The sequence below is a fragment of the Staurois parvus genome, unplaced genomic scaffold (assembly GCF_062004578.1).
Source record: "Staurois parvus isolate SC_StPar_1 unplaced genomic scaffold, SC_StPar_1.0 ptg001655l, whole genome shotgun sequence".
NCBI classification, from domain to species: domain Eukaryota; kingdom Metazoa; phylum Chordata; class Amphibia; order Anura; family Ranidae; genus Staurois; species Staurois parvus.
In genome coordinates this window covers 724,864-793,795 of record NW_028319451.1, presented here as the reverse complement: position 1 = coordinate 793,795, position 68,932 = coordinate 724,864, and the positions used below count along the sequence as shown (strand labels likewise).

At 46.1% G+C, this 68,932-nt stretch overlaps 1 long non-coding RNA gene across 1 annotated transcript; it reads left to right on the top strand.

Annotated features, from left to right (window-relative positions):
- The first annotated feature begins 9,284 nt into the window (after positions 1–9,284).
- Positions 9,285–25,406, top strand: LOC149434849 (uncharacterized). Its single transcript, XR_016308609.1, has 2 exons — positions 9,285–10,478; positions 24,906–25,406. It is a non-coding gene; the product is annotated as an uncharacterized LOC149434849 (long non-coding RNA).
- The last annotated feature ends 43,526 nt before the right edge of the window (positions 25,407–68,932 follow it).

The following is a 68,932-nucleotide window of genomic DNA, read 5'->3' as shown; positions in this document are numbered from 1 at the left end:
GGTGGTGGTTTTGTGTGTGTGAGTGTTGTTTGTTTGTGTGTGTTGTTTGTTTGTTTTGTTTGTGTGTGTGTGTGTGTTGTGTGTTTGTGTGTTTTGTTGTTGTGTGTGTTTTGATGTGTGATGTGTGTTTTGTTTTTGTGTTGTGTTAGTGTGTGTTGTTTGTTTGTGTTGAGTGTGTTGTTGTTTTGTTAGTTAGTGTGTTGTTGTTTGTGTGTGGTGTGGTTTGTTTGTTTTTTGTTGATTTTTGAGTTTTTTGTGTTTTGTGTGTGATGTGTTTGTGTGGTTTGTGTGTTTTGTGTTTTGTGTGTTGAGTGTTTGTGTTTTTTGTGTTGTGTTGTGTGTGTTGATGTATTTTTTGATGTGTGATGTTTTTGTTTTTGTTGTTTTTGTTGTTTGTTTATGTGATTGTTTGTGATTAGTTGTTAGATTGTATAGTTGTTGAGTTGAGTGAGTGTTGTGTTTGTTATTAGAGTAGTTGTATTGTTGAGTGTTTTCTATCTATTATCTATCTATTATCTATCTATTATCTATCTATCTATCTATCTATCTATCTATCTATTATCTATCTATTATCTATCTATCTATTCATCTATCTATCTATCTATTATCTATCTATCTATTATCTATCTATTATCTATCTATCTATCTATCTATTATCTATCTATCTATTATCTATCTATTATCTATCTATTATCTATCTATCTATCTATCTATCTATCTATCTATCTATCTATCTATCTATCTATCTATTATCTATCTATTATCTATCTATCTATTATCTATCTATCTATTCTATCTATTATCTATCTATCTATTATCTATCTATCTATTATCTATCTATTATCTATCTATCTATCTATTATCTATCTATCTATCTATCTATCTATCTATCTATCTATTATCTATCTATTATCTATCTATTATCTATCTATCTATCTATCTATCTATCTATCTATCTATCTATTATCTATCTATCTATCTATCTATCTATCTATCTATCTATCTATCTATCTATCTATCTATCATCTATCTATCATCTATCTATCTATCTATATCTATCTATCTATCTATTATCTATCTATTATCTATCTATCTATCTATCTATCTATTATCTATCTATCTATCTATCTATCTATCTATCTATCTATTATCTATCTATCTATCTATCTATCTATCTATCTATCTATTATCTATCTATCTATCTATCTATCTATCTATCTATCTATTATCTATCTATCTATCTATCTATCTATCTATCTATTATCTATCTATCTATTATCTATCTATCTATCTATCTATCTATCTATCTATCTATCTATTATCTATCTATCATCTATCTATCTATCTATCTATCTATCTATCTATTATCTATCTATTATCTATCTATCTATCTATCTATCTATCTATCTATCTATCTATCTATCTATCTATCTATCTATCTATCTATCTATCTATCTATCTATCTATCTATCTATCTATCTATCTATCTATCTATCTATCTATCTATTATCTATCTATCTATCTATCTATCTATCTATCTATCTATCTATCTATTATCTATCTATCTATCTATCTATCTATCTATCTATTATCTATCTATCTATCTATTATCTATCTATCTATTATCTATCTATCTATCTATCTATCTATCTATCTATCTATCTATCTATTATCTATCTATCTATCTATCTATCTATCTATCTATTATCTATCTATCTATCTATCTATCTATCTATCTATCTATCTATCTATTATCTATCTATCTATCTATCTATCTATCTATCTATTATCTATCTATCTATCTATCTATCTATCTATCTATCTATTATCTATCTATCTATCTATCTATCTATCTATCTATCTATCTATTATCTATCTATCTATCTATCTATCTATCTATCTATCTATCTATCTATCTATCTATCTATCTATTATCTATCTATCTATCTATCTATCTATCTATCTATCTATTATCTATCTATTATCTATCTATCTATCTATCTATCTATCTATCTATCTATTATCTATCTATCTATCTATCTATCTATCTATTATCTATCTATTATCTATCTATTATCTATCTATCTATCTATATCTATCTATCTATCTATCTATCTATCTATCTATCTATCTATCTATATATCTATCTATCTATCTATCTATCTATTATCTATCTATCTATCTATCTATCTATCTATTATCTATCTATTATCTATCTATTATCTATCTATTATCTATCTATCTATCTATATCTATCTATCTATCTATCTATCTATTATCTATCTATCTATCTATCTATCTATCTATCTATCTATCTATCTATCTATCTATCTATTATCTATCTATCTATCTATTATCTATCTATCTATCTATCTATCTATCTATCTATCTATCTATTATCTATCTATTATCTATCTATCTATCTATCTATCTATCTATCTATCTATCTATCTATCTATCTATCTATTATCTATCTATTATCTATCTATCTACTATCTATCTATATCTATCTATCTATCTATTATCTATCTATTATCTATCTATCTATTATCTATCTATTATTATCTATCTATCTATCTATCTATCTATCTATCTATCTATCTATCTATTATCTATCTATCTATCTATCTATCTATCTATCTATCTATCTATCTATCATCTATCCATCTATTATCTATCTATCTATCTATCTATCTATCTATCTATCTATTATCTATCTATCTATCTATCTATCTATCTATCTATCTATCTATCAACATTTAACAACATTTAATGATGTAGCAATGAATACAAAGCTGCAGGGGGGCCACTCCCCGAAATGCATCAGCTGCAGGACATCGATCAGCCGGTGTAGCTGTTCATGAAGATCAGCGGCTCGGCTGCGGGGGGCGGTAATATCGATATTTTACAGGATTTTTATATTATTCGTTTTTGTTGTAATATTTTGTGATGAGGTCGCTTTAAATGTTAGATCCCCAAATCCAGATCTCACTGGGCGCATGCTGGATATTTGAATTGGGAGTTATTGATCAGAAGCAGGTTAATGCATAACTCATCGACTTTCACTGAGCTGAAGAGGAAGATAACCGCATTCCTCCTCATTGACTGCCGTCAGAGGATAGCAACCTTCCAGAACGACGAGGAAATGTCATCTCCCAACATTTTTATAGACAAATCCAAAATGAATGCTTGCTTTTTAGCAGCGTTCTCGGAAACTGTGGCCGGGGGGCTGGATGTGTCCCTTTGATTGCTTTTATCGGGCACTTGGAGCATTATTTCTCCCACTGACACCAACAATGGGGCAATATTCCCCCACTGACACCAATGATAGGGCACTATTCCCCCCACTGACACCAATGATAGGGCACTATTCCTCCCACTGATACCAATGAAAGGGCACTATTCCTCCCACTGACACCAATGATGGGGCACTATTCCCCCCACTGACACCAATGATAGGGCACTATTCCTCCACTGACACCAATGATGGGGCACTATTCCCCCCACTGACACCAATGATAGGGCACTATTCCTCCCACTGACACCAATGATGGGGCACTATTCCTCCCACTGACACCAATGATGGGGCACTATTCCTCCCACTGACACCAATGATGGGGCACTATTCCTCCCACTGACACCAATGATGGGGCACTATTCCTCCCACTGACACCAATGATGGGCACTATTCCTCCCACTGATACCAATGATGGGACACTATTCCTCCCACTGACACCAATGATGGGACACTATTCCTCCCACTGACACCAATGATGGGACACTATTCCTCCCACTGACACCAATGATGGGGCATTATTCCTCCCACTGACACCAATGATGGGGCACTATTCCTCCCACTGACACCAATGATGGGGCACTAGTCCTCCCACTGACACCAATGATGAGGCACTATTCCTCCCACTGACACCAATGATGGGGCACTATTCCTCCCACTGACACCAATGATGGGGCACTATTCCTCCACTGATACCAATTATGGGGCACTATTCCTCCCACTGACACCAATGATGGGACACTATTCCTCCCACTGACACCAATGATGGGACACTATTCCTCTCAGTGATACCAATGATGGGACACTATTCCTCCCACTGACACCAATGATGGGGCACTATTCCCCCCACTGACACCAATGATGGGGCACTATTCCTCCCACTAATTCCAAAGACGGGGCATTGTTTACTCTCACTGACACCAGCAAATGTTCTATTCCAACTGGCCATACGCCGGCCCCCCCTAAAGTCTGAAGGACTGAAGGGGGGCTCTCAGATGAGGTTCAATGAAGGAAAATGTAAAGTAATGCACTTGGGGGCTAATATAAATGTGAGCTACAGACTGGAGGGGGGGGGGGGGAGATCAAGAACAGAAAAGGATCTGGGGGCTCAGCCAAAGCATGCAATGCCAAGCAAAGCCGGGAGACTATCAGCATGTATGAGGGAGGGGAGACTGAGGAAATGCCTCCTCCTGCCTGCAGCAAACTGATCTCAGCCTAGGCAGAGTCACTGGAGCTCAAGGATGGATGGGCCTTATGTGCCAGTTGATGCTGTGTTTGTATATTGTGACGGCCAGGAATGTAGTCATTGACGCCCATTATATTTCCCCCCTGAAGGTGCGCTCAGCGGGGTCCCGGCACAGAGGGGTTAAGTGCTCTCAGCTGCAGCTTTGATTTATGTGTCTGATTGGTTGTTTGTCCTCCCTTCTCCCAGCACATTCGGGTCGGCGCCTGTTGACACTTTCTGTTTGTCTTTAGGTAAAGTTTAAACACAACAGTTCACCTCTGACACCCTGGGAAGGTCGTGAGTGCAGACTGTGCTCCTACCCACCTGTGTCAGGAGGTGGGTGAGTCCCTGCCAGGTGACCTGCCAATACCGGCCTGTCCCTGGAGACCAGCCCGGCACCCGCTGTGCCCATTATGAGGGGTTCCCACCATCCCTGTGCTGAGTTCCCGGGTCTGTACACCCGCTGTGCCCATTATGAGGGGTTCCCACCATCCCTGTGCTGAGTTTCCGGGTCTGTACACCCGCTGTGCCCATTATGAGGGGTTTCCACCATCCCTGTGCTGAGTTCCCGGGTCTGTACACCCGCTGTGCCCATTATGAGGGGTTCCCTCCATCCCTGTGCTGAGTTCCCGGGTCTGTACACCCGCTGTGCCCATTATGAGGGGTCCCCACCATCCCTGTGCTGAGTTCCCGGGTCTGTACACCCGCTGTGCCCATTATGAGTGGTTCCCACCATCCCTGTGCTGAGTTCCCGGGTCTGTACACCCGCTGTGCCCATTATGAGTGGTTCCCACCATCCCTGTGCTGAGTTTCCGGGTCTGTACACCCGCTGTGCCCATTATGAGGGGTTCCCACCATCCCTGTGCTGAGTTCCCGGGTCTGTACACCCGCTGTGCCCATTATGAGGGGTTCCCACCATCCCTGTGCTGAGTTCCCGGGTCTGTTAACTGTTTGAAGTTCAGGTTTAAAATCAACATGTTGCTTTGCTCTGAATGATCAAAGCATCGAATTCACTGGAATCTGTATATCTGTGTGTTTTAGTTATCAGACTTTGACCATCATAATATAAAAGGTTTCCTCTCTCCCCCACTCCCTTCCCTCCTCTCCTCTCTCTATTCTCTCCCCCCCCCCCCCACCCACCCCTCTTTCTCTCTCTCCTCTTCTTTAATTATTCCTCTTCTCTTCTTTTTCTCCTCTTCATTTTCCTCTCCTCTCTCGTCTCTCTATTCTCTCCCTCCCTCTCTCATTGCTCTCTTCTTCCCCACATTCCCCCTATCCCTCTCTCTTTCTCTATCTCATCTGCTCTCCTCTTCTCTCTTCATCTTCATCTCCCCTCTCCTCTCTCTATTCTCTCATTCTCTCTCTCACCTCTCTTATTCCCCCTATCCCTCTCTCTTTCTCTCCTCTCCTGTACCCCCCTATCTTGTGCTCTCTGTATATCTATCCCCCCCCAAAAAAAATCCAATAAAACAATAGACCTGGTTTCTGCTCTCAGCAGTGGAGGGGGGGGGGGAGGGGGGGTGTCACTTTATTTCTTTCATATTGTGAATTAAAGGCGATTACGAACGCACACCTGCGGCCGGCGAAACCAAATAAATCTTCACTTCTCTGTCCTCCGAGCGAAACCCGAAGATTAGTCTGAAGAAAAAAAAAAGTTTAATTTCTGAGTCGATCGGCTTCGGCGTCTGTCATCAGCCGGCTAATACTGGACTTTACAAGGAGTCACCCTTTAATTATGTTCCCGTGTCCCGCGCTCATCCTCGTCGTTATCGGAGCCTCTTTGAAGCGGAGAGCGAAGAGGCGGAATGTGTAGAGTCTTTGTTCCCGGAGCAGCCAACACTTGGATGGCACAGACATTCTTCTGACTTAAAGGGGAACTCCGGCAAAACCTGGCAGAAACCTCACTTTACACGTCGAATAGTCGATGCGATTAGACATGTGAAGGATGAAAAAATTCATTTAGTTTCGGACCGATTCATTGCGTTAATAATTTAGCTTCGTTGAACTCGTAACAAAATTCGTTCCGTTTCACTTTGTTCATTCGATATCCCCCAGATTCAGGTTTTTCCAATGGATTCGAATTGAAGTCTAATAGAAAATAAATCGATTCAAACTCATTGCAAAGAATAACTGGTTCTATTCTGATAAAAATTCGAATTTTGGAAGACGGTTATATTCTTTCTGTTATTTTCTGTTCTAGTCTATTCTTTTCTAGTCTATTCTATTCCTTTAGTTTCTATGCTATTCAGTTCTATTCTTTTATTTTATTCTTTTCTAGTCTATTCGATTCCTTTAGTTTCTATGCTATTCAGTTCTATGCTTTCTCTTCTTTTATTTTATTCTTTTCTAGTCTACTTGATTCCTTTAGTTTCTATGCTATTCAGTTCTATGCTTTTCTATTCTTTTATTTTATTCTTTTCTAGTCTACTTGATTCCTTTAGTTTCTATGCTATTCAGTTCTATGCTTTTCTATTCTTTTATTCTTTTCTAGTCTACTCGATTCCTTTAGTTTTTATGCTGTTCATTTGTATTCTATTCTATTGTATTCCTTTAGTTTCTATGCTGTTCAGTACTATTCTATTCTTTTATTTTCTATTCCATTTTATTTTATTCTTTTATTCTGTTCTCTTTTACTGTATTCTATTCTTTGTGAAATCTCTGAGTGGCCTGTGTATCAACTCCCTCACCTCCCTTAGTCACTTGTCAGTCTCTGGTTGTAAATATTCTGCTTCCCAGGCAGGCGGCTTCTACACCCCACAATCCCCGCAATCTGCTTGGCTTTTCATGTAGTGTATCAAAAATGAAGCTCCACACCACTGCCAAGACCCCAATAAATGTCAGGGGGACAATCCAAAGTTTCCAACACATTTCAGGGGTCCAAAAGCACCCCCTTCATCGGGGCTTGATTTACAACACTTTAACCACTTGCTGACCGCACTCATCCAGTTCTGGGTCATATGACGTCCTCCCAGAGCCACGCCCCCCCGTGCACCCGTTGCTCACTGTGACTGTTGTGTTCTTCGAACACAGCTGATCACATGTCATGGTAAAGGGCCAATCACAGCAACCGTTTACCACCTGATCAGCTGTGTCCAATCACAGCTGATCTCGATGTAAAGACACTTGCCAGGTATTGGCAGCTGACACAGAGTGAGGAAAGTACTGCTGATAACTGGAAAGTGTGAGCGGAGACAGCTGCACTGATAATCAGTGCAGCCCCAACAGTGCCTATCAGTGCTGCCTATCATTGCCAATCACTGCCCAGCAGTGCTGCCAATCAGTGCCCATCAGTGCCACATATCAGTGCGTCCTCATCATTGCCCACCAGTGCTGCCTCATCAGTGCAGCCTATCAGTCCCCTTCAATGCTGCCTCTTAATGCCCTTCAGTGCTACCTATTAGTATCCATCATTGCCACCAATCAGTGCCCATCAGTGCTGCATATCAGTGCAGCCTCATCAGTGCATCCTCATCATTGCCCACCAGTGCCGCCTATCAGTGCCCTTCATTGCTGCCTATTAGTGCCCTTCAGTGCTGCCTATTAGTGCCCATCATTGTCACCAATCAGTGCCCATCAGTGCTGCATATCAGTGCAGCCTCATCAGTGCATCTTTATCATTGTCCACCAGTACCGCCTCATCAGTGCAGCCTATCAGTGGCCTTCAATGCTGCCTATTAATGCCCTTCAGTGCTAACTATTAGTGTCCATCATTGCCGCCAATCAGTGCTGCATATCAGTGCAGCCTCATTAGTGCATCTTCATCATTGTCCACCAGTACCGCCTCATCAGTGCAGCCTATCAGTGGCCTTCAATGCTACCTATTAGTGCACTTCAGTGCCGCCTCATCAGTGCCCATCAATGTTGCCTATCAGTGCCCCCTCATCAGTGGCCATCAATGAAGGAGAAAAATTACCTGTTTGCAAAATTTTAGAATAGAAACAATGAAAAACATTTTTTTTTAAATTTTCAGTCATTTTTTGTTTGGTTAGCAAAAAAATAGCTCCCCCCCCAGTAGTGATTAATAAATACCACCCAAAGAAATGATAGAATGATTGAAGATATGGGTACAGTTTACAGTGTTGCATGACCACGCAATTGTCATTCAAAGTGCGACAGTGCTGAAAGCTGAAAATTGGCCTGGGCGGGGGGTAAATCCTAATCCTTGGGAGGGCGAAGGGGGGGGGGGGCAAATCCTTGGGAGGGGGTGTAAATCCTCGGAAGGAGGGGGGTAAATCCTCGGGAGAGCGAAGGGGGGGGGGGAATCCTTGGGAGGGGGGGTAAATCCTCGGAAGGAGGGGGGGAAAATCCTCGGGAGAACGAAGGGGGGGAATCCTCGGGAGGGCGAGGGGATATACGGTGCAGTTTACTGTACAGGGCCCCGTCCCTGTTGCTCGTGCTCCCAGTTTACGAACGCCCAAAAAGCCCCGGGAAGTTTTCTTTGCCCCGCCAAGCCAATCACACCCTCGGAATATGAAAACACTTCTTGTAGGCACATGACTGCGGAGGAGAACAAGCCCGATCTTTCTTTTTTTTTCTTTTTGTTGTTTAATGGCAAAAACAATGAGCGGCTGGCGGAGGCCGTGGCCCGCAGTAAGGTGAGGCAGAGCACAACAATTGTCATGTTGTTTGGCTGCGTCTTGCTCTTATGAATGGAGCTTCACATCTCCGGGGCCCGTGGTGCACAATGCACAATGCGTAGAAAGTTATCTCATGAAACACAGACACTAAGACACGGCATTGGGCTCTATATAAGAAGGGACCGCCGGCCGCCCCACACAGTCTCTGCTCCCCGCAGCTCAGAACAGGTCCCAGGGACACCAACTTCACCGCCGGCCGCCCCACACAGTCTCTGCTCCCCGCAGCTCAGGCCAGGTCCCAGGAATGCCAACTTCACCACCGGCCGCCCCACACAGTCTCTGCTCCCCGCAGCTCAGGCCAGGTCCCAGGGACACCAACTTCACCGCCGGACGCCCCACACAGTCTCTGCTCCCCGCAGCTCAGGACAGGTCCCAGGGACACCAACTTCACCGCCGGCCGCCCCACACAGTCTCTGCTCCCCGCAGCTCAGAACAGGTCCCAGGGACACCAACTTCACCGCCGCCGGCCGCCCCACACAGTCTCTGCTCCCCGCAGCTCAGGACAGGTCCCAGGAACGCCAACTTCACCGCCGGCCGCCCCAGACACAGTCTCTGCTCCCCGCAGCTCAGGACAGGTCCCAGGGACACCAACTTCACCGCCAAAAACGCCAATATACTCCCACCTGTGCCATTCGTCCTTTACCATAGGCTGTTGGAGGCCGAAAAAAAATAAAAAATAAGAGGAGATGGTCTGCAGAGTCGCCGGCCAGGAATCGGGGGTGTCACTGAGCGTCACATGGGGCCTAGAATAAGCCGGCTTTGAGGATACTCGAGAGGAATCTGTTAAAAAAAAAAAAAAAAAAATAGAAGATATTTAAAATTCTTTGGAACATGGAGGAGAGAAGAAGACTTGATGTTGGGGCCCTTGACATTGGGGCCCTATTACCATGGAATACAAGAAAAGCTGGATTTTGGTACAGAATACTTGAAACATATACTAGTTTATTATATCTGTATCTAATGATTGAGAGTAAACTGAGAGGTAAGGATCATTGCAACAATGTATCACATATATATATATACTGTACAAGGTACATTTATGTCGCTATTTGTGTGCGGTTGACGCACGATGACTGCCTGTGATTGGCCTGCAGATTATGTCCTATGCAGTAAATACTTGACATTGGGACCCTTGACATTGGGGCCCTTGACATTGTGGCCCTTGACATTGGGGCCCTTGACATTGGGGCCCTTGACATCATTGGGGCCCTATTACCATGGAATACAAGAAAATGGGATTTTGGTACATAAGACTTGAAAAAAATACTAGTTTATTATGGCTTATTATACCTGTATTCAATGATGGAGGGTAAACTGAGAGGTCAGTATCATTGTAACAATGTATCATATATATATACACTGTACACAGTACATTTCTGTCATTATTTGTGTGCGGTTGACGCACAATGACTGCCTGTGATTGGCCTGCAGATTGTGCCCCATGCAGACATTGGGGCCCTATTACCATGGAGTACAAGAAAAATGGGATTTTGGTACATAGGACTTGAAAAATATACTAGTTTATTATAGGTTGTTATATCTGTATTCCATGATTGAGGTTAAACTGAGAGGTCAGCATCATTGCAACAATGTATCATATATATATATACTCTGAGTCCGGCATCAAGTCAATGATTGTGTCCCATGCAGCAAAGAAGACTTGACATTGGGGCCCTATTACCATGGAATACAAGAAAAATAGGATTTTGGTACATGAGACTTGAAACTTATACTAGTTTATTATATCTGTATCTAAAGTTTGAGGGTAAACTGAGAGGTAAGGATCATTGCAACAATGTACCAAAGAAGACTTGATATTAGGTCCTTTGATGTTGGGGCCCTATTACATAGGAATACAAACAAAATGGGATTTTGGTACATAGGACTTGAAAAATATACTAGTTTATTATAGGTTGTTATATCTGTATTCCATGATTGAGGTTGAACTGAGAGCTCAGCATCATTGTAACAATGTATCACATATTATATATATATACTGTACCTGGTGAGTATATGTCATTATTTGTGTGCGGTTGATGCACAATGACTGCCTGTGATTGGGCTGCAGATTGTGTCCTATGCAGCAAAGAAGACTTGACATTGGGGCCCTTGACATCATTGGGGCCCTATTACCATGAAGTGCAAGAAAAATGGGATTTTGGTACATAAGACATGAAACTTATACTAGTTTATTATGGCGTATTATATATATATATATATTTAATGATTGAGGATAAACTGAGAGGTCAGCATTATTGCAACTATGTCCTATGCAGTAAAGGAGACTTGACATTGGGGCCCTTGACATCATTGGGGCCCTATTACCATGGAATCACGGGCGGACTGACCATTTGGAAACTAGGGCACTGCCCAAGGGCCTGGGGTCAGTAGGGGGCCCCATGAGATGCCCCTGGTACCTTTTTCATAGGCTTTTTTGGGTGTGGGCAAGGACACAGGGGCCCCATGATCCCCTATTGCCCGGGGGCCCCATGAGTTGTCAGTCAGCCCCTGCATGGAATACAAGAAAAATGGGATTTTGGTACATAAGACTTGAAAATACTAGTTTATTACGGCTTATTATACCTGTATTCAATGATGGAGGGTAAACTGAGAGGCAGGGGTGGACTGACAACTCATGGGGCCCCCGGGCAATAGGGGATCATGGGGCCCCTGTGTCCTCGCCCAAACTCAAAAAAGCCTATGAAAGGTACCAGGGGCATCTCATGGGGCCCCCTACTGACCCCGGGCCCTCGGGCAGTGCCCGAGTTTCCAAATGGTCAGTCCGTCCCTGCTGAGAGGTCAGAATCATTGCAACGATGTATCATATATATATATACTGTACAAGGTACATTTATGTCGCTATTTGTGTGCGGTTGACGCACAATGACTGCCTGTGACTGGCCTGCAGATTGTGTCCTATGCAGCAAAGAAGACTTGACGTTGGGGCCCTTGACGTTGGGGCCCTATTACCATGGAGTACAAGAAAAGTGGGATTTTGGTACATAGGACTTGAAACTTATACTAGTTTATTATATCTGTATTCAATGATTGAGGGCAAAGCATCATTGCAACAATGTATCACATATATATATACTGTACATGGTGAGTATATGTCGCTATTTGTGAACCCGGGCTTAGGCAAAATAATACGATTATTCGACCTATAATCACATTGACACAACAACGCATCCCCTGCAGCAGAGTAGGTACTACAACTCCCAGCATGCACTGCAAGGCCGTGATTGAATTTGTAGTGACTCCGCAGCTGCAGGTTGCTTGAGCTCGTCTCACAACCGGTTGTAACCTCACCGATTCAGATTGATGCTGTTTGTGTGCAGTTCAGGTTGGACCTTGTTTGTTGACTTTTGCATTTGGCAGCGATGTACGAGGCTTCACATGGATGGCCGATCTCTGGGGAGTCCGGACCAGAATCAGCCCAAAAAGCACAACCTGTCCGGGAAATGAATGCGACTTGTTTAACGGGTCAGCCAGTCCTGCTTCTGCTACAGCACCTTGAAGAAGTCCCCCTCCCCCATAAAATGCCCCCCCCCATATGTTGTCATGTTACAATGTATCCCCCCCTGAAATGTCCCCCATGTTGTCATGTTACAATGTATTCCCCTCCCCCTGAAATGTCCCCCATGTTGTCATGTTACAATGTATTCCCCCTCCCCCTGAAATGTCCCCCATGTTGTCATGTTACAATGTATTCCCCTCCCCCTGAAATGTCCCCCATGTTGTCATGTTACAATGTATTCCCCTCCCCCTGAAATGTCCCCCATGTTGTCATGTTACAATGTATTCCCCCTCCCCCCTGAAATGTCCCCCATGTTGTCATGTTACAATGTATTCCCCCCATGTTGTCATGTTACAATGTATTCCCCCTCCCCCCCATGTTGTCATGTTACAATGTATTCCCCCTCCCCCCCCCCCATGTTGTCATGTTACAATGTATTCCCCCCCCATGTTGTCATGTTACAATGTATCCCCCCCATGTTGTCATGTTACAATGTATCCCCCCCCATGTTGTCATGTTACAATGTATCCCCCCCCCATGTTGTCATGTTACAATGTATCCCCCCCATGTTGTCATGTTACAATGTATCCCCCCCCCATGTTGTCATGTTACAATGTATTTATTGGGATTGGATGTGATGGACCGACACAAAGTGGCACATAATTGTGAAGTGGAAGGAATATGAGAAATGGTTTCCAACATTTGTGACCAATAAACCTGTGAAAAGTGTGGCGGCATTTGTATTCGGCCCCCCGGAGTCAATACTTTGTAGGACCCCCTTTGGCTGCAATTCCAGCTGCAAGTCTTTTTGGGGATGTCTCTTTGCACATCTAGAGAGGGACATTTCTGCCCGTTCTTCTTTGCAGAATCCCTCAAGCTGTCAGATTGGATGAAGGGCGTCTGGGAACAGCAATTTTCAGGTCTGGCCACAGATTCTCCATTGGATTTGGGTCTGGACTGTGACTGGGCCATTCTAACACATGAAGATGCTTTGATCGGAACCATTCCATTGTAGCTCTGGCTGGATGGTTCGGGTCGTTGTCCTCCTGGAAGGGGAACCTCCGCCCCGGTCTCAAGTCTTCTGCAGACTCTAACAGGTTTTCTTCTAAGATTGCCCTGTATTTGGCTCCATCCATCTTCCCATCAAATCTGAGCAGCTTCCCTTTCCTGGCTGAGGAAAAGCATCCCCACCGTGAAACATGGTGGTGGCAGCATCATGTGGTGTGGATGCTTTTCTTCAGCCAGGACAGGGTGTGTTCAGGGGGAGGGGCAGTGTTAGTTTTCCCCCACACATAGGTCAAAAAGTCCCATTTTGGTCTCCTCTGACCAGAGCCCCTTCTTCCACATGTTTGCTGTCCCCCCCACATGGCTTCTCACAACCTGCAAACGGGACTTCTTATGGCTTTCCTCCAACAATGGCTTTCTTCTTGTCACTCTTCCATAAAGGCCAGATTTGTGGAGTCCACGACTAATAGTTGTCCTGAGGACAGATTCCCCCCTGAGCTGTGATCTCTGCAGCTCCTCCACATTTCCCATGGGCCTCTTGGCTGCTACTCTGATGAATGCTCTCCTTGCCCGGTCGGTCAGTTTAGGTGGACGGCCATGTCTTGGTAGGTTGGCAGTTGTGCCGTACTCTTTCCATTTCTGGATGAGGGATTGAACACAGTGCTCCGTGAGATGGTCAAAGCTTGCGAGATAGTTTTATAACCTAACCCTGCTTTAAACTTCTCCACAACTTTATCCCTGACCTGTCTGGTGTGTTCCTTGGCCTTCATGATGTTGTTTGTTCATTAATGTTCTCTAACAAACCTCTGAGGACTGCACAGAACAGCTGGATTTATACTGAGATCACATGACACACAGGGGGGACTAGTCAGGTGACTACTGAAGGCAATTGGTTCCACTAGATTTTAGTTATCAGAGTAAAGGGTGCTGACTATAAATACCGCCACACTTCTCACAGATTTATTGGTCACAAATATTGGAAACCATTTCTCATTTTCCTTCCACTTCCCATTGATGTGCCACTTTGTGTCGGTCCATCACATCCAATCCCAATAAAACACATTGACGGTTTTGGCTGCAACATGACAAAATGTGGAACATGTCAAGGGGGTGGAAGACTTTTTCAAGCGCTCTATTTCTTGAGGGCCCCAAAGTTCCCAGCTCCGCCCTCCCAACCAGGGGCAGACTGACCATATGGAAACTCGTCAGAAGTGACATCTTGCTTACTACTCTGCATGTGATCACTGATTGGCCAATCAGTAATCACATGATCGGGACCTCGCACAGAGGTCCCGTCCGACGATCGGTGTTCCTCTGTGTGGAGGACACAGCAGACACTGGATCGCGGAGTAAAGAAGGGGGTGGGGAGACCATAAATAAATTTTACAGAGTCACATTTTTTTTTTATTATGACTTTAAGGATCTCTAAACCTGAAAACTCTAAATGTATCAGATTGCAGCTTACCAGTCCTTAGGCGGCTGCATTAGTTTTCCTCTTTTACACTCTCCAAATACAGAAAAACACTTCTCGATCCCGCCAGAACTCCAATGTCCTTGTCACCTTCTGCTTAGTAATCACCAGGCCTGAGGCTCGGTTCACATCTGTGCGGGTGGTGCGGCTGTGGATCCGAACGAACATCCGTGCAGCCGCACCACCCGCACAGAGGAATGCAGACCCGCGGGCTGGTCCATTAGTTCTAATGGTACGCCGCCCACACTGGAAAAATGCAACCGTACTGGGAACCTCGACTGCGTTTTCAGAAGTACGGGGACGTCTTCTCTGTGTCGCGGGGCACGTGAGTCCATTCAAATGAATGCGTGCAAAACGTGGCCCGCACGGCCGCATATATGTAAACCGGGGCTAAGACAGGAAGTGTGTTACTGGCAGGATCAGCGGGTGAAAATAAGCCTGCAAAAGAAAACTAATGCAGCCACCACATCCAAAGAGTGTTAGGTTGCATTTTGTTCTTGGGTTTAGCCGGCGGGTATCCCTTTGAGGACCAAGGGGCGTATTTGTCCCATGTTTTTAATTGCGTGTATCATCTGATTAAGAACTTAAAACTCTTTTTTTTTTTTGGTTTGAGTCAAAATATTAGTTCTTATCAACAAACAACAAATGGATGGAGCTTTTGGCCAATTATTTCATGAAATGGCTGTTACAGCAACTGAAGTGTACGAACTTTAAAAACAAAAAAATTGATTCTTTTGGCGTTCCAAAATCTTACGGTCCTCAAAGGGGTATACGGCACTGCCAGACCTGACGCACGGCGAATCACCGCCCCTCCCGGTTTGATTGGCGGGTGAGCGGTTTTGTTTCGGCGGGGAAGAGAGGCGGCCAGGTTGGAAATCTGCCGTTGAACGTCCTGCGGTGAATGATTCAGAGTGAACAAGTATAGGATGAATTCACAGCTCTGACTCTTATTTTTAGGTTGTTTTTCCTGCCGATGACTTCTGGCAAAAGGACGAGATCCGCGCTTCGCTTGTTTGGCATCAAAACTGCACAAATATTTGCCGTTTAATTGTATATAATGAGAAAAAATAATAATAACAATTATAATAATAATAATATGAATAATAATAATATAATATAATAATAATAATAATAATAATATAATATAATAATATAATAATAATAATAATATAATAATAATAATAATAATAATATAATAATAATAATAATAATAATAATATAATAATAATAATAATAATATAATAATAATAATAATAATAATAATAATAATATAATAATAATAATAATAATAATAATAATAATAATATAATAATAATAATAATAATAATAATAATAATAATAATAATAATAATAATAATAATAATAATAATAATAATAATAATAATATAATAATAATAATAATATAATAATCTAATAATAATAATAATAATAATAATAATACAAATCTAATAATAATAATCTAATAATAATAAAAACATAATAATAATCTAATAATAATAATAATAATATAATAATAATAATAATAATAACATAATAATAATAATAATCTAATAATAATAATAATAATAATAATAATCTAATAATAATATAATAATAATAATACTATAATAATAATATAATAATAATAATATCAATAATAACAATTATAATAATAATATAATAATAATATAATAATAATATGAATGTCTGGTCGGTAATGTATCCAATACTTGCCGTCTTGTTACTATTAGTCTGCGGGCTCCGGATACAATATGGTGACATTGTGACGTAATTTAGACATTTACGGGTTGGAATTCTAAAGCAGAAAATAATAATATCTTAGTAATGTGTGAATAAAAAGATGGCAATTCTAGGCAGTGGCGTCCCTAGGCAGGTGAGGGGGGTGCGCGCCACACGGGGTGACACCGGACCCGCTCCACAAAAAGGTAAGTTGTAAAGCAAGCCGACGATCCCCGCAGGATGGATCCGATCTGCGGATTGAGCAAAATGGATCGGAGTCCCATCCACCATGCTCAATCCGCAGATCCGATCCATCCTTTCTGGGATTGTCGGAGGGGGCAGCGGCGGACTGACCATTTGGAAACTCGGGCACTGCCCGAGGGCCCGGGGTCAGTAGGGGGCCCCATGAGATGCCCCTGGTACATTTTTCATAGGCTTTTTTGAGTTTGAGCAAGGACACAGGGGCCTCATGATCCCTTATTGAGGGCCCGGGGTCAGTAGGGGCCCCATGAGATGCCCCTGGTACATTTTTCATAGGCTTTTTTGAGTTTGGGCAAGGACACAGGGGCCCCATGCTCCCCTATTGCCCGGGGGCCCCATGAGTTGTCAGTCCGCCCCTGGGAGGGGGTGTCACCAAGTGTTATCGCAGCGGGTGACACCAACCCTAGGGACGCCTCTGATTATAGGCAAAGCAAAATTCTTATATTATTATAATTTTTTTTATATATATTTATTTATATTATTATTTATTTTCCCTGGACATCCTCTGCTGCTTTAGGGGATCAGCACCATTATGCAATATATATATATACTGTATCAGTGGGAACGCACACTGAATGTGTGATGGGGGTGCTGGTCTATTGATGCTGGTTGCTAGGGGATCTATTGTCGCAAAGTGGGGGGGTCTATTGTTGAAAGCAGGAGATCTATTGTTGCTAGGAGAAGTCTATCGTTGCTGGGGGATCTATTGTTTCGGTTGTTGCTGGGGGACAAATGTTCCTGGCATGGAGTCTGGCGTGTGTGTGTGGGTGCATATTGTTGCGATGAGGGATCTATTGTTGTGGTTGTTGCTGGGGGTCCAATGTTCCTGGCAGGGAGTTTGTCGTGTGTGTGTGGGGGGGTGTATATTGTTGCTATGAGGGATCTTTTGTTGATTGTGGTCTATTGTTGCTGGTTGCAGGTTTGTTGTGCGAATGAGAGGGTGGGTTTTTTGTTGCTGGGGATCTATTGTTGTGGCTGTTCCTGGCAGGGAGTCTGGTGTGTGTGTGTGGGGGTATATTGTTTCCATGGGGGATCTATTGTTGCTTGGGGTCTATTGTTGCTGGTTTCAGGGGATATTTTACTGCTTTTCTTGAACATTCTCTGCAAACTTCTTGTCATTACATAAGCATTCTGTTCAACATGGTTCTGTATTCACTAAAAAGGATGGTGCCGGGAGGGGGGGAGGGGGAGCAACCCAGGATCAGTGCTCGGAGGTGGGGAGGGGGAGCAACCCAGGATCAGTGCTCGGAGGTGGGGAGGGGGAGCAACCCAGGATCAGTGCTCGGAGGTGGGTAGGAGGGGGAGCAACCCAGGATCAGTGCTCGGAGGTGGGGAGGGGGAGGAACCCAGGATCAGTGCTCGGAGGTGGGGAGGGGGAGCAACCCAGGATCAGTGCTCGGAGGTGGGGAGGGGGAGCAACACAGGATCAGTGCTCGGAGGTGGGGAGGGGGAGCAACCCAGGATCAGTGCTCGGAGGTGGGTAGGAGGGGGAGCAACCCAGGATCAGTGCTCGGAGGTGGAGCAACCCAGGATCAGTGCTCGGAGGTGGGGAGGGGGAGCAACCCAGGATCAGTGCTCGGAGGTGGGTAGGAGGGGGAGCAACCCAGGATCAGTGCTCGGAGGTGGGGAGGGGGAGGAACCCAGGATCAGTGCTCGGAGGTGGGGAGGGGGAGGAACCCAGGATCAGTGCTCGGAGGTAGGGAGGGGGAGCAACCCAGGATCAGTGCTCAGAGGTGGGGAGGGGGAGCAACCCAGGATCAGTGCTCGGAGGTGGGTAGGAGGGGGAGCAACCCAGGATCAGTGCTCGGAGGTGGGGAGGAACCCAGGATCAGTGCTCGGAGGTGGGGAGGGGGAGGAACCCAGGATCAGTGCTCGGATGTGGGGAGGGGGAGCAACCCAGGATCAGTGCTCGGAGGTGGGGAGGAACCCAGGATCAGTGCTCGGAGGTGGGGAGGGGGAGCAACCCAGGATCGGTGCTCGGAGGTGGGGAGGAACCCAGGATCAGTGCTCGGAGGTGGGGAGGGGGAGCAACCCAGGATCGGTGCTCGGAGGTGGGGAGGGGGAGGAACCCAGGATCAGTGCTCGGAGGTGGGGAGGGGGAGCAACCCAGGATCAGTGCTCGGAGGTGAATAGGAGGGGGAGGAACCCAGGATCAGTGCTCGGAGGTGAATAGGAGGGGGAGGAACCCAGGATCAGTGCTCGGAGGTGGGGAGGGGGAGCAACCCAGGATCAGTGCTCGGAGGTGAATAGGAGGGGGAGCAACCCAGGATCAGTGATCGGAGGTGGGGAGGGGGAGGAACCCAGGATCAGTGCTCGGAGGTGGGGAGGGGGAGCAACCCAGGATCAGTGCTCGGAGGTGGGGAGGGGAAGAAACCCAGGATCAGTGCTTGGAGGTGGGGAGGGCAGGAGCGGACTGACCATTTGGAAACTCGGGCACTGCCCGAGGGCCCGGGGTCAGTAGGGGGCCCCATGAGATGCCCCTGGTACCTTTTTCATAGGCTTTTTTGAGTTTGGGCAAGGACACAGGGGCCCCATGATCCCCTATTGCCCGGGGGCCCCATGAGTTGTCAGTCTGCCCCTGGGGGAGGGGGAGCAACCCAGGATCAGTGCTCGGAGGTGGGGAGGGGGAACAACCCAGGATCAGTGCTCGGAGGTGGGGGGGAGAGCAATCCAGGATCAGTGCTCAGAGGTGGGTAGGAGGGGGAGACAAGGGGTGACTCGAAAAGGAGAGTACCTGGCTGTACCTATTCTCTGAGAAAAGAAAAGCCCAGGTATACACCAATCAGCCATAACTTTATGACCACTGACAGGTTGGGTAAATATCATTGATTATCTCAGTAATGGCATCTGAAAGTGGGTGGGATATATTAGGCAGCAAGTGAACATGTTGTCCCTGAAGTTGATGTGTCGAAAGCAGAAAAAATGCTCATCGCAGTGTGTTGTGTATGGGGCTGTGTAGCCGGGGACCGGTCAGGGTGCCCATGCTGACCCTTGTCCACAGCCAAAAGCTCCTACAATGGGCACGTGAGCCTCAGAACTGGACCACGGAGCCATGGAAGAAGGTGGCTTGGTCTGGTGAATCACGTTTTTTTCTCATGTGAATGGCGGGGGGGGGGGGGGGGTGCGCGTCACTTACCTGGGGAAGAGATGGCATCAGGATGAAGTATGGGAAGAAGACAAGCGGGCGGAGGCCATGTGATGCTTTGGGCGATGTTCTGCTGGGACACCTTGGCTCCCGCCATTCATGTGGACGCTACTTGACAGGTACCACCTACCCAGGGGCGGACTGACCATTCAAGTACTCTGGCACTACCCAAGGGCCCGGGCTCAGTAGGGGACCCCATGAGATGCCCCTGGTACCTTTCACTGGTTTTTTCATAGGCTTTTTTGGGTGTGGGAGAGGACACAGGGGCCCCATGATCCCCTATTACCTGGGGGCCCCAGGAATTGTCAGTCCGCCCCTGCACCTACCTAAACATTGTTGGTGACCAAGTCCACCCCTTCATGGAAATGGTAATCCCTGATGGCAGCTGCCTCTTTCATCAGGACAATGCTCCCTGCCACACTGAGAGAATGGTTTAGGAACGGTTTGAGGAATACAACGACAGGTTTGAGGTGTTGGCTTGGCCTCCAAATTCTCCAGATCTTAATCCAATCAAGAATCTCTGGAATGTGCTGGAAAAACAAGTCTGATTCATTGCAGGCCCCACCTCCCAAATTACAGGATTTAAAGAATCTGCTTGGTGCCAGATACCTTCAGAGGTCTAGTGGGGTCCCTGCCGAGACGGGTCAGGGGTGATTTGGGGGACCTACTCAAGATTAGCTGGGTGGTCACCTGGTGGTCACCTGTATCTAACAGGGATCTATTGTGGGAAGCCTGTGGGCTTGATACCGAGGCCTTACATATACTGGATTCCCCCCATACCCCCGATAGGTACTCAGGGGGGCACACCGATGACAACCTCCCCCTAATTGCCCAATGACTTTCTCAGTGTACACGGAACGAAGCCCTCTAGGTCTTCCAGCAAATATTTTAAATCCTGGAAAAGTTCCGAAGAAAATAATCCCAGAATCCGGCCTAATGACTGCCTGAGTTACAAGCCCAACCAGACCGTAGACGCCGACCTATGTTAATTTTAGACGCGGCTAAAAATGTTCGAAAAATGCCGTCACGGTGAGACCAATGTCATGTTTGAGAGAAATGGACTTTCTGGGATGCAGCTGGTTTGGCATAAAAGGATGACCACACCCTGGGCCGGACCGCCGCCGCAACCTAAACGGTCAGTTTTTCCCGCCAGTAACACATTAATATGCCAGAGATAAAAATAATACTGCGAAGAGCGACGCCGGCGTTGTGCCGTGTCAGGAAGGACACGCGGGAGGTAATAATCCGTTACTTTGTTGCAGTTTTGACTCTTCTTTAATGCTGTATGTCTGATCATTCACTGAGGTCATGTGGTACAGCTAGTTCATTCTGCAGTACCATTGTGACCCCTAAGCAGGGGCGCCCCTAGGGTTGGTGTCACCTGATGCAGTAACACTTGGTGACACCCCCTCCGACGATTCCCGCAGGATGGATCAGATCTGCGGATTGGGGAGCATAATGGATCAGATCTGCGGATTGGGGAGCATAATGGATCGGATCTGAGAATTGGGGAGCATAATGGATCGGATCTGCGGATTGGGGAGCATAATGGATCGGATCTGAGGATTGGGGAGCATAATGGATCAGACTCTGATCCATTATGCTCAATCCACAGATCCGATTCATCCTGCGGGGATCGTCGGCTTGCTTTAGAACCTACCTTCTTGTGGAGCGGGTCCGGTGTCGCCCTGTATAGGTTGCATGCCAACGATCCCCGCAAGATGGATCGGATCTGCGGATTGGGGAGCATAATGGATCAGACTCTGATCCATTATGCTCAATCCGTTGATCAGATCCATCCTGCGGGGATCGTTGGCTTGCTTTACAACTTACCTTTTCATGGAGCTGGTCTGGTGTCCCCCCGTATAGGTTGCATGCCAACGATCCCCGCAGGATGGATCGGATCTGTGGATTGGGGAGCATAATGGATCAGACTCTGATCCATTATGCTCAATCCGCTGATCAGATCCATCCTGCGGGGATCGTTGGCTTGCTTTACAACTTACCTTTTCATGGAGCTGGTCTGGTGTCCCCCCGTATAGGTTGCAAGCCGACGATCCCCGCAGGATGGATCGGATCTGCGGATTGGGGAGCATAATGGATCGGTTTCTGGTGTCACCCCGTATAGGTTGCATGCCGACGATCCCCGCAGGATGGATCGGATCTGCGGATTGAGCATAATGGATCAGAGTCCGATCCATTATGCTCCCCAATCCGCAGATCCGATCCATCCTGGGCTGATCGTCGGCATGCAACCTATACAGGGTGACACCGGACCCGCTCCACGAGAAGGTAAGTTGTAAAACCAGCTGACGATCCCCGCAGGATGGAAGTGATCTGCGGATTGGGGAGCATAATGGATCAGACTCCAATCCATTATGTTCATTCCACAGATCCGATCCATTCTGCGGGGATCATCAGCTGGTTTTACAACTTACCTTCTCGTGGAGCGGGTCCGGTGTCACCCTGTATAGGTTGCATGCCGACGATCCCCGCAGGATGGATCGGATCTGAGGATTGGGGAGCATAATGGATCGGACTCTGATCCATTATGCTCAATCCGCTCATCCGATCCATCCTGCGGGGATCGTCGGCTTGCTTTACAACTTACCTTCTCGTGGAGCGGGTCCGGTGTCACCCGGTGCGGCGCGCACCCCCCGCACCTGCCTAGGGACGCCCCTGCCCCCAAGCCCTGGTTTGCAGCGTTTTCTGTGCGAATTCTGCACCGCATCAGAATCACACCCCATTCATGTGAACTGCTGCGCGTGTTAGCAACCCCCCCGAAAAAGCGGTGCAATGTGCAGAATCGGATTGCATAGGTGTGAATACCCGTGCGATCCGATTCTAGTGCTGACCAAAAAAAGGGTCCTGCATGTTTTGGGTGCGAGTACGGAATTTACGTCTTCACTCACAAATCGCATGTGATTCGCACAGGAATGCGGTGCGGAATGCTCAGCATTTTCAGTGCGAATTCCGCACCGCATCAGAATTGCACCCTGTTCATGCGAACCGCTGCGGGTGTGTATGCTAGGTTAACAACACCCCAAAATCGGTCTGCAAAACGCGGTGCGATGTGCAGAATCGGATTGCATAGGTGTGAATACCCGTGCGATCCAATTCTAGCGTGGACCAAAAACAGGGTCCTGTACGTTTTTGCTGCAGGTGCGGTGTGATTAGAACCATACAAAATGTACAACTCTGATCGAACCGCACACAAATCGCATGGAATGCGGTGCTGTTCCTGTGTAAATTGCATGCGATGTACCGCACCGCATATATGTGAACCCGGGATCAAAGTCCGTTTTGAAGCGGCTTTTACATTTTGACTTCCTTGCTGTTCCATATTCCAAAAATTCTACATCATGTACCTATTTATTGCTCCGTCTGAATGCAAAGCAGGTATAAAAGACACCAATAAATGCACTATAAGGGCGTTAGAAGCGTCTCAATCACCGCACACCGTGCAAGACGTATATCATAGGAGTGATAGCAGCCTCAGCAGACTCTGTCCAAGTCATGCCCCTACGCGTTTCGCCTCAACCTTGGGGTTTAGTCATAGAGATCTTATTCCCCCTGAGGTCATCACAGAGGACAAGGGGGCGCTCTTTACGTCTGGAGGAAAAGAAATGTAACCTCCAAACACGGAAAGGTTTCTTCACAGTAAGAGCTGTGAGAATGTGGAATAGACTCCCTCCAGAGTTGGTTGTGGCCAGCTCAGTGGATTGCTGTAGGAAAGTCCTGGATTGTTTCTTGGATACACAGAATATAACTGGATAGAACATTTATAGGGAAGGTGATCCCGAGAATATTGCCTCTCGGGGATCAGGAAGGAATGTATTTTCCCTGCAGGAGCAAATTGGATCGTGCTTTGCTGGGTTTTTTTTGCCTTCCTCTGGATCAACTGTGGGTGTAGGATATTTTATATATATATATATATATATTTTTTTTGTTATGGTTGAACTGGATGGACTTTTGTCTTTTTTCAGCCAGACTAACATCATTTCTTACAACCAGACCACTCTATAAATGGGGTTCAAAGGGACATGAATAAAGTCCATGATTCTGGATGTTCATAAGAGACTTTGGAGGGTGAAGCTAGCCATCTTTGACCTTCAGGGCCGCAGTCTAAAATCTGAGGTGTTCCCAAGCCGTATATCATAGGAGTGATTGCAGCCTCACCAGACTCTGTCCAAATCATTCCTCCTACGCATTTTGCCTTGCCACCCCCCCCGGCCTTGCCCTCCGAGCCTATTCCTATAGCTCCTCCATGAGGTGGCCTGGTGTACTCTACCCAGGGGCGGACTGACCATTTGGACACTCAGGCACTGCCCGAGGGCCTGGGGTCAGTAGGGGGCCCCATGAGATGTCCCTGGTACCTTTTTCAGGCTTTTTTGAGTTTGGGCAAGGACACAGGGGCCCCATGATCCCCTATTGCCCGAGGGCCCCATGAGTTGTCAGCCCGCCCCTGCTCGGTAATTAGCTTAGGCTGACCATGAGAGGAGGGGCTTCTAGGCCTTTTGGCAAGCTAGACTTGCCCTGGTCAGAAGTCTTGCACCCCAAGCATACAATCCGAATGTCCCAGGCACTCAGATTCTGTCTCTTGCATTCATTTCTATATTTTTTTTTTTAGCCTAACTGCAGTAAATCGTTGAACCCATCCGGGGATCTTCGTTCCTCCATCTCAGCCTTGGTGACCGCAGGAGATAAGACCGAGCAGATTATCTAGACGCTTTCCTTGTCATCACCGTATTGTTGCGCACTTTATTGCATATTTGGCAAAGACAAGATATCATTCCAACCGAGAAAGAGGAATGTGACGTTCTACAGGAGCCAAGGAAGCCGTCCTCTCCATCTGCAAATGAACCGCGACCGCCCGCAAACGCCAATCCATCCGAAACTTGGAGAACCGGTTATGACATCGAACACCCAGACAAGGCAAGCACTTCAATCTTCGCACACCGAGGGCACTCATAGACTGAAGCAGGTCAGCGGCAGAGCGCGGTCACCACCGCTATGAAATCCTGGACTCTGTTCATGAAGAGATAAAAACAGATTAAAAAAGCTAAATTTTTTTTTTTTGCAACTCACAAAAATAGGCTACTAAAATAAAGCACAAGTTATTCCATCAAAATGTGATATATGTGTCTTGTGAAACCATGCGGTTTTTTATCTCGCGACGTGATCAGGGGCGGACTGATAACTCAGGGGGCCCCAGACAATAGGGGATCATGGGGCCCCCGTGTCCTTGCCCAAACTCAAAAAAGTCTATGAAAAAGGTACCAGGGGCATCTCATGGGGCCCCCTACTGACCCCGGGCCCTCAATAGGGGATCATAGGGCCCCTGTGTCCTTGCCCAAACTCAAAAAAGCCTATGCAAAATGTACCAGGGGCATCTCATGGGGTCCCCTACTGACCCCGGACCCTCAATAGGGGATCATGGGGCCCCTGTGTCCTTGCCCAAACTCAAAAAAGCCTATGAAAAATGTACCAGGGGCATCTCATGGGGCCCCCTACTGACCCCGGGCCCTCGGGCAGTGCCTGAGTTTCCAAATGGTCAGTCGCCCCTGGAAGTGATATCCAGTGGGATGGATACGTTGGAGAAGGATTGGAACCCTCGACAGTTTTTATTGCTGATAAAGAGGGAAAATGGTTTAAACAGCAGAAATATGCCAACTCCCTAATCCCTAATAAATTTATTTATTTTTATCAATTAATATTAATTATTTTTTAGATTACCTATTTATTTATTTTTTTTTATTGATGTATATTAATGAGTTGCACATTTTATATATTTCTATCTTTGGAGAAATTAAGGGTAATTATTTATAAATTATAGAATTATTATTTGTTAAAAATTGATTTTATTTATTTATTCCCGGTTCTAATATAAGGGCGCGGCACCATTTTCCTTTTTAATTTGTTACTTTTTGTATATTCAATGAGAATATAGCTAGGAGCTCGCGAACTTACCTTAGAATATAGATTTATAGTTGCTCATAGGATATTTTTATTTTATTAACTCCCTAATCCCCGGTTCACATTAGTCCAGGCCGAGTGGCCCGCATTCGCGCGGGCACGGCGTTCCATTCATTTGAACGAGCTGATCTGCCCACATTTCATGCAGGGAAAAGGTGCATGAGGAAACCAATTGTTTTTGTGACCACGCTGTTGTTGTGCAGTTCCCGCAATTGCGCTGCGGGATGAGATGCCTGGGGGTGCCTTTCAGAATGAATGGCACCACCCTCTGCGTCCTGCAAGAGAAATGCAATGCAACTGTTGGTTTTATATATATATATATATATATATATATATATATATATATATATGTATATATATATATATATATATATAGTATATATTAATCACATTATTTAAATAAAGTTTGATATTTTTATTTATGGCAGGATCAGGAAATTGCTTATATTACATTTACATTACAGTGTGAACATTTCCTAAATTCCTATATCTCTCTATATATAAATAATGTAATATATATACATATATATATATATAAAATACAGGATTTATATAGCACCAACAGTTTGCACAGCGCTTTACAAAATTATATACATTTTATATACATATTTTAAAAAATACGTTCATAGCCAATTATTATTATTTTTAGCTTCTTTATATATATATTTATATATATATATATATATATATATATATATATGTATATATTACATTATTTATATATAGAGAGATATAGGAATTTAGGTAATGTTCACACTGTAGTGTAAATGTAATATAAGCAATATATATATATATATATATATATATATATATATATATATATATATATATAAAAGCTAAAAATAATAATAATTGGCTATGAACGTATTTTTTTAAATATGTATATAAAATGTATATAATTATGTAAAGCGCTGTGCAAACTGTTGGTGATATATAAATCCTGTATAATAATAATAATAATTAGACATGTTATTAATAATATGAATAATATTTTAAAATTATATTTATTAAATGCATTTAATAAAAATGTTAACTTTAAATTGTTAAACTTTTTTAGGCGGAGTATTTTTTATTTTTTTTTCTCTTTAAACAATGTAGCCAAATAAAATCTCTGCAGGTAAGGGAGGCCAAGCCTTCCCCGCCTAATCCACAGCTTAAATAGAAGGTAATTTCGGATAATTTCACCTTTTGCCGTGCATTCCTTTCTCCTGTCCGCGCTGGAAAATTGCACAGAAACACGGGCTAAACAGGCATGTTTTTCCTGGCCAATGAAAGGCGTATTCTATGCGTCAGGGCTATTGACAGGAGTGTCATGGAAAAGTGAAAAGAGCAATTTTCTCGGGAGTCAGTGCATTACACCACGGACCAAAAACGTTATTTTGACTCCCTATACGGCGTCTGCCTTTCCTGGTAACTCTGATGGGATTCTCGGAGGCTGGAAGGCTGGGTGTAAGGGCGTACTTCCTGTTATTTTTTCCAGGGGAATGTAAGAGGCAATAAATATTAAATGAATGCCGCATTTAGCCGATAGGGCCCAGCAAGGAGGCATCAGTAATGCGAACTGACGGCGCTGAACAGATAGCCCCTCAATGCTGAACCGCCTTCTCCCCGAGACGTACAGGTTACAGCGAGCACATCAAGGCCAGATGGATTGGATAGCGCACGTCGCAGCCGCACAGCCAATTTAAAAAAAAAAAAAGAGTAAACAAGTAAAGACAACTCTTGGGAGGAATTCAACTGCATAGAAATGAAGGCCGATATTATGAGAGGGAAACGGAACACAGGAAACGCTGTTCTCGCAAAAACAATTTATTTGCTTTGGAAAAAAAAACACTTTTCGCATCTAGTTGGTGCTAATGTAGCAATGTGGGACGCAAAAGTCCTGGGAAGGACTGGGAAGGATTAGGAAGGACTGGGAAGGACTGGGAAGGATTGGGAAGGACTGGGAAGGATTGGGAAGGATTGGGAAGGATTGGGAAGGACTGGGAAGGACTGGGAAGGATTGGGAAGGATTGGGAAGGACTGGGAAGGACTGGGAAGGACTGGGAAGGATTGGGAAGGATTGGGAAGGACTCGGAAGACTTGACTGAAGATACCATGCTGGGCTCAGTCACAGAAAACTGGAGTCAATTGGCAAAAGAAAAAGAAAAATGTTGGCCAATTGTTGCTTTTTTTTCTTTATTACGGGCACTTATATAGAGCTGTCAATTTACACAGCGCTTTACATATAGTCCTGGGAAGGATTGGGAAGGATTGGGAAAGATTGAGAAGGATTGGGAAAGACTGGGAAGGATTGGGAAAGACTGGGAAGGATTGGGGAGGACTGGGAAGGACTGGGAAGGACTGGGAAGGATTGGGGAGGACTGGGAAAGACTGGGAAGGATTGGGGAGGACTGGGAAGGACTGGGAAGGATTGGGGAGGACTGGGAAAGACTGGAAAGGATTGGGAAGGACTGGGAAGGATTGGGAAAGATTGAGAAGGATTGGGAAAGACTGGGAAGGATTGGGGAGGACTGGGAAGGACTGGGAAGGATTGGGAAGGACTGGGAAGGATTGGGGAGGACTGGGAAAGACTGGGAAGGACTGGGAAGGATTGGGGAGGATTGGGAAAGACTGGGAAGGATTGGGAAAGACTGGGAAGGATTGGGGAGGACTGGGAAGGACTGGGAAGGATTGGGGAGGACTGGGAAAGACTGGGAAGGATTGGGGAGGATTGGGAAGGACTGGGAAGGATTGGGAAGGACTGGGAAGGCTTGGGAAAGACTGGGAAGGACTGGGAAGGATTGGGAAGGACTGGGAAGACTTGACTGAAGATACCATGCAGGGCTCAGACACAGAGAATTGGGGTCAATTGGCAAAAGAAAAATACAAATGTTGGCCAATTGTTGCTTTTTTGTTTTATTACAGGTACTTATATAGCGCCGTAAATTTACACAGCTCTTTACATATAGTCCTGGGAAGTCCTTGGAAGGACTGGGAAGGATTGGGAAGGACTGGGAAGGATTAGGAAGGACTGGGAAGACTTGACTGATAATCCTGTATAATAATAATACAGTGCAGGGCACAGGCACAGAGAATTGGGGTCAATTGGCAAAAGAAAAAAAAATGTTGGCCAATTGTTGTTTTTTTTCTTTATTACGGGCACTTATATAGCGCCGTCAGTTTACACAGCGCTTTACATATAGTCCTGGGAAGGATTGGGAAGACTTGACTGGTGATACTGTGCAAGGCTCAGTCACAGAGAATTGGGGTCAATAGGCAAAAGAAAAAAAAATTGTTGGCCATTTGTTGCTTTATTACAGATACTTGTATAGCGCCGTCAATTTACACTTTTCACTATATCCGCTCTCCCCGGACCCCGCATTCACTATATCCGCTCTCCCCGGACCCCGCATTCACTATATCCGCTCTCCCCGGACCCCGCATTCACTATATCCGCTCTCCCCGGACCCCGCATTCACTATATCCGCTCCCCCCGGACCCCGCATTCACTATATCCGCTCTCCCCGGACCCCGCATTCACTATATCCGCTCTCCCCGGACCCCGCATTCACTATATCCGCTCTCCCCGGACCCCGCATTCACTATATCCGCTCTCCCCAGACCCTGCGTTCCCTATATCCGCTCTCCCCGGACCCCGCATTCACTATATCCGCTCTCCCCGGACCCCGCATTCACTATATCCGCTCTCCCCGGACCCCCATTCACTATATCTGCTCTCCCCGGACCCCGCATTCACTATATCCGCTCTCCCCGGACGCCGCGTTCCCTATATCCGCTCTCCCCGGACCCCACATTCACTATATCCGCTCTCCCCGGACCCCACATTTACTATATCCGCTCTCCCCGGACCCCGCATTCACTATATCCGCTCTCCCCGGACCCCGCATTCACTATATCCGCTCTCCCCGGACCCCGCATTCACTATATATGCTCTCCCCGGACCCCGCATTCACTATATATGCTCTCCCCGGACCCCGCATTCACTATATCCGCTCTCCCCGGACCCCTCATTCACTGTATCCGCTCTCCCCGGACCCCGCATTCACTGTATCCGCTCTCCCCGGACCCCGCATTCACTATATCCGCTCTCCCCAGACCCCGCATTCACTATATCCGCTCTCCCCGGACCCCGCATACACTATATCCGCTCTCCCCGGACCCCGCATTCACTATATCCGCTCTCCCCGGACCCCGCATTCACTCTATCCGCTCTCCCCGGACCCCACATTCACTACAGCCTCTCTCCCCGGATGTATCATGAACATTAAAAAAAAAAAATTAAACACAAGAAAACAAACAAAAAAACCACAAATAACATACACACACAGCAAAAAAAAAAAAAACCTTCCCACAAAAGTAAAAAAAAACACAAAAAAATCCACAAAAAACACACACACACAACAGTAAAAAAAAAAAAAAAAACAACCCCTTCCTACAAAAGAAAAAAAAGAAACACAAAAAAACCATAAAAACATACACAGCAAAAAGAAAAAAAAACACAAAAAAACCCCACAAAAAACCCATAAAAACATACACAAACAACAGAAAAAAAAACAACCCCTTCCCACAAAAGAGAAAAAAAACACACAAGCCCCCCCCCCCCCACAAAAAATATACACACAAAAAAAAAAACAGGCAGACCACTCGATCTTTTCCTGCCTTCACTTTTCTATGTTTCTATGATTAAAATATAAAAACTCTTCCATGATTTGACCGGAAAGGAAGTGGAAAGGAAATGAATTCAGAAGTGGATCCTCTGTGTCCTTCTATATCACTTTCTCCGTGTTGCGTCGCGCTGCCTATTAGATACACGGCGCCACGCGAGCATTAAATAAATAGAGTGCGTCTAGCTTGACACTGTCTGCGCCTGAATCCTATACATTGCATCTGTAAAGCCGTGCAACGCCAAGTCCTCAAGGTTCTGCCAAGAGCCAACCGCAAGGTATACAGTCTCCCAGCAAGGGCGCTCCGTATCCAGGATGGGTTGAACATGGGGAAGCAGAGCCTGGAACCTGGTTTCCTTTTATATTTTATTTAGATTAGTCTCCGCACAGCGGGGTGGTTTCTTAATTAGAGCGTCGCAATGGTGTCAGCCGTGAGCCCGGGACCCCTGCCCTGCTTCTAGAGTTACACTGAGGAAGCACAACCGGAGTGTATCCTGCCCCATAATAGCCGAAGAGCCCAGGCACCATTTCAATGGGAGGAAAAGACGTGAAACCTAATCAACGTTCCGAAATTTACGAGGGATTTGAGCCTTGTCTTTGGAAGTTGACTTATTTTTCTACCAGTGTCCTGAGAGGACGAGAGGCAGGAGACGGGCTCCGGGAAAACTGACTTAATGAGAAATTTCCACTGCCAAAGGTTTGTTGTTGGTGGGGCCCGTGTGACGCCTTCGTTCTGAATTATCTTGTGAGGGCCGGCAATTGGCTGAAAGAGCGATTCCAACCAAAAACTGAGCCAAAAATGCAACTTTATAATAAAAAAAAACAAAAAACAAACACTTTGTGGTGGAGAGGGGGGTGGTTTAGAGCAGCGTTTCTCAACCTTTTTTTCAGTCAAGGCACCCTTTAAAATTCTGGACAGTCTTAAGGTACCCTTTAAATTTATGGACAGTCCCGAGGCACCCTTCAAAATTATGGACAGTCCTGAGGCACCCTTTAAAATTATGGACAGTCCCGAGGAACCCCGTAAAATTATAAAGGCAGTCTGGAGGCTCCCTTTAAAATTATGGACAGTCTTGAGGCACCCTTTAAATTTATGGACAGTCCCGAGGCACCCTTTAAAATTATGGACAGTCCCGAGGCACCCTTTAAAATTATGGACAGTCCTTAGGAACCCTTTAAAATTATGGACAGTCCCGAGGAACCCCTTAAAATTATGGACAGTCCTGAGGCACCCTTTAAAATTATGGATAGTCTGGAGGCTCCCTTTAAAATTATGGACAGTCCTGAGGAACCCCTTAAAATTATGGACAGTCCCGAGGCACCCTTTAAAATTATGGACAGTCCAGAGGAACCTCTTAAAATTATGGACAGTCTGGAGGCACCCTTTAAAATTATGGACAGTTTTGAGGCTCCCTTTAAAATTATGGACAGTCTTGAGGCACCCTTTAAAATTATGGACAGTCTTGAGGCTCCCTTTAAAATTATGGACAGTCCCGAGGCACCCTTTAAAATTATGGACAGTCCAGAGGAACCTCTTAAAATTATGGACAGTCTGGAGGCACCCTTTAAAATTATGGACAGTTTTGAGGCTCCCTTTAAAATTATGGACAGTCTTGAGGCACCCTCTAAAATTATGGACAGTCTTGGGGCTCCCTTTAAAATTATGGACAGTCCCGAGGCACCCTCTAAAATTATGGACAGTCCCGAGGCACCCTCTAAAATTATGGACAGTCTTGAGGCACCCTCTAAAATTATGGACAGTCCTGAGGCACCCTCTAAAATTATGGACAGTCCCGAGGCACCCTCTAAAATTATGGACAGTCTTGAGGCACCATTTACAATTATGGACAGTCCCGAGGCACCCTTTAAATTTATAGACAGTCTTGAGGCACCCTTTAAAATTATGGACAGTCCCGAGGAACCCCTTAAAATTATGCACAGTCCTGAGGCACCCTTTAAAATTATGGACAGTCCTGAGGCACCCTTTAAAACTATGGACAGTCTTGGGGCACCCTTTAAAATTATGGACAGTGCTCAGGCACCCTTTAAAATTATGGACAGTCCAGAGGCACCCTTTATAATTATGGACAGTCCCGAGGAACCCCTAAAATTATGGACAGTCCCGAGGCACCCTTTATAACTATGGACCCAATTCTAAAATATGAAAAGCTAATAGTTTTATATAAAACAGCAACACCCACACATGTAGGACACCCAACATTGGAGATGATTTATTCTTCCAAAGCAAATGCACTTTTGCACGCCGGTACTGACTAGTATTCCCATGTTTCCCTTCTCCCTCAGACCTTGCAGCACAGACTAGGGACCTAGCCTGGAAGTCATGGGAGAGAGCCAGCATGTAGCCACAGTAAGGAGCTTTCCCTGTAACCAGTAACAGCAGTCAGACATGTCACTGGGAGTGAGGTGACCAGAATTGCTGCGTTGGTGGAGACCGGTAAAGGCTTTGCTGTACCGGTTCCTAAATGTTGCAAACCTGGGAAGTGGTGTTCTCCAACCAGAGTTGAGTCCAGGGCTAACCGTGTACAGGGGCGGACTGACAACTCATGGGGCCCCGGGCAATAAGGGATCATGGGGCCCCCATGTCCTTGCCCAAACTCACAAAAGCCTATGAAAAAGGTACCAGGGGCATCTCATGGGGCCCCCTACTGACCCTGGGCCCTCGGGCAGTGCCCGAGTTTCCAAATGGTCAGCCCGCCCCTGACCGTGTAACAAGACTGGCCACGGGTTACATAGAATTAATGGTGCAAGTGCTGCTTGCTTCTTGGTTTAGGAGACCTGCCTTAATGTTGATTTCACATGACCACAGCTCCCTGCCTAGGTCTAGGCAATTAACGAGTGCAGTTCCAATGTGTCCCCACTAGGGTGCCTTAAGCCCCGCCCATATACCCACCTGGAGAAGTTCTGCTGCATGGAGGAAAATGGTGCAACAGTGGCTTTGAAAGACGAGAGCCCTTTGTTGCCTGCCTCTGAGCCTGTGGCTACTGAGCAGGGCCGGGCACAAGGGGTGGGCTGAAGGGATTTGGGAGATTTGAGCTATAAAGGGTAATTTGGAGGGAGATTTATACTATGAGGGTGGATATCTGTTAGGAAGGGGGATCTGGAGGGGAAGATTTGTGTTAGTAGGGATCAGGGGCGGACTGACAACTCATGGGGCCCCGGGCAATAGGGGATCATGGGGCCCCTGTGTCCTCACCCAAACTCAAACCACACCCAAAAAAGCCTATGAAAAAGGTACCAGGGGCATCTCATGGGGCCCCCTACTGACCCCGGGCCCTCGGGCAGTGCCCGAGTTCCCAAATGGTCAGTCCACCCCTGGTACGGATGTTTGGGAGGATTTGTTTTAGGAGGGGGGCAGTGATAGAGCTTGGAGAGGAGATGGGGGGGGGGGGATTTTGTGCTTGGTGAAGATGATTTGGAGTGGAGGAGAGGATTTATGCTCAGAGGGAATATTTGAGGGGTGGAGGATTTTTGCTAGGAGGAGGGATAGCATATTAGCCAAGTGGGGTTTTTGGACTGGAAGAGGGAATTTTTGTTTGGGGAGAATTTTGGCTTACAAAGGGAATTTATGCTTACAGGGTGAAGATTAGTGCTCACATTTTTTGGGGAGGGGATTTTTCCTGACACATAATGCTCAGACATTTTGGGGGGCACCGTTTGGCATCTTCGCGTAGGTGCTGGATGACCTTGTCCCGGCATTGCTTCTAACACGTCAAAAACGCTGGAAGCCATATTGTTTTGTCAGACTTCTCTACCCTCACAGACTGAGGAAGCAAAAGCTGATGTATTTCTTATACAACAAAACCTTCAGAGACTTTGGGACAGAATTTCGGAAGCCGAAAATCAAAGACCTCAAATGGAAGATCAACTACCACCGATACAGCACTCCTCAGAGCAACAAGCCTGCCAACTCCGGGTGCTGCAGCAATGCCAAGACAACTTAGGAAACAGAATGCAACAAAGAAATCTCTGTTTTGTGGGTCTGCCTGAACATGTGGAGGGAACAGACCTGGCTGGGTTCTGGTAGAGCTTTTGACCCGTACATGTGGGAGGCGTCAGTGGATCACTGTCATTGTGAAAGGACATTTTCCCACTGACCACCAATATAAGGAGCACTTCTCCACTGACCATAGACACGTCTATACTGGCCACTAATGTATTGGAGACTTGTTATTCTGGGAAGTCTTCTCCACTGACCACTTGTGTAAGAGAGCCATTAAACTGACCACCAATGTAACAGGGCCCTTCTCCACCAATGTAAGAGGACATGCCACCATTGATTGCTAGAGAAACAAGGGCATTTACATTGACCACCAATGTTAGGGGGAACTTCTCAACTGAATACCATTGTAATAGGGATGACTTCCCATTGACCACCAATATAATGAGGGCATTTCGTACTTTTCTACACTGACCATCAATATACTGAACACTTCTCCACTGACCATAGACACGTCTATACTGACCACTAATGTGTTAGAGACTTGTTATTCTGGGAAACCTTCTCCACTGACCATAGACACATCTATACTGACCACTAATGTGTTAGAGACTTAATATTCTGGGAAACCTTCTCTACTGACCATAGACACATCTATACTGACCACTAATGTATTGGAGACTTGTTATTCTGGGAAGTCTTCTCCACTGACCACTTGTGTAACAGAGCCATTAAACTGACCACCAATGTAACAGGGCCCTTCTCCACCAATGTAAGGGGACATGCCACCATTGATTGCTAGAGAAACAAGGGCATTTACATTGACCACCAATGTTAGAGGGAACTTCTCAACTGAGTACCATTGTAATGGGGATGACTTCCCATTGACCATCAATATAATGAGGGCATTTCGTACTTTTCTACTCTGACCATCAATATACTGAACACTTCTCCACTGACCACAAATGCAACAAAGACACTTCACCACTAACCACGACTCTAAGAGGCACTTCTCCATTGACCAACAATGTGGTCTACTGGCCACAAATGTGCTTATGCATTAATTAGGGGGCTTCCCATTGACCACCAGTACAAACAGGTAAAAATAGAGGAGTTGCCTAGGACTGCACAGTTCACCAGGAGATATACATTCGCAGGCCACTTTATTAGGTACACCTTGCCAGTCCCGGGTTGGACTCCCTTTTGCCTTCAGAACTGCCTTCACTCATGGCATAGATTCATCGAGGTGTTGGAAGCATTCCTCACAGATTTTGGTCCATGACATGACTTACTGTTGCCTTTCTATCATCTCCAACCAGTCTGCCCATTCTCCTCTGACCTCTGACATCAACAAGGCATTTTCCTCCACACAACTGCCACTCACTGGATATTTTCTCTTTTTCGGGCCATTCCCTGTAAAGCCTAGAGATGGTTGTGCATAAAAATCCCAGTAGATCCGCAGTTTTTGAAATACTCAGACCAACCCGTCTGGCACCAACAACCATGCCACGTTCAAAGTCATTTTAATCTCCTTTCTTCCCCATTCTGTTGCTCGGTTTGAACTTCAGCAAGTCGTCTTCACCACGGCTAGATGCTTAAATGCATTGAGTTGCTGCCATGTGATTGGCTGATCAGCAATTTGTGTTACCAAGCCATTGAACAGGTGGACCTAATAAAGTGGCCGGTGAGTTTACACAGATATAACAAAAGAAATGTCTTTGGCCACTAGTGGTAATGAAGACATTTTAGACACTTTGATAATTAATGTATTTATTTCAGGTACTTATATAGCGCCGTCAGTTTACGCATGTATTGGACATTCACATCAGTCCCCGCCCCCGAGGGGCGCACAATCTAAGGTCCTCCTTCAGGAAATTCCATGTCACTATTTCTCAGATCTGTGTTCTCTGTGATGAACCGACCGCAGCTTTGGAATATTTCCGGAAGGCCAGAAGGTTCCGGCAAAAATTCAGCATCTTCCCCAAAGATGAAATCAGGATGCACTTCTGGGTACTTAAACATGATGTCCCATTTCAGCATCTCACCGGCATAGGGGATGTGAAGTTTGAAGCAATCACAGCTGGGGCCCGGGGTCAGAGAGGTGCACCCTGATTTCAGGTCAGTAATCCTCAGACAGTTGGTAGAGTCCAGGCCCACCTTCCCATGTCTGACCACGCTGGATATGAACGGGGACAGTGCCGGGACGATGCGGTTTAATGTGACTTCCGGGGACATTCTACCGGACTGTGACAATTCAGAGCCTCCCCCAGCACAGCTCCTCCAACCGGAAACACCGATGTAGAAAGATAATGATGATTTCACCAAGATTTCAGCATTTTATCTCCATTCCGTAGACACGGTTCATAGGATTCACCATAGCCAACTCTTAAGCCTCTTACAGCTGGCGGAAGTTGCAGCTCCGCAATGTACTTTGCAAGGGCCAAACCATTCACTCATTCATCTCAATTAAGTAATATCAGAAGTAAACAGAAGTCATCCGAGCGAAACCGAGATATGTTCCAAAAAGGAACAATTTATGAAATAGGAGCCAGCCTAATTCAATGTACATTCAGACACGTTTATTTGTCAGTCCCCCGACGCCCACACTTCACCCCGAGAGCCTGGAATGCCATCCTGATGGTGGAGAACCGGAGCTGAGAAATGCACACCAAATTTTTTTTTTTGCCCGCCACCCCCTCTTTGAAAAAACTTGATTGTTCTCACTTACAAAGCAAGAGACATGACCAAGGGATTTGTCCCAGATCCAAATGATACATTTGTACGCGGTCCAAGTGTAATGGGATCTGGGATTTTTTTTTTTTTAAACGTGTTTTAAGATAATGCAATGTTTGAAGCAGATATAGAGACGTTCCCGGAATTAGCTTTCTGCATTCGGTATTGAAATTTAAAATTTTAAAGCAATAGATTCTCCTCCTGAAAGACACCAAAACGTGGTCTGAATTTTGTATCGCTCGGATGGGAAGAGGCGAGGCTGGTCACTTAGTGTATTTTTAGTTATTCAATTTCTGGACTGTTATCGTAATGTTGGCTGAAGCAATTTTTTGATGATTGACTTTCTCATTTTTACTTGCTTGCTATCCCTTGGAATAATGAAAAAAAAAAATTTTAAACTCAGAGAGTGATGCACAAATAACGAGCACCGAATGAACCGAAAAGTGTACGTGAACCACACAAAAAAACTGTGTGTAAGGGTATGTCACTGGTCCCCTCCCGAAGAGGAAGGGTATGTCACTGGACGTCTCCCGAAGAGGAAGGGTATGTCACTGGTCCCCTTCCGAAGAGGAAGGGTATGTCACTGGTCCCCTCCCGAAGAGGAAGGGTATGTCACTGGTCCCCTCCCGAAGAGGAAGGGTATGTCACTGGTCCCCTCCCGAAGAGGAAGGGTATGTCACTGGTCCCCTCCCGAAGAGGAAGGTTATGTCACTGGTCCCATCCCGAAGAGAAAGGGTATGTCACTGGACGTCTCCCGAAGAGGAAGGGTATGTCACTGGACGTCTCCCGAAGAGAAAGGGTATGTCACTGGTCCCCTCCCGAAGAGGAAGGGTATGTCACTGAACGTCTCCCGAAGAGGAAGGGTATGTCACTGGACGTCTCCCGAAGAGGAAGGGTATGTCACTGGTCCCCTCCCGAAGAGGAAGGGTATGTCACTGGTCCCCTCCCGAAGAGGAAGGGTATGTCACTGGTCCCCTCCCGAAGAGGAAGGGTATGTCACTGGTCCCCTCCCGAAGAGGAAGGGTATGTCACTGAACGTCTCCCGAAGAGGAAGGGTATGTCACTGGACGTCTCCCGAAGAGGAAAGGTATGTCACTGGTCCCCTCCCGAAGAGGAAGGGTATGTCACTGGTCCCCTCCCGAAGAGGAAGGATTTCCCTGACTCTTTGGGGTGCAAGACTTCTGACCAGGGCAAGACACCCTGGTCTAGCTTGCCCAAAGGCCTAGAAGCCCCTCCTCTCATGGTCAGCCTAAGATAATTACCAAGCAGGGGCGAACTGACAACTCATGGGGCCCCCGGGCAATAGGGGATCATGGGGACCCTGTGTCCTTGCACAAACTCAAAAAAGCCTATGAAAAAGGTACCAGGGGCATCTCATGGGGCCCCCTACTGACCCTGGGCCCTCGGGCAGTGCCCGAGTTTCCAAATGGTCAATCCGCCCCTGCTACTGAGTATTACATTAGGGGGTCTCCTGAAGAGAGACTACCAGGCAGAGGAGGAAGGAACATACGGACAACACATCCTCCCCTTGACTAGGGAAAGCCTGAAGATCTGCACCCTACAATCCAGTGAATGAAAAAGACACATAGAAAAGTGCAGTGACAAACCTAAGGAGAAAAAATATAGTTCCCATGTGCTGGACAATGGCTAGATAATGCGGCCTGGGTAAAAAAATGTCCCTGGTCTTGGCCAAAGGGACTAACCCATGAGGAGCTGTGTGGAAAAATGAAGGTGATGTCATAGCCTAGCGCCTATTCTCACAATGGGGTCCCAAACCCAGAGTGATATCAAGAGCACCCCTGGGTCACCACTCCAAGTAGGCTGTTTAGTGCGCTCTTTGCCTTCCCAGCCCCTGGCCAGACAAGAGCAGCCCCAGCCTTACCAGAAAGGTATAGGTCTTGCCTACAACAAGGGATGAGTTGGGTGCACCAGGCCAGAATCCACCAGATAGAAAAGGATCCATTACAGTGCCCATATCATATCAAGAATTACTAAACAACAACATCCCACCACCCTCCCCCACTCAAAAGACCAGGGCTCTGTTCCCAAAGTGTGATAAGAACAGAGATAACGCTTGATCTTGGACAAAAGGTCGGGAGTGTTATTTTTTCGAGTCCTCGGTGCAGCGCACAAAAAGCAAAACACCAAACAGAACCAAAAAGTTGTATGTGAACACACGCAAAATAAGTGCACTAGAGTCCTTGGCCCCCCTTCTGAAGAGAAAGGACCCTTCTCTGACCCCCCCAAGACTCCTAACGTGGTCAAGGCATACTCAGGTCCACCTAGCCAAAAGGCCCGATGGACTCCTCTCCTCATGATCATTCATACTTGACCAACAAGTACTGGGTGAAAGTCTCTCCTAAAGAGAGTCCCCCCCCTCCCCCAAGGCAGGGTAGAAAGGTATCAAAGGGACAAACATCCCCCCCAAGGACTTTAGAGTAGGCTCAAGTACCCACTCTACAATCTGTGAGTGATGAAACAGAGAAAAAAATAATTGCATTGACAGACAATGAGAAAAATAAACAGAAGTGTCAATGTGTGAGACAACAGCTTGGCCTTGCAATCTGGTAACAAAAATTTTCCCTGGTCTCGGCCAAACGGCCTAACCCATAAGGTGATATGCAGAAAAAAAGCCCAAGTGCTGGTGTGGCTTAGTGCCGGTTCTCACAGTGGCGTCCCAAGCCAATAAGGATAGTAGGAGCCAGGGGCGGACTGACAACTTATGGGGCCCCCGGGCAATAGGGGATCATGGGGCACATAATCCCAAGGGGTTCACATACTTTTTCTTGCAACTGTATTTATATAGGAAAGACTCCCACGTTGCCTTTTTTAGCTGTGAAGATAGTATGAGGTGTTTATGTTTACACTGTATATCTTTTTGTAGATCTACATCCTTTAGTATGGGCTCTGCGTCTGCACTCTGGTGGCACTGATGACAATCTTCGGATCATTCCTTTTACATTTGGAAGATTACTTTTTGGATTCTTTATTACTGCAATATAATAATGAGCTGCGATGGACAATTGTATTTGGTGTATTTAATTTGTGTATTTCGGTTGGCTATATTTGGGGCCAAATTTCTGCTCCTTTCCTGCTAGAACACCCTGCTGAGACCAAACCCTCCGCCATCTTGTGCCCCGGAGGCCTCCACATGACATTCCCAAGCGTTGAACTTTGTATCCCAGAGAAGGAATGTCCACAAATAAAGTAGTTTTGCTGCACTTTACTCTTTAAACGCTGGAAATAGCATGCACAGTCCGCAGCAGTCACGCGTGAAAGCATATGCAACACCTTTAGCAGTCACCTCCTTTTCAGTCTCTCCTCCACCCAGGGTCATTAATACTCACAGGACTGTGCTCTCTATAGCAGGGGCGGACTGACAACTCATGGGGCCCCCCGGGCAATAGGGGATCATGGGGCCCCTGTGTCCTTGCCCAAACTCAAAAAAGCCTATGAAAAAGGTACCAGGGGCATCTCATGGGGCCCCCTACTGACCCTGGGCCCTTGGGCAGTTTACAAATGGTCAGTCCGCCCCTGGTAAGAGCACCCCTGGGTCGTCATGCCCAGTGGGCACCTAACACCGCAGGCTATCTGTATCTATATATATATATTATTTTTTTTTAAATATATTGAATACGGCCAAAATTGTAGTATTTCAAATATATGTCAATATATTTGGGAAGAATATTTTTAACATATGTTTATAATATATTTTTCTTCCATGTGGGACATGACATTGAGATGGCCCTGACCTCACATATTCAAAAAACACCAACAGCTGCCTTAACTTTCAGTTGCACATGGATCCCAAAGCATTTTACATAAATAGTAAAATTTCATAGAAATGTCCCAATTTTGGGGGCAAATTTTTGACGTAGCAAACCCCCCCAGTTTTGCTGAACCCTAAAATGCGCACATGGAATATGTCAAAATAATAGGGAATCGCATAAAAAAAAGTTTTTTCTAAGTTGGTAAGGGTTCCACTTTAAATAAATCATGATGATCCATTTAGTATGGGAATGGATTAGAGGGATCTGTTGCCTCAGGTATGGATGTCGAGATGATTGGGAGGATTGGGATGGGAGTCCTTCAGCTCCTGAGGAATGTCACGTACAGAGCTGCAGGCAGTTAGTATGGAAGCCGAACAACCAGGACACCAGCAGTTACTAACAACAGATCTAATATCACATATCAGTTGCTGGTTACGTGCAGAACGGCCCTGATGGAGGAGAGCGGCCAGTCTACACATTCCGCTGACATTACGTTGTGAGGAAAAAAAATGTGAAAATCGGACTTTCCTTTAAATTACTCTTCTTTTCCTTCTTCTTCTTCTTCTTCTTCTTCTGCTTCTCCTTCTTCTTCTTCTTCCTTCTACATCTTTCTTCTTCATCTTTCTTCTTCTTCTTCTTTCTTCTTCTTTTTTTCTTCTTCTTTCTTCCTCTTCTGCCTTCTTCTTTCCTCTTCTTTTTTCTTCTTCCTCTTCTTCTTCTTCATCTTCTTTCCTCTTCTTCTTTCTTTCTCTTTCCTCTTCTTCTTTCTTCTTCTTCTCTTCTCCTTCTTTCTTCTTCTTCTTCTCTTCTCCTTCTTCTTATTTCTTCCTCCTCTTCTTTCTTCTTCTTTCTTCTAGATCTTCTTCTGCTTCTTCTTTCTTCTTCTTCTTTCTGCTTCTCCTACTTCTTCTCCTTCTTCTTCTTTCTTCTGCTTTTTCTTCTTTTTGTTCTCTCTTCCTCTGCTTTCTTCTTATTTCTTCTTTCTTCTTCTTTCTTCTTCATCTTTCTTCCTTCTTCTTCATCTTTCTTCTTCTTCTTTCTACTTCTTCTTCTTTTCCTTCTGCTTCTTCTTCTTCCTTCTTCTTCCTCTTTTCTTATTTCTTCTTTCCTCTTCTTCTACTTCTTCATCTTCTTTCCTCTTCTGCTTCTCTTCTCCTTCTTCTTTCTTCTTCTTTCTTCTAGATCTTTCTTCTTCTTCATCTTTCTTCTTCTTCTTCTCCTACTTCTTCTCCTTCTACTTTTTTCTTCTTCTTTTTGTTCTTCTTCCTCTGCTTTCTTCTTATTTCTTCTTTCTTCTTCTTTCTTCTTCATCTTTCTTCCTTCTTCTTCATCTTTCTTCTTCTTCTTTCTACTTCTTCTTCTTTTCCTTCTGCTTCTTCTTCTTCCTTCTTCTTCCTCTTTTCTTATTTCTTCTTTCCTCTTCTTCTACTTCTTCATCTTCTTTCCTCTTCTTCTTCTCTTCTCCTTCTTCTTTCTTCTTCTTTCTTCTAGATCTTTCTTCTTCTTCATCTTTCTTCTTCTTTCTTCTTCTTCTTCTCCAACTTCTTCTCCTTCTACTTCTTTTTTCTTCTTTTTGTTCTTCTTCCTCTGCTTTCTTCTTATTTCTTCTTTCTTCTGCTTTCTTCTTCTTCTTTCATCTTCTTCTTCTTTGTTCATCTTTCTTCTTCTTTTTTCTTCATCTTTCTTCTTCTTTCTTCTTTATCTTTCTTCTTCTTCTTTCTTCTTCTTCATCTTTCTACTTCTTCTTTCTTCTTCTTTCCTCTCCTTCTTGCTTCTTCTTTCCTTTTCTTCTTTCTGCTTCTTTCCTCTTTTGCTTTCTTCTTCTTTCCTCTTCTTCTTTCTTCTTCTCTTCTCCTTCTCCTTCTTCTTCTTCTTCTTCTTCTTCTTCCTTCTCTCTTCTAACTTTCTTCTTCCTTTTTCTTCTTTCTTCTTTTTCTTCCTCTTTCTTATTTCTTCTTCTTCTTTCTTTTTCTTCTTCTTTCTTCTTCTTCTTCTTCTTCTTCTTCTTCTTCTTCTTCTTCTTCTTCTTCTTCTTCTTCTATCTTCTACTCAACAGTTTGCTCAGTGCTTTACAATATAGAGGGATACAAGAGGGTTAGGAGGGACCTGCTCCTTGGAGCTTACAATCTAAGACAAAGTTCTACATTTTCATTAAATAGCCATCCATAAGTGTCTTTGCCTAGGTGGAGATGATTCCCATAAGTTCCACCAGCAGACCCCCCACATTTCTTTTGGGGGACTGGATGTGCGAATGAGGCCCTTATCCTCTTACTAAGGTGCCTTGCATGGTGCGGAAGCAGGGCTGCTGATAAGGCAGTACAGCCAGGCCTCCTGTACCGGGCCCTGGTCCCATCAGTTAAAAAGGGAGCTGGGCAACTGCCAAGCAGGAGGAGCGGTTGTACTGCCTTACTGCTGACACTTGTGACTCTAATGGATCCTCCTGCTGTTGGCTTCTCCTCCTCTTTCTTTCTCCAGTTGCACTGAAGGGGAATCAGTTTTTGCACTTTAAGTCACATTTTGCATTTGCAGCTAAATTAAATTTTAAAAAGTTTTTCATTGGTACATGTCCTCTGTTAAAAAGGCTGGAAAAAAAGTAACAAAATTTGTCTCCCGTAGACGTCACTGGTGTGTGGTGCAATGTTCGGTATTTGTGAACTTACCGTCGGGATTGGTGAACTGCAGCAAACAAAATTTTGCCCGTTTCTCTCATCACTCTTGGCAAGCCTAGGGCCACTTGAGAAGTTTACTTTTAAAATCCTGCCTAATGTTCTCCTTTGTATGGCTGTACAGGAATCCTATAGTATATTGCTAGGACTTTATCCCATTGGAACCTACAGGAGTCCAAAGTTCTCATTGGTCCAGAAGGACCATTTGTGGTGCCCCCAAGCAACCTCTGCATTTTGCAGCCTAGAAACATTAATCAAACAAAACCTGATTGGTCCCCCTGTGCAACACAGGCAGTTCTTTTGTTAGAATCTTTGATCAAGATGCCATTGGCAGGAGAATCGGCGGCACAACGATGGTTGGAACAACCGCCTGTAGACCGTTTCTCATAAATGTGGTTGTCCGAGGCCTTTCCTTCTATAGGAAGAAGTCAGAATTTTTTTCTCCAGTAGGTCAGTAACAGAATCGTTAGCTTCGACCCCCCCCCCCCTCCACAGTGGGCCGCGAGGAAGGAAGCTGGGGGTGGGGGAGCCTGCCCATGGTACCCTAGAGAAGTAATAGACACGAGCTGGGGGAAAATATGGAAGACGCAGGTCAGGATCCCGACTCATTATCACCGAGGCCAAGGGGGCAGACGCTGCCTGCTGATGCTTTGCAGTTTATTAATTACAAATGTTCACAGGAAGGATGTGCCGGCTTCAGAAGAGGAAAAGGACAGATCCCCCTCCCTCCTCCCTGCATCATAAGCAGGACAAAGGTTTTATCAGGGCCCAAAAGTCACAGCAGGGACTGTCTGAGGGGCCACAGAGGCTCCAATTTACTAAGGTATGAACCGTCCTGATTTTTGCTGGCAGCTCTGTCCGGTTTGGGGAGGATTTCCCCATTAGGGAATGCGTTCTTCATGAATTGGAGGTTTCTATGCAAATCCACACGCAAATTGCACAAAATACAATAACATCTGCCATTTGATGGTCCACTTTTACTGGCTCGCCATTGCAAATGTGCTCAGAAATTACACCGAGAAGATGGTTATCTTCCTGACCTTACATGAATCAGCTGGTGCCAACTTCATGTGAAAACCCCAGACCATTCATTTCAAAGTGAACCTTCCTATGACTGATACGACTTGTAGTGCCTCTCAGAGTTGGATACCTTGAAGTAACCCCACCGCCACCACTCAGAAAAACAGGAGCCGGGGTTCTGACATTGATTCAGAAGCAATGAAGTGGGACGAACGCCGCATCAACCTCCCCAATGTAGTTCAGTGATGGACTCAGTCGCTGCTCCAGCCACGCCCTCTGATGTGCTTTGCCCCGCCCACTGGGGGCTTGGTCACAGACTGACCCACAGTATTGGGCCGCCGGTCTTTCCACACACATGACCTTTATTGGCCCCCCAGTCTTAGTCCGTAGGGTTCAATATTGAGTTGGCCCCGCCCTTTCCACGCACATGACCTTTAATGGCCCCCCAGTCTTAGTCCGTAGGGTTCAATATTGAGTTGGCCCCGCCCTTTGCACGCACATGACCTTTAATGGTCCCCCAGTCTTAGTCTGTAGGGTTCAATATTGAGTTGGCCCCGCCCTTTGCACCTATAACAGCTTCAACTCTTCTGGGAAGGCCGTCCACAAAGTTTAGGAGGGTTTCTATGGGAAGGTTGGACCATTCTTCCAGAAGCACATTTGTCAGGTCAGGCACTGATGTCGGGGGAGGAGGCCTGGCTTGCAGTCTCCGCTCTAATTCATCCCAAAGGTGTTCTATGGGGTTGAGGTCAGGACTCTGTGCAGGACAGTCAAGTTCCTCCACCCCAAACTGGCTCCTCCATGTCTTTATGGACCTTGCTTTGTGCACTGGTGGGCAGTCATGTTGGAACAGGAAGGGGCCATCCCCAAACTCTTCCCACAAAGTTGGCAGCATGAAATTGTCCAATAGGTCGCCTTAAGAGTTCCCTTCACTGGAACTAGGGGGCCAAGCCCAACCCCTGAGGAAAGACCCCACACCATAATCCCCCCTCCACCAAACTTTACACTTGGCACAATGCAGTCAGGCAAGTACCGTTCTCCTGGCAACCGCCAAACCCAGACACATCCATCGGATTGCCAGACAGAGAAGTGTGATTGGTCACTCCAGAGAACACGTCACCTCTGCTCTGGAGTCTAGTGGCGGCGTGCTTTACACCACGGCATCCGATGCTTTGCATTGCACTTGGTGATGGAAGGCTTTGATGCAGCTGCTCGGCCATGGAAACCCATTCCATGAAGCTCTCTACGCACTGTTGTTGGGCTCATCTGAAGTCCACACCAAGTTTGGAGGTCTTTAGCTATTGACTCTGCAGACAGTTGGCGACTTCTGCGCACTGAGCGCTTCAGCATGCACTGACCCCGCCCTGTCATGTGACGTGGCCTACCACTTGGTGGCTGAGTGGCTGTTGTTCCCAGTTGCTTCCACTTTGTTATAATCCCACTAACAGTTGAGCGTGGAATATTTAGTAGCCAGGAAATGTCACGGATGGACTTATTGCCCAGGTGGCCACCTATCACGGGACCACGCTTGGAGTCACTGAGCTCCTGAGAGCGACCCATTCTTTCACCAATGTTTGTAGAAGCAGTCTGCATGCCTAGGGGCTTGATTGTATACACCTGTGTCCATGGAGGGGATTGGAACACCTGAATCACATGATCTGGAGGGCTGGCCCAATGCAGTGTATAGTACATGTATGTGGCGGTGCCTGCACTTGCCATCAGCTCTCAGTACCGTGAGCGGTTGAATCCAATGATTTGGAGGGCTGGCCCAATACTTTTGGCAATGTAGTGTCTGTGTACATTTAAAGTGTTTTATTCACGTTATTTCCCTGTAAATTCTTCCCTTGCGTAAACATCCAAAAGCCCCGAAACTGCTGCTGGGTTCCGCCATCTTGGATTTGTTCTCAGCAGACTCAGAGCTGTCAGTTAAGTGACAATCAATAACAGGGGGTGTCAAACACTGAGGGCCGCATCATCATTATGGTTGTCCTCAAAGGGCTGGTTGTATCTGTAAGACTGGATCTCCAGAGCATCCCACCACCCCCCCTTACATCAGACGTCAAGAGTCCCCCAACCATCAGAAGTCAAGAGTCCCCCAACCGCCAGACGTCAAGAGTTTCCCAACCATCAGAAGTCAAGAATCCCCCAACCATCAGAAGTCAAGAGTCCCCCAACCGCCAAACGTCAAGAGTCCCCCAACCATCAGAAGTCAAGAATCCCCCAACCATCAGAAGTCAAGAGTCCCCCAACCATCAGAAGTCAAGAGTCCCCCAACCATCAGAAGTCAAGAGTCCCCCAACCGTCAGAAGTCAAGAGTCCCCCAACAGTCAGAAGTCAAGAGTCCCCCAACCATCAGAAGTCAAGAGTCCCCCAACCGTCAGAAGTCAAGAGTCCCCCAACAGTCAGAAGTCAAGAGTCCCCCAACAGTCAGAAGTCAAGAGTCCCCCATCCATCAGAAGTCAAGAGTCCCCCAACCGTCAGAAGTCAAGAGTCCCCCAACAGTCAGAAGTCAAGAGTCCCCCAACCGTCAGAAGTCAAGAGTCCCCCAACCGTCAGAAGCCAAGAGTCCCCCAACCATCAGAAGCCAAGAGTCCCCCAACCGTCAGAAGTCAAGAGTCCCCCACCCTCCCTCACATCACAGTGCACCCCCCTTATTCTGGGGGGTGCCCTTGGTAGTAGCATCTTATTTTCCCTTTTTTCAGGTCTATGTAGTGCTCCCCCATAACCTTTTGACTTGTACTACATAGGACAAGGGTTAGGACCCCTGTTGGGTCTTTGGAGCTGGTGAGATCCATTGTCTCAGCCTTGGTCACGGGATCAGAAAATGTCACCGTCATCACCAGAACAGGATAAATAAAGGTGTGTCTGGGCGTGGTCATTTAGGGCCACCTATTCATTTCAATGGGCCACCCTATGAGCGCGCATGCGCAGAAATATTGCAGACACAATTTTTTAAGTCACGCAGTGCCACTGCGGTACCAGGCGTCCTGGCAGGAACGAACGCTTGTGGGTTTGTAAGGTGAGAATTAATGGCGGCTGCACGCGTCTGCAGAAGGCGGTGTGGGAAAACGAGCAATTTTGCGCACGCCATTCATGCACCCTCCCTCATTACTTCTCTCAAGCACCCTCGGCTCTGACACAAGCTGTGGGCTGGCTTTTGGGAGGAGTTATGCAAATATCAAAATACCAGTTTGGGTGGGTGTCAGTTTGGAGGAGTGGGTGTTCCTAGGGGGTGTGTTCATTTGCATGCAGTACACCCTAGGTAACGCCTACCTGTGATACTTCTCAAGAAACCTCAATCCTGATGCATGCAGTGGGAGGAGTTATGCAAATATCTAAATGCCCTGATGGGTGGGTGTCAGTCTGGAGGAGTGGGCGTTCCTAGGCAGGCTGTATTTGCATGCAGACCGCCCACATGTGATGCTGAGCCTCCATAACTGAAAGAACTGAAATCTAATGAATGAAAGGGGTGGGGCCAGTCAGGCTGGGGAAGAAAGTGCTAGATGATGCTGGACGTCTTCCAGCCAGGAAATGTGGAGGATCTCAATCTGACTTGCTGCAGCTTCTAATGCACATTGTGAGAAGCTCACAGTGTGCAGTGAAATCAGAGGAAGCCACTTCAGTCCAGGAGAGGAAGCCGGTACAACTTTTTTAGGCTGGGGGGGGGGAGGGGGGGATCTGATTTAATGCCTTCACATCTCAAATTCAAAAAGAATCCCATCCTATCAACACGCTTGCCAAAAAAGCAGCAAACCTCACACAAAGAACCATTATCGTTTGTACTATTAAAAAAAAAAAAAAAAGAAGAAGTATCTCTAAAATTCCCCCCCCCCCCAGTATTAATCGTCACGGTAATAGTTTAACCCCTCGCCTCCCTCAGCGCCGGCTGACTCTCCGTCCTCCCCGCACACAAGGATCGCCGAAGACAAATGTTTTAATTTGATGAGAGGAAATTATCCGGCGGCCCCCCCCCCCCCCCCCCCCCGGGGAGCGGCTGATTCATCACCGTCTTGCTTCGAAATTTTCTAATTTTTCCAAATAGTTTTTGGCTTATTAATTGTAAATGCGGCCGCCGGGATTCCTGACAGATGACTCTCATTGTGATGGTCCTGGATGCCAAGTCCCTGCGCGCAATGAGCGGGACAACGGGGGCCCCTCGCAGGAGATTATTATGGAACGTTTGCGTGTTGGGGGTTTATTATTATTATTGTTAATCATTTTATTATTAAAGGGCAACTCCAGTTTCGTGGCCAAATGGCAAATCATGTTTTTAAGGGCTGTTTATTCTGGTATTTGGTGTCCGCTGTATACTTTCTATGTCTAGAGCTGCACTTCGTACATCATAAGACACAAACCTGACGGCTGCTGGGCTCAGAAAAAAACTTTACAGCTGCTAAATATGATACTAATAATAATAATAATAATAAATAATAATAATAATTATATATATATAGTCATATTGTCATTGAAAGTTATGATAATAATAATAGTAATAATCTTAAAAATAATAATGACAAAAAAAATTAATAATAATTATATATTTATATATATATATATATATATATACACAGTATATTCATATAAAATGCAATTGCTACACAAGTCATATTGTCATTGAACGTTATGATAATAATAATAGTAGTAATAATCTTAGTAATAATAATGATAATGAAAAAATAAATTATATATACAGTTGTGTCCAAAATTATTCAACCCCCACTGAAATTGAGTGTTTTGGCCAGTTTGACATTGCTTTTGATCATTCAGTCATCTTGCTTACATTTACATTAAAGAGGCACTTGTAGGTCAGACAAATATAACATAACAGTTATAATGAAATAACCACAAATGTCTTTTCTGTGCTCACAGCATTATCAGTTTTATTCAACCCCCAAGTGACATTCAATCTTAGTACTTAGTACAGCATCCTTTTACAGTTATAACAGCTTTTAAACGTGAAGCATAGCTTGACACAAGTGTCTTGCAGCGATCTACGGGTATCTTCGCCCATTCTTCATGGGCAAAGGCCTCCAGTTCAGTCACATTCTTAGGCTTGCGCACTGCAACTGCTTTCTTTAAGTCCCACCAGAGGTTCTCAATCGGATTTAAGTCTGGTGACTGCGATGGCCACTCCAAAATGTTCCAGCCTTTCCTCTGCAACCATGCTCTAGTGGACTTGGAGGTATGCTTGGGATCATTGTCCTGTTGAAAGGTCCAACGTCTCCCAAGCCTCAGGTGTGTGACGGACTGCATCACGTTTCCATCCAATATCTCCTGGTACTGAAGAGAATTCATGGTACCTTGCACACGCTGAAGCTTCCCTGTACCTGCAGAAGCAAAACAGCCCCAAAGCATGATTGACCCTCCACCATGCTTCACAGTAGGCAAGGTGTTCTTTTCATCATAGGCCTTGTTCTTCCTCCTCCAAACATAGCGTTGATCCATGGGCCCAAACAGTTCTAATTTTGTTTCATCAGTCCACAGAACACTATCCCACAACTTTTGTGGTTTGTCCACATGGCTTTTGGCATACTGCAGTCGACTCTTCTTATTCTTTGGAGACAGCAAGGGGGTACGCCTGGGAGTTCTGGCACGGAGGCCTTCATTACGCAGTGTGCGTCTTATTGTCTGGGCTGAAACTTCTGTACCCACATCTGACAAATCTTTTCTCAGTTCCTCAGCAGTCACACGGGGACTTCTCTCCACTCTACGCTTCAGGTAGCGCACAGCAGTCGAAGTCAGCATCTTCTTTCTGCCACGACCAGGTAGCGTTTCAACAGTGCCCTTTGCCTTGAATTTGCGAATGATGCTTCCTAAGGTGTCTCTTGGTATGTTTAACATCTTTGCAATCTTCTTATAGCCATTGCCCTTCCTGTGAAGAGAAATCACCTCTTCTCTTGTCTTCCTGGACCATTCTCTTGCCTTCACCATGTTTGTAACCACACCAGTAAATGTCTAGAAGGAGCTGAGTATCACAGTCATTTTAAAGCTGCCTAATTGGTGCTTATTATGCTTGATTGCTGCTCGGTGACATCCACAGGTGTTTTCAATACCTGATGGAAAGCACCTGTATGAACCTCTGTTCTTCAGAGTGGTAGTCTTTAAGGGGTTGAATAATTGTGGCAATGAAGAAACCACATAAGAACCATTTACTACTGTATTACATAAACAATTGATGTCATTTTAGTTGCATTTGGGTAGTTACAACGTCCTTGTAGGATTTGATTCTGAATACAATTCCAAATGTACACTATAGTCCCTAAACCCCTTTACAGCATTGGGGGTTGAATAATTTTGGACACAACTGTATATATATACATACATATACACACATACATACACATATGCATACATACACATATACATATATATACATACATACACACATACATACATACATACATACATATATACACACATATATACACATATATACACATATATATATACATATACACACACATATACATACATACATATATACACACATATATACATACATACATACATACAAACATACATATATATATATCACAGTGGCTTAGTGGTTAGCACGTCTGCTTTGCAGTAAATGGGTCATGGGTTCGATTCCTGACCATGGTGCCTCCTGCATGGAGTTTGCATGATCTCCTGTGCTTGCATGGGTTTGCGCCGGTGTCCTCCCACACTCCAAATACATGCTTGTAGGTTAATTGGCTCCTGTCTAAATTGGCCCCAGTATGTGTATGTATGAATGTGAGTTAGGGACCTTAGATTGTACGCTCCTCAGGGGCGGGGACTGATGTGAATGTACAATATATATGTATAGTGCTGAGTACATTGATGGTGATATATAATTACCTGAAATAAAAAAATAAATCTATACACACATATAATGCAATGGCAACACAAGTCATATTGTAATTGGAAGTTATTAAGAATGTCCTCTCCTCTTGCAGCCGCTGCAATTTGCAATATGGCAGCCTGGAGGCGTTCAATTCGCAGATGGTATACAGGGCACCACCCCCCCCCCCCCAAGAAATGTCATTTCCTAGTTGTGTGATTGGCTCACTAATTTTCCCAGAAATCTGCACTAAGATACAAGTCAGGCTTTGTGCATCCCTTGCAACCAAGATGTCGTTTTGGTGAGATCCTTCCCAAGGAAAATCACATCTGAAGGGATGCAGACCCCGCCGCTTTCCTCATTAGAGCCGTGCAGGTGCAGCAGCTGATTGATAATTATAAGGTCGCTCCCATTCAGGGTCACTCAGCCAATGGACACAGAGAAACAAACAGATATTTCTTCAGAATCTGCTACAAAGTTTGTTATAATCCCTGCAATGTACAGAGATCACCCGGAGGGGGAGGGGGAGGGGGAGGGGGAGGGGATTATTTCTAAAAACAAACGTGGAGTTACTCCTTAACATTTCATTTTAATCCTATTTTGTTTTGTTTTATTTATGTATTCTTATTTTAATGCAGTGGCAGCACTATGTGTGTGTGTGGAGGGGGGGGGGGTGCGGACCACAGAGGAGTGATGCTGCTCCTGCCATTTACAAGCCGCCACTGTCATTCTCTCAGAGAACTGTCTGTGGACAGTAATTGGGGGGACTGAGGACAGTATTTGGGGGGCCTGAGAACATTAATTGGGGGGAATTAGAACAGTAATTGGGGGGGGGGGGGACTGAGGACAGTAATGGGGGACTGAGGACAGTAATTGAGAGGCCTAAAGGACAGTAGCTGGGGGGCCTGAGGACAGTAATTGGGGGGCCTGAGGAGAGTAATAGGGAGAACTAAGGACAGTAATTGGGGAGAACTAAGGACAGTAATTCTGGGGACTGAAGACAGTAATTGGGGGCCTGAGGACAGTAACTGGGGGGCCTGAGGACAGTAATAGGGAGAACTAAGAACAGTAATTGGGGAGACTGAGAACAGTAATTGGGGGGAATTAGGACAGTAATTGGGGGCCTGAGGACAGTAATTGGGGGACTGAGAACAGTAATTGGGGGGAATTAGGACAGTAATTGGGGGCCTGAGGACAGTAATTGGGGGGAATAAGGACAGTAATGGGGGCCTGAGGACAGTAATTGGGGGACTGAGAACAGTAATTGGGGGGAATTAGGACAGTAATTGGGGGCCTGAGGACAGTAATTGGGGGGAATTAGGACAGTAATTGGGGACCTGAGGACAGTAATTGTGGGGAATAAGGACAGTAATGGGGGCCTGAGGACAGTAATTGGGGGGGACTGAGGACAGTAATGGGGGCCTGAGGACAGTAATTGGGGGGGACCGAGGACAGTAATGGGGGCCTGAGGACAGTAATTGTAGGGCTCTGGCAGGGCTCATCCTGTTCCTCCTTGCACAAAGGAGCAGATACCGGTCCTGCTGATGGGTTAAGGACCTTCTACAGCCCTGTCCAGCTCTCCTAGAGGAACTGCCTGTCTCCTGGAATCTCCTCCGTGCTCTCGTCTCCTGGAATCTCCTCCATGCTCTCGTCTCCTGGAATCTCCTCCATGCTCTCGTCTCCTGGAATCTCCTCCGTGCTCTCGTCTCCTGGAATCTCCTCCGTGCTCTCGTCTCCTGGAATCTCCTCCGTGCTCTCATCTCCTGGAATCTCCTCCATGCTCTCGTCTCCTGGAATCTCCTCCATGCTCTCGTCTCCTGGAATCTCCTCCATGCTCTCGTCTCCTGGAATCTCCTCCGTGCTCTCATCTCCTGGAATCTCCTCCATGCTCTCGTCTCCTGGAATCTCCTCCATGCTCTCGTCTCCTGGAATCTCCTCCATGCTCTCGTCTCCTGGAATCTCCTCCATGCTCTCGTCTCCTGGAATCTCCTCCATGCTCTTGAGACTGTGCTGGGAGACACAGCAAACCTTCTAGCAATGGCATGTATTGATGTGCCATCCTGGAGGAGTCGGCCTGCCTGTACAACCTCTGTAGGGTCCAGGTATGGCCTCATGCTACCAGTAGTGACACTGACCCGAGCCAAACGCAAAACTAGAGAAAAACAGTCAGAACTCTGTTGCGTGGCCCCTAGGGCGTGCACAAGGCAGGCTCCTGGAGGACCTCATATGACCTCCACCCAGGTTTAGCAAGCTCCCGCCCAGCCATCAATTTTACAACAGGCCGGGGCGGGAAGTGGTGAAAACCCTGCGAATCCCAATGCCTGATGCCATGCGTTGTGTCAATGTGCGCTAAAGCATGCGTTTTAGTGTGCATTTCTGCGCTGCCCGAGTGTTAACGGTCCCTCAATGTCGCTGCTCGTTGGTTACTTTTCCTTTTTTTTTTATTCATCTTTTCGAAGCGAAAATAACTTGAATCAATACGCGCCCTTCGGCCGGTCTGCGCCGGTTGTAAATTATGCGGGAACAGTGGATTTTATTCACAGACATTAAAAATCGTTTTACATTCCCTGCGAGCGAATTAGAAAAAAAACAAACCTCACGCGTATCACTTTCTAATGTGCGAGCCAACGCTCTGCCTTCTATAAATACGGAAGGAATATCTCTCTGTATATAAACAGATTGTGCCGCGCCGGGCCTGACAGGCGGCTTTTCACCGACACCTACGGAGGGAGATAAGTCTCCAGCCGGCTGCGGTAGACGGGTCCTGACTGTACAGCGTCAGCATTCTGGTCTCTCCGATGCTGAAAAGCATTTTAAAGGTAAAAAGGGGACATGGCGCTGACCCGCCATTTAATCAGTCGCGGTTCATGGATAAAAATGACGCGTGGCAAAGCGGCAACATGTGCCAATGCCAACTTAAAGTGGAATTCGGGGCAAACAATTGAGTACCTGGATAAAATGCATATGCGGGCGTACCTCGGTTTACGAATTTAATGCGTTCTGCGGGACTTTTCGTATTGCGAAAAATTCATAAACCGAAACGCAATTTCCCATAGGAATGCATTGAAAACCAATTAATCCGTTCCGGAGGTCAGAAAAAAGTCAAAAAAGTTTCATCTGTTCAAAACTCTTTATAAAGTGCACTTTAAAGGCATAAATGCTGTACAGGGTCATGATTAAAAATTAATTGATAAATGCATTGAAAACCAATTAATCTGTTCCGGAGGTCAGAAAAAAGCAAAAAAAAGTCTTTTATCTGTTCAAAACTCTTTATAAAGTGCACTTTAAAGACATAAAGGGACATGATTTAAAAAAAAAAAATTCTTAAATGCATTGAAAACCAATTAATCCATTCTGGAGGTAAGAAAAAAGTGAAAAAAGTTTCATCTGTTCAAAACTCTTTATAAAGTGCACTTTAAAGACATAAAGGGACATGATTAAAAATGACTTTGTAAATGCATTGAAAACCAATTCATCCATTCCGGAGGTCAGAAAAAAGTAAAAGAAAAGTCTTTTATCTGTTCAAAACTCTTTATAAAGTGCACTTTAAAGGCATAAATACTGTACAGGGACGTGATTAAAAATTAATTGATAAATGCATTGAAAACCAATTAATCTGTTCCGGAGGTCAGAAAAAAGTAAAAAAAAGTCTTTTATCTGTTCAAAACTCTTTATAAACTGCACTTTAAAGACATAAAGGGACATGATTTAAAAAAAAAAATTTGTAAATGCATTGAAAACCAATTAAACAGTTCATCTATTCAAAACACTTTATAAAGTGCACTTTAAAAGGCATAAATACTGTACAGGGACATGATTAAAAAAAAATTCTTAAATGCATTGAAAACCAATTAATCCGTTTGTATTGCAAAAAAAATTTGTAAACCGAAAATGACGTTAACTGAGGTACGCCTGTAAAGGAGATTGGTTTACTTGCCAAAGGATTCCCAGTAGATCAGAAGTTTATGAAATCCTCAGACCAGCCCGTCCGGCACCAACAACCATGCCACAGTCAAAGTCACTTAAATCCCCTTTTTTTCCCCATCCTGATGCATTGCTTGAACTTCAGCAAGTCGTCTTCACCACGTCTAGATGCCTAAATGCATTGAGTTGCTGCCATGTGATTGGCTGATTAGCAATTTGTGTTACCAAGCCATTGAACAGGTGGACCTCATAAAGTGGTGGGTGAATGTATATCAAAAACGTTATTACAAGTGTCCATAAAGCATCAACATTATAGTATGAGGCCGATACATTTATGTCTCGTGTTAGACCCACCAAATACCACACATGCCATATGGTTGTAGCCATTTCAATCAGATTTTGATAATAAATCACACGTGGAACTCAATGTGTTTCAATTGCACATCTTCATCGGGGTTCAATGGTGGAATCTCTGCAAGAAAGAGAAATCACCTGTAGGCAGGTGCAGTTAGCTTCTTCACTACTAGGTGGCGCTGTACCAGAATAGTGTCTGGTACAGCAGGGAGTGTCACCAGGTTCTAGGCTCCTTTTAGGTAGAACCCTTCTGGAGTGATTTCATGGGTGAGTCAACACCAGGGGCGGACTGACAACTCATGGGGCCCCCGAGCAATAGGGGATCATGGGGCCCCCGGGCAATAGGGGATCATGGGGTTCCCAGGCAATAGGGGATCATGGGGCCCCCGGGCAATAGGGGATCATGGGGCCCCCAGGCAATAGGGGATCATGGGGCCCCTGTGTCCTTGCCCACACTCAAAAAAGCCTATGAAAAAGGTACCAGGGGCATCTCATGGGGCCCCCTACTGACCCTGGGCCCTCGGGCAGTCCGTCCCTGGTCAACACCCACATATAATCAGCTAGGGAGGAGCACACAAACACTTGGGGCATGGGAGTTGAACACCTCACGTCTTTGTGGATGTAGCCAGCAAACGTAGGCCTTGGACAAGGCAGCAGGCCAGGAGGAGTGGGCCTGTATGCAGGAGGAGCTGGCTGTATCCTTTCCGTCTGTTATGAAGGCGGCTAGGGGATTGCAAAAGGTCTTTTGGGCCAGGCCGTGAGAGGATGCTTCCTTGGAGGGTCCCAGGTGTACCTATTTGGGGAGGTGACTACAGAGCAGGGGTGGACTGACCATTTGGAAACTCGGATCAGTAGGGGGCGCCATGAGATGCCCCTGGTACCTTTTTCATAGGCTTTTTTGAGTTTGGGCAAGGACACAGGGGCCCCATGATCCCCTATTGCCCGGGGGGCCCCATGAGTTGTCAGTCCGCCCCTGCTATAGAGAGCACAGTCCTGTGAGTATTAATGACCCTGGGTGGAGGAGAGACTGAAAAGGAGGTGACTGCTAAAGGTGTTGCATATGCTTTCACACGTGACTGCTGTGGACTATGCATGCTATTTCCAGAGTTTAAACAGTAAAGTGCAGCAAAACTACTTTATTTGTGGACATTCCTTCTCTGGGATATAAAGTTCAACGCTTGGGAATGTCATGTGGAGGCCTCCAGGGCACAAGATGGCGGAGGGTTTGGCCTCAGCAGGGTGTTCTAGCAGGAAAGGAGCAGAAATTTGGCCCCAAATATAGCCAACCGAAATACACAAATTAAATACACCAAATACAATTGTCCATCGCAGCTCATTATTATATTGCAGTAATAAAGAATCCAAAAAGTAATCTTCCAAATGTAAAAGGAATGATCTGAAGATTGTCATCAGTGCCACCAGAGTGCAGACGCAGAGCCCATACTAAAGGATGTAGATCTACAAAAAGATATACAGTGTAAACATAAACACCTCATACTATCTTCACAGCTAAAAAAGGCAACGTGGGAGTCTTTCCTATATAAATACAGTTGCAAGAAAAAGTATGTGAACCCCTTGGGATTATGTGGAGTTTTGCATGAATTGGGCATAAAATGTGCTCTGAACGTCATCTAAGTCACAATAGAAGAACACAGTCTGCTGAACATAATACTACACAAACATTAGATGTTGCCATGGTTTAATTGCACATAACATGTAAACATTCACAGTGCAGGGAGGAAAAAATATGTGAACCTTTGGACTTAATAACTGGTTGACCCTCCTTTGGCAGCAATAACCTCAACCAAACGTTTCCTGTAGTTGCAGATCAGACCTGCACAACGATCTGGAGTCATTTTGGACCACTCCTCTTCACAAAACTGTTTCAGTGTAGCAATATTCTTGGGGTGTCTGGTGTGAATCGCTCTCTTAAGGTCATGCCACAGCATTTCAATGGGGTTGAGGTCAGGACTCTGACTGGGCCACTCCAGAAGGCGTATTCTGTGCTGTTGCAGCCATTGTTTTGTTGAATGACTTGTATGCTTTGGGTCATTGTCCTGTTGCATCACCCATCCTCTGCGGAGCTTCAGTTGGCGGACAGATGGTCGTACGTTTTCCTGCAAAATGTCTTGATAAACTCTGGAATTCATTTTCCCATCAATGACAACAATCCGTCCAGGCCCTGAGGCAGCAAAGCAGCCCCAAACCATGATGCTCCCTCCGCCATGTTTCACAGTGGGGATGAGGTTTTGATGTTGGTGTGCTGTGCCTTTTTTTCTCCACACATAGTGTTGTGTGTTCTTCCCAAACAACTCAATCTTGGTTTCATCTGTCCACAGTATATTTTGCCAGTAGTGCTGTGGAACATCCAGGGGCTCTTTTGCAAACTTCAAACGTGCTGCAATATTCTTTTTGGACAGCAATGGCTTCCTCCGTGGTGTCCTCCCATGTACTCCATTCTTGTTTAATGTTTTCCTTATTGTAGATGTGACAACAAAAATGTTAGCATGTGCCAGAGATTTCTGTAGGTCTTTAGCTGACACTCTGGGATTCTTCTTTACCTCATGCAGCATTCTGCGCTGTGCTCTTGCAGTCATTTTTACAGGACGACCACGCCTAGGGAGAGTAGCAACAGTGCTAAACTTTCTCCATTTGTAGACAGTCTGTCTTACCGTGGGCACATGAACATCAAGGCTTTTGGAGATACTTTTGTAACCCTTTCCAGCTTCACGCAAGTCAACAATTCTTGATCGTAGGTCTTCTGAGAGCTCTTTTCTGCGAGGCATGGTTCACATCAGACAGTGCTTCTTGAAACCAGTAAACCCAAAACAGGTGTCAGCAACACATCCAATATCATCACACTGATTGGAGTCAAGGTTGGCTCACTCCTGGCTCCAATTAGCTCTGGGAGAAGTCATTAAGCTAGGGCCTCACATACTTTTTCCTCCCTGCACTGTGAATGTTTACATGTTATGTGCAATTAAACCATGGCAACATCTAATGTTTGTGTAGTATTATGTTCAGCAGACTGTGTTCTTCTATTGTTGTGACTTAGATGACGTTCAGAGCACATTTTATGCCCAATTCATGCAAAACTCCACGTAATCCCAAGGGGTTCACATACTTTTTCTTGCAACTACAATGATGTTGTAACTGTATAAACCCATAAGAGTGTCTTGAGGCAGAAGGCATCAGGAAAAAACAAACCCAATACCCTCAAAGAGGCAACGGGAATGTGTCTAGGCCAGCAAAGCTGACTAAGCATACAAAAATATAAATAAAGATACTAGTAAAAAAATATATACCAAATGTCCAATCCGGCTGAAACAGTACGGATAGAGCCTCAGCCATATTTGGTGGAGCCTACAGATGTGTCGCCTTCTCCAATAAAGGAGGCACTGTGTACAAACTTGGACCTGGGGAAGTGCCGCCATAAAAAGGAAGGAGGGGCGGGCTCAGAAGGACATCACAAAGGCCACATGCCCAATCTTGGACTGACTGATGCTGATTTAAAATCACGCCAAAATGCATGGGGAGGAAGTGAGTACACTTCCTGTTGTTTGGAAGCGCGATGACGTCACTGTATCTATGAAGCCACTTCTGGCATCTTGACAGAAGAGTCAACGCATTTTCCGGGGTCTATATGCTTTTTTAAAAAAAAATTATATTTTTATTTTCTTTGGAAAGGCCACTTTTGCTGTAGCATATCCTACATACACACATATATTCTGCAAACCAGGATTTTAAGGGGGTACCCCACACAAAAAAGTTATAAAATAATGTGAAATTCCCCAAGGAATCCATTTTTAAGGGGTATGCATGGGGTCTCCCTGAATATCCATAATAGCCGTGCATGCAGCCTGGCTAGCCAAGAAAGGGGGGGGGAGAGTGCTACCGCCCTAACCCTTATGGGCCAGATGCCTTTGACATGGGGGGGGGGGGTGCCTGGTTGATGAGGGACTCATGCATGCTCATGACCTTGGCCTGGTGGTTGTAGGGGTATGTGGGTTGGGGAAATATTGGAATCTGGTAACCCTCTTTAAAAATAAGTACCCCTTTAGATATCACCCCCTCCCATGTGAATGAGTTTCGGGTACACCCCTACTCAGTCACAAAAAAATGTAACCTAGAAATAAAGACACCCAAATCTTTAGACATGTCCTTTATTAAAAAAATTAAAATCCTCCAAAAAGTCCCTCATTGTAAAGCCACCATCAGTCATGATGCTCCATTGTTTAGGGCTACAAAAGTGACTAAAATATTTGGTTATCAGGAAAGCCATATGACTTCCATCCTTACCTACAATGTGAGTTCTCAACCACCGAGCCATGACCTGCTGTCGGGCCACATCCTCCCTTCTTCCGGGCTCCCATAGTACCCCCCATCCCTTGTATAGCACTCTCAGACCCCCAAGAGCCCTCTGCAACCGCAGTGTACCTCAACCGCCCACAATATCACCCAGCACCCTAGAGTGACCCCTAGTTTGCTGCAGAGCCTCCAGTTCCTCTATGGTGTCTCCAATCTTTTCCAGTGTCCCCCAGCTCTCATAGTGCCCCATTTCCAACCTTCTATAGTGGTCCACAGTGCTCAATACCCTCTCATAGTGCTCCCAGACCCTCTGAGAGCCTTCAGCACCCACAGTGTCACCCAAACTCCCACAGTAACATTCAGCGCCTTACAACAATCTCTAGCTTGCTGCAGAGTCTCCAGTTCCTCAACCTCTAACGGTGTCCCCCAGCATGGAAACAGTGGTCCACAGTGCCCATTACTCTCCCATAGTGCTCCCAGACCCCTTGAGAGCCCTCAGCAGCCACAGTGTCCCTCAACCTCCTACAGCACCACTACAGTGACCACTAGCTTGCTGCAGGGCCTACTGTTCTCCCATGGTGTCCCCCATCTCCAATAATATCCCTCAGCTCTTCGACAGTGTCCCTGCAAAACCCTTGGTCTCCTGGAGAGAACTCACCCCCCCACAGTTGGCCCCAGCTTCCTGCAGAAACCTCTACAGGGCCACCAAGTCTGCTGTTGGTTCTCATAACTCCCTCCAGAGCTCCTATCCCCGATAGTGATGCCAGCCGTTCCAGCCAACCAGAGAATTAAATAACAGCATTTCAATTCATATTTTGTATTTTATTATACTTTTTTTTTATGTGTATCATTTTTTTTCTTACTAGAGAATAGATGGCTTTGGAAGCATGTATCATTGAGAGCCACAACTCTGAAGCATTATCCATGACCCCTCAGACCCCCTGAAAGCCCTCAGCAGCCACAGTGTCCCTCAACCTCCCACAGTACCAACCAGCACCCTAGAGTGACCACTAGCTTGCTGCAGGGCCTCCAGTTCCCTCATGTTGTCCCCCATCTCCAACAGTGTCCCCCAACTCCTAAAGACCCTATAATCTCCAACAGTGCCCCTGCAAAACCCTCAGTCTCCTGGAGAGACCTCACCCCCCACAGTTGGCCCCAGCTTCCTCCATAAACCTCATCATCTATAGGGCCACCAAGTCTGCTGTTGGCTCTCATAACTCCCTCCAGAGCTCCTATCCCCGATAGTGATGCCAGCCCCATCCAGCCATACAGAGCATGTCGATTCATATTTTGTATTTAATAATACTTTTTATGTGTGAGTATCATTTTTTTCTTACTGGAGAATAGAAGGCTTTGGAAGACCATTGAGAGCCACAACTCTGGAGCACCATCCATGATTGTCATAGTGCTCCCGGACGCCCTGAGACCCCTCAGCAGCCACAGTGTCCCTCAATCTCCCACAGTACCCACCAGCACCCTAGAGTGACTACTAGCTTGCTGCAGGGCCTCCAGTTCCCTCATGGTGTCCCCTATCTCCAACAGTGTCTCCATCTCCAGCCCCATCCAGCCATACAGAGCATTTTGATTCATATTATGTATTCTATAACACTTTTTATGTGTGAGTATCATTTTTTTTTTCTTACTGGAGAATAGAAGGCTTTGGAAGACCATTGAGAGCCACAACTCTGGAGCACCATCCATGATTGTCAATACAGTGAAAAGTGATACATTTTTGTAATGCAACTCTGCTATAATTAAACACTTTTCCCCCCTTATATTATGATGTCATGGCCCTCGTGATGTCACTCTTACCATTAGTTATTTTTTGGGGTGTTTCCTATAAACCCTTGCATCTAGTAGACTATACCTTACATTTGTTAACATGTTTTTCTTTCACTCTGGAAAATGTTCTAACCGTCTGACGCCCTCAAAAAAGTTTGCAGACGGCTTGGCTATAAAATAAAAGTAACTCGAGTTGGAGACACCTGTGAAAAAAAAAATATAATTTAGTTATATTACGAAGCAAACAATTTCAGACACAAGAAAATTGAATGTAACGTTTTGTAAGGAGCTGGCATGGGTTCGCCTATTCTAGTTTTGGGCTCTTTTTTTAGGTGCCAACTTGGACCCAACGCTAATATAGATTCCAATGGCCGGTCCATGTTCTCCTCGGTAGGTGTAGACTGTCTACAAAGATCTAAGAGCCTTGGAACTGGCTATTGTGAGATCCTCCCCTCCAATCCCCTCTTCTAGCACAAATCCTCCCCACCAATCCCCTCTTCTAGCACAAATCCTCCCCCTCCAATCCCCTCTTCTAGCATAATCCCCCTCCCCCCTTCAAATCCCCTCTTCTAACACAAATCTTTTCCTTTCCGAAATCATCCCCCAGCACACCGGCACAGGCAGTCGAAGGGCAGAAATTCCACCTGCGGCAGAGGGGAAGATCGAGGTCCTTGGGACCCGGGGCACCCCGCAGGACATGGGAAGCAGGTGCCCAGTGCTGGTGCGCCCCCTCCTGGTGAATTTGTGGAGCCAAGTGCTCGGATCCATACGGGATTCTGGGATTTTTGGTGAAATCCCGGGATAGGTTTATGGAATCTGGCACAAAGGAGAGGAATGATTTTGTGCCCTTAAGAACTGTCCCTCCAATTGTGTTCAACATGGTCGAAAAAAGGTTCTACAAAAAGTGGCAAGTCCTTCATTTGAAAGGAAATCAATGGCAAGGCCCATCGATCCCAGGCCAACTTTTTTTCCCCCCACTTGAAGCCGTAGCGATTTTGATTTTACAAAGCGAGCCGGGCTCCGGCACCGAGCAGGAGGGATGTCTAGCCAAAATGCAAAAATTGACCACAGTGTACACAAGTGCGCTGTGTTCCTCCGAGCTGGGAGCAGCCGTAGACCTTTCAACGCCTATATCTCCACTTGTTCTTGAATGATTTAAATTGGAGCCAATAGCTCAGAAGGTTCAACATCTGACAACAAGACTTAATGAGTCGTACGCCTAAATAGCTTCAATTTTCTATAACCGCTTCTTCTTGGAGCCGGCGAGTGCGTCTTTTTCCAAAAACATAAGTACCCCAGGCGAGTTTATGTGAAGAACATGGGTCCCTCGCTCTGTCGGAGAACTGGTTCCGATTAGGGAACGGTGAGGGCTTCCTTCGGCATTCCGGATTGAGATCTCACTCCATGTGTTGAAGACTTTCGTTTCCGGAGGAGACTTGAGCAGACGGAATTTTATGTCTTCGGAGAAAGACCAACAGACACTTAAAGGGGAAATTTAGGTGAAGGACAAAGTTCAATAATACATATATAAAGCAAAAAAACAAAAAAAACAATATATTGTTACTATTATTGTACAGAGGTAAAAAAAAAAAACCCTCAACATTTTTGGGGCCGAGTCAGGAAAGGAAGCCTTTCTCTGGGAATGTCCTAGTTTCAGACACCAACCAGCCATTACACAAAATGCGGTTTCTGTTTTTAATGGATTTTCTCCACATTACTTATATATACTGTATATGATACGTATTGGAGTTTTCTATCCCAACTGTATTTGCCAATTCCAAGCGAGATGAAAGTTTTTCTTTAGGCAAGGATCACAACAGCCACCGCCCTGAAAAATGATCCGCGGGTGAAGCAGCCACTGCCGGGCGTTCAGGGTGTCTGTGTTTTCTCTTTGCTGAAAATGTTATACGAGGGCTAACATGCTTGCGGTCGCAGTGCTGCTCCATTGACTTGAATAGTTGCATTTAACAGGTAGTCAATGGACTTGTAAAGAGTCCCTTTTCCTTCCAATATCTCCCCCCCCCCCCAAAAACACACAAATCCCCCTCCCTGCAGAAAATCTCCCCCCAAATCCCCCCTGCTAGCACAAACCCCCCTCTACAAACCCCTCTGCTAGCACAAATCCTCCTCCTCCAATCCCCTCTTCTAGCACAAATCCTCCCCCGCCAATCCCCTCTTCTAGACACAAATCCTCCCCCTCCAATCCCCTCTTCTAGAACAAATCCTCCCCCTCCAATCCCCTCTTCTAGCAGAAATCCTCCCCCTCCAATCCCCTCTTCTAGAACAAATCCTCCCCCTCCAATCCCCTCTTCTAGCACAAATCCTCCCCCTCCAATCCCCTCTTTTAGACACAAATCCTCCCCCTCCAATCCCCTCTTCTAGCACAAATCCTCCCCCTCCAATCCCCTCTTCTAGCACAAATCCTCCCCCTCCAATCCCCTCTTCTAGCACAAATTCCCCCCTCCAATCCCCTCTTCTAGAACAAATCCCCCCCCTCCAATCCCCTCTTCTAGAACAAATCCTCCCCCTCCAATACCCTCTTCTAGCACAAATTCTCCCCCTCCAATCCCTTCTTCTAGAAAAAATCCTCCCCCCTCCAATCCCCTCTTCTAGAACAAATCCTCCCCTCCAATCCCCTCTTCTAGAACAAATCCTCCCCCTCCAATCCCCTCTTCTAGCACAAATCCTCCCCCTCCAATCCCCTCTTCTAGCACAAATCCTCCCCCTCCAATCCCCTCTTCTAGCACAAATCCTCCCCCCTCCAATCCCCTCTTTTAGCACAAATCCTCCCCCGCCAATCCCCTCTTCTAGACACAAATCCTCCCCCTCCAATCCCCTCTTCTAGAACAAATCCTCCCCCTCCAATCCCCTCTTCTTGCACAAATCCTCCCCCTCCAATCCCCTCTTCTAGAACAAATCCTCCCCCTCCAATCCCCTCTTCTAGAAAAAATCCTCCCCCCTCCAATCCCCTCTTCTAGAACAAATCCTCCCCTCCAATCCCCTCTTCTAGAACAAATCCTCCCCCTCCAATCCCCTCTTCTAGCACAAATCCTCCCCCTCCAATCCCCTCTTCTAGCACAAATCCTCCCCCTCCAATCCCCTCTTCTAGCACAAATCCTCCCCCCTCCAATCCCCTCTTTTAGCACAAATCCTCCCCCTCCAATCCCTTTTTCTAGAACAAATCTTTTCCTTTCCCAAATCATCCCCCAGCACAATGGCACAGGCAGTCGAAGGGGAGAAATTCCACCTGCGGCAGAGGGGAAGATTGAGGTCCTTGGGACCCGGGGCCCCCTCGCAGAACATGGGAAGCAGGTGCCCAGTGCTGGTGCGCCCCCTCCTGGTGAATTTGTGGAGCCAAGTGCCTGGATCCATACAGGATTCTGGGATTTTTGGTGAAATCCCGGGACAGGTTTATGGAATCTGGCACGATGGAGAGGAATTATTTTGTGCCCTTAAGAATTTTTTACCCCCAGGGCAACCGCCCCTGTGGCCCCATCTGCACTAGGCCACTGGCACCACCTGTCAACTCAGCACATCAAGTTACATTTGAAAAGCTTCCTCTGGCTGTTGTTTGGCCTTTAGGTGGGCACAGGGGCGTATTTACCACAAGGCAAACAAGGCATTTGCCTAGGGCGGCATTTTTAGGGGGGCAGCACTGACCCCCAGGAAGAAGGGACATATGCAGTATGGCGACTAGGTGGGATCCGAGAGAGGCGGCGGGCTGCTTGATGGTGTATGCAGAGCCCAACTGTCATTCCTGGGGATGTCCAGAGCTGTGAAGGTGACCCCCTCTGGAGGTGGGGGTGAGTGGGTGTTAGTGGAAGGCTCTCTCGGGTGGGGGGGATGGGCCAGGGGTGTTGTTCGTCACCGTCGGGCTCTCTCGGGTGGGGGGGATGGGCCAGGGGTGTTGTTCGTCACCGTCAGGCTCTCTCGGGTGGGGGGGATGGGCCAGGGGTGTTGTTCGTCACCGTCAGGCTCTCTCCATGGGGGGTAGAGGGGTAGTTTTGTGTTGGTCGGTGTCAGGCTCTCTCTCTGCCGGGGAGGGGGGGCATCCGATTTTTGTTTTGTCTAGGGCAGCACAAAACCTAAATACACCAGTGGGTGGGCAGTTGGGGGGCAGTAAAACTTCAGCTCAGCTGCCTGTTTTTACCGCCCTCCCCGCATCCTGTGAGAAAGAGGCGTCAAAGTGTAAGTGGTTTTGTTTTTTAGCCTTGCATAGAGTAGGAAAGAATGAGAACCTCTGTTAGGTTTTTACTTCTCCGGCCGCCATAGAGTCTAGAGCGAATTTCCTCCGGGTGATGGCCGGCCGCGTTATGGGGCCCTCGCCGATTTCTGGAGTTGGTATTTGAACTCCTGTTTGCTTGTTAATCTGCGAATGACTGGAGAACGGCCGTAGGAGAAGGAAGACGTGTGATCTCCGAGCTCCGGCGCGGCGCGTGCTTCTCCCTCCGTCAGGAGGAAACCAAGCACACATTTTGCTGTCAGTACATTATAAAGATGGCACGCTCTAGAGGCGCGGTCTGTCCTGGTTTGTGGTTGGGAAAACATGGAAACCAAAATGATCTGAAATTGGAAGCCGGAGGAAAGACTTGCCAGGCTGCACTTGTTTCCGACAAAGTCAGCGAGAGAAGTGGAGGATCTCTCAGCGGCGGATCAGGGTTCCTGCCAGCGGCGGACTGACCATTTGGAAACTCGGGCACTGCCCGAGGGTCCGGGGTCAGTAGGGGCCCCATGAGATGCCCCTGGCACCTTTTTCATAGGTTTTTTTGAGTTTGGGCAAGGACACAGGGGCCCCATGATCCCCTATTGCCCGGGGGCCCCATGAGTTGTCAGTCCGCCCCTGGTTCCTGCAGACCTTGCCGGGGGTTCCATGAGAAATCAGCAATTTCTGCCTCTCAGAGAAGTTCCCTCTTACAGCACTGATCCTTTTATCTATCTGTAAGGGGGGCAGACTGACAACTCATGGGGCCCCCGGGCAATATGGGATCATGGGGCCCCTGTGTCCCTGCCCACACTCAAACCACACCCAAAAAAGCCTACCAGTGGCATCTCATGGGGCCCCCTACTGACCCCGGGACCTCGGGCAGTGCCCGAGCGACCTGAATGGTCAATCTGCCCCTGAAGGGGGGGATTCTTCCCAATGACACCAAGTGTAAGGCTCCATGTACACTGCAGCTGATAAACGCACATTCAGGAGCTTTTCTGCGTTTATTTCAGCAGCCCCTGAACTCCCCCTAATGTCCTCCTATGTGTCCGCGTACACATCGCCCTGTACAGGCAGTTGAGTTTACAGTTGTTTTTTTGAACGCACCAAACTTGTGTTCAGGAGTAGATTTTATCAGCATTTCAAACGCTAAATGTTTGTAAATGCATGTAAACGCGGCTAACCGCATTTGTAAGCATTTTTGTTTGGTAAATTTTTTTAACTCTTCCATTACCAGATGCTGTCCAGAGCCTTTTTTTCATCATGATAAATGCAGAAAATATGTTAGACGTCACAGATATGAGCCGGAACATCCGAACACCACAAAAAAAGACAGCTAATCTCAACACATACTGCTCCCTCTGCTTCTGCTCCCTCTGCTTCTGCTCCCTCTGCTTCTGCTCCCTCTGCTTCTGCTCTCTCTGCTTCCGCTCCCCCTGCTCTCTCTGCTCTCTCTGCTTCTGCTCTCTCTGCTTCTGCTCCCCCTGCTTCTGCTCTCTCTGCTCCCTCTGCTTCTGCTCCCTCTGCTTCTGCTCTCTCTGCTTCCACTCCCCCTGCTTCTGCTCTCTCTGCTCCCTCTGCTTCTGCTCTCTCTGCTTCCACTCCCCCTGCTTCTGCTCTCTCTGCTCCCTCTGCTTCTGCTCTCTCTGCTCTCTCTGCTTCTGCTCTCTCTGCTTCTGCTCTCTCTGCTTCTGCTCCCCCTGCTTCTGCTCTCTCTGCTCCCTCTGCTTCTGCTCTCTCTGCTTCCACTCCCTCTGCTTCTGCTCCCTCTGCTCCCCCTGCTTCTGCTCTCTCTGCTCCCTCTGCTTCTGCTCTCTCTGCTCCCTCTGCTTCTGCTCTCTCTGCTCCCCCTGCTTCTGCTCTCCCTGCTTCTGCTCCCTCTGCTTCTGCTCTCCCTGCTTCTGCTCCCTCTGCTTCTGCTCTCTCTGCTCCCCCTGCTTCTGCTCTCCCTGCTTCTACTCCCTCTGCTTCTGCTCTCCCTGCTTCTGCTCTCTCTGCTTCCTCTGCTTCTGCTCTCTCTGCTCTCTCTGCTTCTGCTCTCTCTGCTCCCTCTGCTTTTGCTCCCTCTGCTTCTGCTCCCTCTGCTTCTGCTCTCTCTGCTCCCTCTGCTTCTGCTCTCTCTGCTTCTGCTCTTCCTGCTTCTGCTCTCTCTGCTTCTGCTCTCCCTGCTTCTGCTCCCTCTGCTTCTGCTCTCCCTGCTTCTGCTCCCTCTGCTTCTGCTCTCTCTGCTCCCTCTGCTTCTGCTCTCTCTGCTTCTGCTCTTCCTGCTTCTGCTCTCTCTGCTTCTGCTCTCCCTGCTTCTGCTCCCTCTGCTTCTGCTCTCCCTGCTTCTGCTCCCTCTGCTTCTGCTCTCTCTGCTTCTGCTCCCTCTGCTTCTGCTCCCTCTGCTTCTGTTCTCCCTGCTTCTGCTCCCTCTGCTTCTGCTCCCTCTGCTTCTGCTCGCTCTCTCTCTCTTTCTCTCAAAATGTCTGAAAT